At 35.8% G+C, this 72,089-nt stretch overlaps 3 protein-coding genes and 1 pseudogene across 5 annotated transcripts in view; 3 read left to right on the forward strand and 1 right to left on the reverse strand.

Annotated features, from left to right (window-relative positions):
• Positions 1-25,195: 25,195 nt before the first annotated feature.
• LOC143535269 (uncharacterized) lies at positions 25,196-28,585 on the forward strand. The gene is made up of 5 exons (XM_077029592.1): positions 25,196-25,324; positions 25,395-25,601; positions 26,985-27,083; positions 27,169-27,411; positions 28,246-28,585. Exons 1-5 carry the CDS (start codon positions 25,259-25,261, stop codon positions 28,570-28,572), a joined length of 942 nt encoding a protein of 313 aa, XP_076885707.1. The 5' UTR covers positions 25,196-25,258; the 3' UTR covers positions 28,573-28,585.
• Positions 28,586-30,961: 2,376 nt separating this feature from the next.
• On the reverse strand, positions 30,962-38,520 carry LOC143535368 (uncharacterized). Its single transcript, XM_077029667.1, has 10 exons — positions 38,358-38,520; positions 38,004-38,284; positions 37,655-37,793; positions 37,166-37,287; positions 36,876-37,079; positions 35,576-35,635; positions 35,136-35,274; positions 34,929-35,047; positions 33,805-34,023; positions 30,962-31,268 (listed from the first exon to the last, which is right to left on the reverse strand). The coding sequence occupies exons 1-10, from the start codon at positions 38,518-38,520 to the stop codon at positions 31,074-31,076; spliced, it is 1,641 nt and encodes a 546-aa protein (XP_076885782.1). The 3' UTR covers positions 30,962-31,073.
• A 26,012-nt stretch (positions 38,521-64,532) lies between these two features.
• Positions 64,533-66,845, forward strand: LOC143554792 (eukaryotic peptide chain release factor subunit 1-3 pseudogene; annotated as a pseudogene). 2 transcript variants are annotated; one of them, XR_013139101.1, is made up of 2 exons: positions 64,533-64,606; positions 65,519-66,845. The product of XR_013139101.1 is annotated as a eukaryotic peptide chain release factor subunit 1-3 pseudogene, transcript variant X2 (transcript). The 2 variants fall into 2 exon arrangements; XR_013139090.1 differs by having other exon boundaries at positions 64,534-64,606; positions 65,516-66,845.
• A 2,607-nt stretch (positions 66,846-69,452) lies between these two features.
• Positions 69,453-72,089, forward strand: part of LOC143535470 (membrane-anchored ubiquitin-fold protein 6-like) — a 2,949-nt gene continuing 312 nt past the window's right edge. Inside the window, exons 1-2 of the mRNA XM_077029726.1 lie at positions 69,453-69,611; positions 70,561-70,731. Of these exons, the coding sequence (XP_076885841.1) occupies positions 69,482-69,611; positions 70,561-70,731 (301 nt within the window). The 5' untranslated portion in view covers positions 69,453-69,481. The remainder of the gene's footprint in view (positions 69,612-70,560; positions 70,732-72,089) is intronic.

The following is a 72,089-nucleotide window of genomic DNA, read 5'->3' on the forward strand; positions in this document are numbered from 1 at the left end:
ACGAGGTGACCCTGATCTGAGAGGCGGTCTAAACAGTGGCGGATCCAGGATTTTTTTCCGGGTGGTGCACTGCTTTTAGACGTTTCTATTTCATGGAGTCGGGTATAAAAAAATCCGGGTCGGTTTAAGGTTCGGGTCGGTTCGATGGTTCGAGAAAGTTCATTACATAATAAAAATACGATAAAATAATAAAAGAGACACCGTCATTAGAAATTAAAAACTAACAAATTAAAATCAACAATCTAACAAACTAAAACTAAATTTAACAAATAACTTAACAATCAAGAGCAATTAACATTTTACAAGAAGTCAAGAACAATTAACATTTAACAATGGATTGTGAATGTAAACTTACCTTCAAAGTGGGAGGATTAGAGGATTCGAGTAAGAGTAGGCAGTGGCAAGAGGACGGGGACGGCTGAGTGGCTGACAGAGTGAGGTTGCCGACGTTCCACGATGGTCGGAGTGACGAGGACGAGTGGCTGACGCAGTGAGGCTGCCGACAGTCAGGGGCTGAAGAAGGTCAGGGGCTGGGGACAAATAAACAACTTAAAGATCAATTAATTTTCAAATGACTTAGTTTTGGTATTCAAAAAGCTTTAAATTTCAATATATATATATATATATATATATATATATATATATATATATATATATATATATTATTACGAATACGCAATTCATAACAAGAAAGAACAGACTAGTTTCTATGTCATCAATCTAGTTTGATAAGTCAGATCTAGAAGCTTCAAGTTCACGACTTGTAATTTACCTATAACAAATTCCTTAAACTATTAATGAAAAAAAGTGAATTACCAGATGAGTTATTGTTGGCTGAGAAAACAAAAGGCTTAGGCTTATTGTTATCCTGAATTCGGTCTTTGAATCCCTGGAAGTCAGCTTCGAAGTCATCTGATGGTGGTGGCTTTGAGAAGTAATAGTTTGATAAATTGGAATCACGGAGAAGATCTGCGGCGGTTAAACGACGAGACTGGGGAGGCGCTGTGTGGTGTTTTGTGGACTGGAAACTGGTTGTGTTTATTATAAAACCTTAACTAAGTAAAAAAAAATGTTTCAAAAACCAGAATTGAACATGTGACCTCCGGGTTACAAAACCAATAGGTTTCCAGCTAGACAAAGGCTTCAAATGTTTGTAAGGTGGTTCATTTCTAATTTATAAGGTGGTTTCTTTATTATTTTCTATATATAAATACACTATTATTTCAAAACTCGGGTGGTTCCTCGGAACCACCCGTTTTCACTATAGATCCGCCACTGGGTCTAAATGACCATTTACTGCCTTGATAATTTTTGATAATTTACTCTACATTCTACTTTTTAGACACGTTTGGAAACACGTGTTCGTTTTTTTCCAACTTAACGCAACCTGCCGCAACGCAACGGGTCTAGATACTAGTTTAAATTAATTTATAGATTATAGGTAACTGACATGTTAACTTAAATTTTAAAAAGGGAATACAATCCTCAAATAAATGTATTGTTCGTGTTCCCGATTATTATAATTTTTTGCATGGTGGCCTACTCACTCTCAACTACCATGACCCATCTTAAAATAATCGATCCCTTGTTAACCAAACAACTCCAAAAAGAGGATTTTACTTCATGTACACACTCTTCTCTTGCCACATCAATGACTTTATTAGCTACTTGATTTTATTCTCCGTATTATCGAGGTTGTTTTACATTATTTGTTTTAAATATTTATATATATATATATATATATTTGGATTTTAATTTTATTTATTGTAAAAAGGTTAATAATTAATAGTTATCTAGGTTTGGTGATACCCATTACCGGTTTATTTTCTTTATTATAACATTGCTTCTTAATTATAAATAATATATTTTTTAAATAAAATAAGATATTAATTTTTAGTATATCTCTATTTTATAGGATTTTCATATCAAATACTTGATGAGACTAATTTTTAATATAATGAGATGTTGCAACTCGTTTAAGAGCTATCTAGGTTTGGTGAGACATACTTGTGAATTCGGGTCAAATGCATGAGAAGCCTTTATTTACAAATAAAGCAATCTGATGGCTTGAGAGAATGGTTGTTTTACATTTTCAATTTTTAATATTTATTTTTTGGATTTTAATTTTCTTTATTGTAAGAAAGTTAATAATATACTTAGGTGTTTCGTTTATATATATTATAGATTATAGATATATACGGGGGTTGTTTTACGTTATTCGTTTTTAATATTTATATATGTATGTTTTGATTTTAATTTTATTTGTTGTAAGAAAGTTAATATTTAATATACTTGAGATTTGATGATAAAATGGTTTCACAAATTAATGATATGCTATAATCCGGTTTAAAAGTCATCTTGGTTTGGTGATACCCATTACCCGTTTATTTTCTTTATTATAAAATTGTTTCTTAATTATAAATAATATCTTTTTTAAATAAAATAGGATATTAATTTTTAGTATATCCCTATTTATAGGATTTTCATATCAAATATATGATGAGATTAATTTTTAATATAATGAGATGTTATAACCCGTTTAAGAGAGCTATTTAGTTTTGGTAAGACCCATACCCATGAATTTGGGTTAAATCAATAAGAGGACTCCATTTAAAAATCAAGCAATCTGGTGGTTTCCATAAAAGGGGGAAGCGACCACATCGCGATACGTAGAATTTTAGGGTTTTCATTTATATATATTATAGATATAGATAGATACAAACATATAGATCTGGTATACGGACAAACAGTCATGATATACGAACAAATAGCTCTGATATACGGATAACCCTAATATATTTGATTGTATAATTTTATAATGCACCTGGTGTACCAGAGACGGATCTTTTAGTAGTTGAGGGGAGGAAGGACACTCCATTTTACATCAACAGTACGTCCCTTTTCTATTTTATTTATATTTTACATTAACCCCTACTTTTACTTTATATATTTGACATCAAGGTTCATTATTACTAGATTAAAGAGAAAGCAAAAAAAAAGGTATTATTGACGTGATGTCGAATACTCACTCAAAAATAAACTAAATAGATAGCAATAAATGGGTGTCGAACATCGAGATTTTGTGAAATGCGTGTTTACCAGTAGTTTTAACAGACAATAAAATTAAACTAAAATATCATAAAAAGTAAATTCAGATTTGATTTTTTGGTTTCTGGATTAATTAAAGTGAAATAAAATAACTTGCAAAACTATTAAAATTTATAAACTGATTAAGAGAAGGCAATCATCATAGATTTCAGGTTTAATTACTTGTTTGTGATATAAGGGAACTAAGTACTTGGATTAATATAATGCAAGGTTGTTACCCGATAATCAATTAACTAGTATTCAACCCTAATTCCTCCCATGATATCTCGATTGCCAATGGAACCAAGAACGTATGGTTTAGATTATGATCAACCACAAGCAACAATTTGCAAACAATTATTCAAACACCATAACAACTAAACAAACATTGCAAAGTTATTATTCTATAAATTAAAGCATAACATAGTGTATCAATTAAACCTTACATTAGGGCCTTAGGGGTGTTCTTCGGGTTATTTATTCGGGTTTCGGGTTGTTTGGATCGGTTTGTTCAGGTTTGAGATCAAAACAAATTGACCCAAGAACCGACCCAAATAAGTTAGGTTTGTTCAGGTTTCGGGTTGAACGGGTGGGGTAATTCGGGTCGGGTTTCTGGCTTAACAAAGTAAAAAAATATATTCACCTTTGACAATATCATAAATTAAAAAACCGTATTCCAAGCCGTTATAAAACCATAATATACAACCATATTCAACAATAACATATATTATTTAACAAAACATGAAATTTATCATACAGGCATGCATTAGACAGGATGAAGGAGTGTTGTAGTCTGTGGATCAATACTTGTGTATATGGAAGAAACATGCTCAATACATATTGGTTTAAATACTATACTATCTAAGTTTTTGAACTGAATATGCATTCTCAACATGCTTTATGGTCATTAATGCAATGGGAGGTGATAAATCCAATATTATCGGAGTCTTGAGAATAATCGAACAAGAATACATAAGGTCAATGTGTTACTTCACCGCTAAACTAGCCTATAAAAATTATGAATACATGCATCGATGTATTATACTTCGGGTTATTCGGGTCAGCCCGAATTTGATTTCAACCCAAATACCGACCCGAATATTTTATCTTGGATTCGGGTTAGGAGCTTAATTGATTTAGGTGAATTCGGTTCGGGTTATTCGGGTCTCGCGTCGCTTCGATTCGGGTTCGTTATTGGGTAAGGTTAAAAAACACACCCCTACCTTACATCCAAGATGATTACCATTGAAATTAGCCACTCATGGTTTGGTGAATCATCATCACTTCAATTGTATTGATCATAGAAATCAAAGACACAAACCAACGATTGCAATCACCCAAGATAATGTTTTGCTGTCACACCCCGACTAGCACAATGCGGAAGCGTAAAACGGGAATGTAACAGACACCTCTGGTATCAACACATTGTTTATAAAGAAACATTACAAACTAATTTACAATTTATTACATTTCATTGTTCTATCATTGTTTTACAGTCTAGGTGATTCAAACAAAACTAGTTCGTTAACTATACGATCTTACTACTAGTATCCTTGCTTCTATTCACATAGCATCAACCACACACCTTGGGCAAGTAACAGATCACCAAATCACTCCGATTTAGGTACACCTGAAAAGCAGTTTAAAACAGGTCAACTACTAGAGTTGGTGAGTTTCACGAGTTTCAAGAAAACAGTAATGAGTATTCACAGGTCAACACTTGTAATCATGAAATAAGTATGTATATATGTAAATGATGTAATTATGCTAAGCTACAGTGAAGCCTTGACTGTATGTGCTACGTGCATCCATTTCCCACGCTCAATCAACCACTATGGCCTCTTTCCGCCCACAACATGCCCCAGGTAGCTATGTCTAACACTACATAACGTGTTGTATAATTATGGTCATGTGCAAACGGGGTAAAGTCTCAGCAATACATGCCGGCTCCGTTTGGGTTTGTCAAACCAATAGTCCTATTCACAAGCCACCGACTCGAAGTTAATCACTGTGTTAGTGGGGACTTTCGTGTGTTAGCACTTAGATAATTCACATCAACGCATGTTTCAGGTATGTATATGTAATCAAACATGATTTTCACCCCAAAAGTTCGTAAAACTGTTTAAAGAGTGGGGTCATGAAACTCAAGGTTTAGTAGATAATCAGTACTGTATCAGCTCGTAGTTTGTTCGGTCCGCTATCAGTAGTTCCTATAATCAATATTATAATAATATTAATATTTTAATATTATTATAATCTCAATACTAAACTGGGCTGTATAACTAGGTGTAGCTAGAACGCCCTGAAAGTGGCAATAGGCTTAGGTTGTGATGTTGTTCAATATCTAATACTTAAAACTGAACTTGGCTCAGATTCCGGTTTTCCCAGCTGGGCCAAGTTGTTCGTTTACGTGTTCAGAAAATAGTTATGGGAAAATAAGCTTGGGTAAATGTATTGGTTAATAACATGATTAAGTTATAAAGAAGGATCACATACTGGGGTCCCGAATTAGTCACGGGGCCCGTTTCCGTTTATTCAGTTTGATTTAAGAAGAAACACGGACAATCCATCCGGATTGTCCAGGTTTTTCATAGAAAAGTTCGTTTTTAATTAGTCCAAAAATATGATTTTTGATCACTCTTGGTGTTTTGATATTCCCGCAGGTTCGTTAGTCGCGAACTTGCCGGTTTTTATAAAAACTGAATTTGTTTAATCTTTAAATTAGCATAATTAATTAACCGTTAATCATTAAATTATGAAAATTTAGCCACTTATCAATTAAAATATGTAGATTTTAATAAAAATATTTTTGGAATTATTTACTGATTTATTAATTTATAAAAATTTATTTTATCAGCTATATTTCGCCTGAAAATCGTCCGTTTACCCAAAACAATTTCCAAAAATTCCACAAAAATTCCTGAATGCTCAAATCATGTCCAAAATCAACCTGTATCAATTCCAGAATGTAAAAAGCTCGTGCGATATTCTTTTCGGCCTAAATTCGGCTATAAAAATTCACACGAACGCATATAAACAAAACACCTTTAGACTTCTCCAAATGATCCCAAAATTCATATGTGATCAAAATACATCAAATCTGAGTTCCCAGAAAAATTTCATAATTTTTGAAGTATTTTAGCTATTTTTCCTAAATAAACGTCCCAATTCGGTAATAAATTCGCCAAACATTATCGGATGGTCGAAAAATTACCAAATTTAAACAGGGACTCATTGACATGGTCCCTGATGTTCTTGCAAAATTTAAAGTCCTAAAAATATGCACATCACAACCTTAACCTAAACAGCCCGTAAGCGAGTGTTTTGGCATTACCTTAGCGGGTTTGGCTCGTTTCCGAGTTTCTAATCAAGTTTTCAGGTTCTTGTGCTTCTATGCAAGCTAGATACAAGTCCTATATCACAAACCAAGCAGGTTTCATCAATAGAACAGCCCTTTAACTTAGGGTTTCGGCTAGTGCACAAAAACGAACTTTTGAACCGTAAAAACACCGTTTCAACCCTTTAATCCGTGTTTATGACCAAAAAAGATCATGATTCTGATTTGAAACTAGGTTTAACATCAAAGTATTTTTTTGAATGATTTTTGAGAGTTTTACATGGTTAACTATGATTTTTAACAATCAAGACATGTTTATATGTTGTTAAACGAGTTTAAACGAATCAAAAATCGATTAATCATAAGGTTTTTACCTAGTTTCTTGCTGGTTTTGGCTGTGGAAGAAGAGTTCCAGAAGTTTTGTTTGAAAATATGTGTAAAAATATCTCAAATCTAGTTTATATGTGAAAGGAAAAAAAAGGGGGGGTGGGGTGGCGGCTGCGGCCGGAAGTCCATGGGCCCATTTTGGCCCAATTTTCTGATTTGTCAAGCCCAAATATGAGAAGCCCGGTCCAAATTTAGTTCGGGTTCAATTTTTGGCGCGAAAAACTTATCGGGTGCGTTAAACAGCGCGAAAACTAGTGTTTTTCGGCTAGTTTTGTGTAAAATTATAAAAACATACTATATGTTTGTAAAAATCAAAAATATTTTCACGAATCGCTTAAAACATTTCAAGTAAGTGTTTGGTAAGTCTTTCGGCTTAACAGATGATACAATGCTTGGTTTGTAGCTATCTTTCGCGTTTAAATCTATAGCGGGTAGTTAAACGAGCATGTTTTCGTTTAACTTGTTTGCTATCAAGCTAAGGCCATATTACTAATATTTTAGCTTGTATAGATTGTATATCACTTATAGATGGCCCCCCGAGATATCTGGGTCATAACCCGACCCGTTCGGTTAATCGTTTGTTTGTTACGCAAAACAAAAGGCGTTTATTTGCGTAATCGGTAAATACGTACTGAGGTGTACCTTGTTTTGGCTCAAATGTCACATTTGCACTCCCAAAAACGCCCCCAAGTCATTCCAAGTGAAAAGTCTCCCAAAAGACATCCAAAAACGGCATAGAAATAAACACTAAATCGACAGTTTCAGATCGGATCGTGGGCCACTGTCCAGCTACGGTGCCCATAATGACCACGGTACGGTGCATTATGTAGTTTTGATGCCAGTTTGACCATGGCCAACGGTCAACACCATAGGACACGATGGAGCTCTCGCTCAGCTTCTTGTTTTCTTATATCTTTCTCGTTTCAGCTCCGTTTTCTTTGCCGTCTTCGCCCACGTTATCGTGATTTCATCCTCTATCTCCTCCTACCTGAAATTATATGAGTAACCGTAGTCAACTAATTCCATGAAATTAATTAGTTAAGCATATGCATTTATATCTTTTAGCTCGCTTAACGACTTCCCTACGATTCACTCATCAATCTATTGCTAGCTACATAAAGGATTTTTAATGGAATCATGTAATTTACCTATTTTTTTGAATAGTGAATACTTAATTTCTCATTTGTGTTTGAGAAGGATATTTAACTTCATTTTCTTTTAACGGCGAATTTCTGTAATATAGAAGATTTGAAATAATATAGGAGATTTGAACACCAAAAACTCCCATATTTTATGGATATGGTGAATTAGCAGTTTAATATGTTGGACCAAGTCGGGCCGCAACGTATAGTTTAGAGGTTATATTGTATTAAGTTTCATTGTCAAGGCCGTCTTAACGTAATTGGAGGCCTCAAGCTAGAATTTATATCTAGAGGCCTTTCTAAAAACTTACAAAAAATTATTTAAGTGTATTATATATCACAGCTTAGCAAAAAAAAAATAAACAAATGGCAAGAAAAGGGATTGTAAAAAAAGGTAAATAGAACAAAATTGGGATAAATTTAAGAAAAAAAGGTGTGCATTCAACTCTTCAATAATAGACTAATTAGATAGAACATATTATTGGTTCTTAAGTCCTGAACTAATTAATATGTGTATATAAATAAATGAAATTTGGAGGCCTTTCACAATTTGTGGCCCAAAGCAATTGCTTGATTATACTTGCCCATGAGCCGGGCCTGTCCATTGTTTGCAATTACTAATACTTCTTTCAAATTGTTATTTAAATATAGATATTTTGATTATTTTCTAAACTTATCTTTCTGTTTTTAGGATATTATTCCTAAATAAATAAATTTCTTTTAAAAATGATGGGCATTTACATATATCTTTTCCTTAAGTTCCCTTATTAAATATTTATCCAACTCTTAAAAATCAATTACATATTTCCCATCCCTAAACCATATATATTACATATTTCTCCATTTCATTAAAATTAACTAAAAAAATGACTATTTTATCCTTAATTAATAGTTAAAAACTTATTTACATATATCCCTTTTTTAACAACAATAGTTGCATATATCTCCAATTTTACCCAAAGTAAGTCTGTGCTAAGACAGACATATCGAAGCTATTAATTAGCTTAAGAAGGAGATGTATATAAAAATATCTGTTATTATTATTATTATTATTATTACTTTGGTGTAGCTAATGTTACAAAAGTGAAATGAATATTATTTAATATAAGAAGTAATAGTCTGAGTTGTTTATTTAGACTTACTCAAATGGCCATATATCTAGATTTAATAATTAAAATTTATGGATATTATTTCCGAAACATCACTCGACACATTAAAATCTTTAATGATACAAGTTGAAATTCATCTAAAATGTTTGTAAACTTTTATAAAACTTTTAATCCCTTTATTAATATTATTATTATTATTAACACATTATTAGAGTCAATTTTTAATTGTTAGCAAATATCAGAAATATTTTTTACATAGTTAATAAGTTAAATATTTCTAACATGAGTGACATATAAACAAATTTTGTCACATAATAAGGTAAAAAGGTAATTGCATGCTAAAAGAGGAAATATGTAATTAAGAACATCGGAGAGATATGTAATTAAGAGGCTTAATAAGGTCAGGTATATATCTTTTAACCAAACTATATTTATATAAAAGGGATTAATAAAATGGCAAAGTATGGCGTATTTACATATCTATGGTGTTATTAAATGACTAGACTATTTATACATCGTTAATGAGTAACTTCAGTGCAAGTGCAAGTGTGCAACTCTTTTTACCAAGCTTAACTCATTTGACTTGACTTGTTCTAACTTATCTTATTTTTCGTCTTTACTGACAAAAAGTATTGAATCTACCTCTACGATATTCTAACCTTTACCCCTTATAACGCTTTAGATATGCCCGTATAACGCTTTTATACAAACACACTCCTCAAATCAATCATTTCGACAAGGGGTTGATTGGTAAATAGAGGAATGCTAGTATAGCCTCTATATTATTAAAAAGATGATTATGATTATTGATTAGAGTAGAGTTGGGTTGACATGTAACAATTCTTTTTTCTTCTTTTCAAAATTTAATAAATATATTTAAATATAATCATAAAGACTACTAGTAAAGTCACCTATCTAGATTCATAAATAGAACAATTGAAATATTTTAATTAATGACTCTAATGACCTTTGACATAAAATTAAACACGTTTAATTTGTTATTAATGAAATCCACATCTCCCCACCAATTTGGACGATACGCCAACAACTGACAACGACTACCTACCCACACCCACCTTCATCTCTATGGTCTCTTCTTCCGGTTATTCTATTCTATTTAATTTATTTATTTTTTCATGTTTTAACCACAACAGTTACCGTTATATCATCAAATACTAAAATCTAGCAAGCTTTATACTTTTTACTATATTTTATCCCCCGTATTATGGGTGTTATTTTACATTATTCGTCTTTAATATTTATATATATATATATATATATATATATATATATATATTTTAATTTTATTTATTGTAAGAAAGTTAATAATTAATATACTTGAGATTTGATTATAAAATGGTTTCACAAATAAATGATATGTTATAATCCGGTTTAAAAGCTATCTGGGTTTGGTGAGACCTTTACCCGTGAATTCGGGTCAAATACGTGAGAAACTTTCATTTACAAATATAGCAATCTGATGGCTTGAGAGAATGGTTGTTTTACATTTTTCGTTTTTTAATATTTATTTTTTGGATTTTAATTTTCTTTATTGTAAGAAAGTTAACAATATACTTAGGAGTTGATGATGAATGGGGTTCATAAATAAATGATATGTTATAACCCGTTTAAAAGCTATCTAGATTTGGTGACCTATGACCCACTTATGTTTTATACTATAAAATTGTTTATTAATTATTAATAATATATTTTTCTTTTTAAATTGGATATTAAATTTTAGTATGTCCCTATTTTATAGGATTTTCATATCAAATAATTGGTAAGATTAATTTTTAATATAATGAGATGTTATAACCCGTTTAAAATCTATATGGTTTTGGTAAGACCCATACCGATGAATTTGGGTTAAATCAATGAGAGGCATCCATTTAAAAATCAAGCAATCTGATGGTTTCCGTAAAAAGGGGGAGCGACCACATCGCGACAAATAGGATTTTAGGAGTTTCGTTTATATATATTATAGATATTAAAGGAGGCTAGCTCCAAACTTAGATAAGCTTTCATTGACAATCCAAGTATCTATAATATATATAAATGAAAACCCTAAAATCCTACGTGTCGTGATGTAGTCGCTCCCCTTAGAAGCCATCAGATTGCTTGATTTTTAAATGAAGGTCTCTCATTGATTTAACCCAAATTCATGGTTATAGGTCTTACCAAAACCAGATAGCTCTTAAACGGGTTATAACATCTCATTAAATAAAAAATTAATCTTACCAATTATTTGATATGAAAATCCTATAAAATAGGGATATACTAAAATCTAATATCCAATTTAAAAAGAAAAAATATATTATTTATACTTAATAAACAATTTTATAGTAAAAAACATAAGCGGGTCATGGGTCACCAAATCCAGATAGCTTTTAAATGGGTTATAACATATCATTTATTTATGAAACCCTTTCATTATTAAACCCTAAGTATATTATTAACTTTCTTACAATAAAGAAAATTAAAATCCAAAAAATAAATATTAAAAAACGAAAAATGTAAAACAACCATTCTCTCAAGCCATCAGATTGCTTTATTTATAAATGAAGGCTTCTCACGCATTTGGCCCGAATTCACGGTTAAAGGTCTCACCAAACTCAGATAGCTTTTAAACAGGTTATAACATCTCATTGTATTAAAAATTAATTTTATCAAATATTTGATATGAAAATCCTATAAAATAGAGATATACTAAAAATTACTATCCTATTTTATTTAAAAAAAGATATTATTTATACTTAAAAAACAATTTTATAATAAAGAAAATAAACTGGTAATGGATATCACCAAACCCAGATAACTTTTAAACAGGATTATAACATATCATTTATTTGTGAAACTATTTTATCATTAAACCTCAAATATATTAATTATTAACTTTCTTACAATAAATAAAATTAAAATCCATACATATATATATATATATATATATCAGATAGCTCTTAAACGGGTTATAATATCTCATTATATTAAAAATTAATCTCATCATATATTTGATATGAAAATCCTATAAATAGGGATATACTAAAAATTAATATCCTATTTTATTTAAAAATATATTATTTATAATTAAGAAACAATTTTATAATAAAGAAAATAAACGGGTAATGGGTATCAGCAAACCCAAGTAGCTTTTAAACCGGATTATAACATATCATTTATTTGTTAAACCATTTTATCATCAAACCTCAAGTATATTAATTATTAATTTTTTTTATAATAAATAAAATTAAAATCTAAATATATATATATATATTAAAAACGAATAATGTAAAACAACTCCCGTAATACGGGGGATAAAATCTAGTATTATTATAACTAAGTTAGAAACCTCATGTATTACAAATGTGAACAAATTCAACTTGTAAACAAATTGTTTTTATAAAGATTTATATATTAGATGTCATTCGTCATTGGTGAAATAATAAATAACGAAAATTTAAAAACCATAAACAACAATGATGAAAGTTTAAAAATATTAAAGTTAAATATATTAAAATAAAGTATAATTTAAATCTTCTTTTGATTTATTAAGTTTTTTTTAACAGATAAAGTTTATTTTCACCCATGTCTCAAGTGAGACTAAAACCCATAACCATTTGGTTGTTAGTCACACATCTTTATCACCTGACAAAGCTAGTGGTTGTTAAGTTTTAATAAACTATTAGTTTAAATTTAAGATACTTGACTATTTAAAATCAGTATTATTTAATAGGAGAGAACGACGAGAAACAAACATTTAAACTTTACCATAAATCAATATGTGACAACCCAAAGTTAGTTATCTATTGTAATAAATTTAGAAAATATAATTTATTCACGCATGTCAATCACTATCCCTTAGTTACAGGAAAGACTTAATTGTAGTTTTGGTTCCTGTGATCAAAACCAAAACGCAACTTTCAATCCCGTAGTGGCTATTCCGCAGATAAGGCCTCTCTGGTGGTCATTTTTTTGCAATCGGGACCCCACCGTGAACCCAAAGTTTGTTTTTCTACGAAAAGACTATTATACCCATTCAATTTGCAACCCTGTGGTTTTAAATACATGCAATTTGGACCCTCGGTCTGTTAAAATATTTTCCCTCCAACTGTTTAAACCAACCGAATGTTGACTTTTTGTGGTTGACTATATGTGACCTGTTGACTTTTATTGTAAGTTGCTTATTACAATATACTTAACATAAATAATCATAATGTTGACTATCTAATCAGATTATTTGTATAAGATTAACCAAATTGAAATGAAATAAAAAATTCGCATAGTTTGACAATATACATATACACTACATTCATACTTTGATACATACATACACAGATATGCACACATCGTCATAGTCATAAATACATAATGTTAACCAACTTAAACACAAAGTTTGATTTTCCTAAATCAACTATGACTTTACACAGCATTAACCAATTGAAACACAAGGTTTGACTTCCCTAAGTTAAATTGTGTCTTTCAACAAATGCAGTTGCCTAATATACTCAAATGCATACAATACATACACATATGCATACCTACATACAGATACACACATATATACACAGATACATGCATACATATACACACAGGTACACACATACATGTATACCATAGATATCTGCACACATACATTTATATAATCACCAGTTAATACGCGCACACATATATAATCATCACAGATATCTACACGCATTGTCTGCATACATATATGCATATGCAGATGCATGCATATATGCATACATATACGCAGACACACAGACATATACACACATGTATATATACATATACATTATCATATGCAAATGCATACACATAGATGCCAACATACATATATACACAGTCACATGTGACAGTGAATAGACAATTATGCCCCTGCAAACACATATATAATAGACAATTATACCCAACAGTTGGTCAATCCTCCTGGAGGCAAGCGCGTACCCTGGCCAACTGTAGCTAGAACTTTTGAAAAAGACAAAAATAAATGACATACATAACAATGATCCAAAGTAAAAGATGATTACAATTTTTTTAATACATGCTTAATATTGATAGTTAATGTATGAAAAGAATATATTACTCAACAAAAAACCAAGTTTCTTCAGTGTTTTATTAAATTCACTTAAACCTTACCGTCAAAGCTACTTTACCTTTCATTGTACGTTAATATTTGAATTTTCTTTATAAAGGCTATCTTTTTAACAAATTAAATGACATGAATGGATGATATATGAAACATATTTTTTTTATTATTTGGTGATTATTTATTATGAAGAAAATGAAGTTTACTAAATCATATTAAAGTTTTACTAAATCATACTAAATAGTAACCAAAACCAATAAATGCTTAATTAAAAAAGTTGACATGACATTTATAAGAAGCTTTCCCAATATTAAAGCACATAAAAGTTGAGCCCTAATCTTTCTAGAACATAGACTCATATAGAGATCAATACTAATCTCTAGAAATAAAATATTGACAAGAGCATCAACAAATAGGTCCCGAATATGCGACACGATTGGCAAACACTTGTTTGGACTTATTGTTTTATCTTTGTCGGATCCAACACCTTTACTTAAAAGTTTTAACTCATGTTTCTTGTTTCCTAATGTCTGGAACTCATCTCCAATCGAAGCTTGCTTTACACTCACAAATCATCTTCCAGTAAACCCCACCAATCAAACATCGGTTTCACTCAAACCACTCACCACCCTTTTATTCATTGTTTTTAAGATCATTGCAAAGTTATTGTTGAAGACTCCAGAAGAAACAGGTAAAACCTCTGTTATTGCTTCTTAGATTTCTTGAAAAAGAACAATTTGTTTGAAATTTGGTTGACTCCAATCTGGGATTTGAACAAGTTGATTGAAGTTTGATTGTTTTAAGATTTTAATTTAAATTGTTGAATAAATTGTGAATTTGGTTGCTTTTACAGTCAGGGGTGTAGTTGAGCTCGGGCTCGGACTCTGAAGAGGTAGGTCCCAGCAGAGCCCAGTTGGACCCGCAAGACTCACCTTAAACAGGGACGTCTGCGCAGAGACCAACTGGATCCGCAGGACCAACCATGCTCAGAGAAGTGACGTCCTTACGCGCAGTATGCAAGCTGGTCCCGCAGGAAATGCCTCCCATGGTGAAGGACTCCGCCTGTTCCCGCAGCCTCGGATACAAGCCATGAGTGAAGGCCACCCGCGCAGCATGGCTACACGCACTAGGCACTTAACTCTCCCCAGTGTCACCTGAAGGAATGAGCAAAGGCGGGAGGGGGAAAACTCCCGCCTAAATGAGCCAGTCCGTATGATGGAGGATCTTTTGTGTGATACCTGACGAGGTACAGACAAAAGATCTGACCAAGAATGCGACAGCTCACTGACAGCAGCATGGCAGACAGCACGCCACAGCACTGTGACCAATAGCCGCCGCCTACCCACCAACTCCTGCCATACCACGTGCCTAGCCTGTTGTTGGCAGAAGAGGAAGAGTGCACGACACGCCTGCTCTGTGTCAGCCGCTACCTATCCACCACTCAGGCAGGGCACGTGCATAGGTTACAGTTGGTAGCGTGTTGGGCCGGCTAAACCCCTTGGAAACCTACCTTCGGCTATAAATACCCCAAATGGTATGACCATCTCATCTTATCATATTATCATCATATATACCTGATATCTGCTCTAGCAATCTCTTAATATACTTTTATATTTAAAGAGCAATCTAGTCTGATTCTCACGCCGGAGGGTGGTCACAAGGAGGAACCCCCCCCCCCCTTCTCAGTGACGAGCTCACGGTGTCTGTTTTGCAGGTTATCAGAAGAACCATCTTCCAAGGGTCTAACCCCTCGTGGGAAACAGCTCTCCAACCCCTAGGTTACCAGTAATCGGTCGGGGTTCGACTGGTGTTTCTTCATTGGCGCCATCCGTGCATAAAGCTAGAACTTCATTTTTCTCCAGTTTTTTCAAACTTCTAGAAAGATGGTTAAAGAGACTCCGGTAACCACAACCCCAGCTACTGGAGGGAATACCGGCAACACAGTTTTTACAAACACTACCCCGGTTACCCAAGCCGGGGCAAGTGAAGTAAATTTTACGAACACTACCCCAGTTACCCAAGCTGGGGCAAGTGCAATAAATAATCGCCCACTGGGATTCACCGATACCCAGTTTAAAAAACGAACAAGACTCCCCCGCCAAACTCTCGAGGAAGTTAAGGCATGGGCGGAGGCACGACAAAAGGAATTCCAAGCTGAGTTGGACGAACGCTTGCGTTCCGTCCAACAGGCCGACGAATTCGAAGAATACTTGGACAATGACTCGGAGGAATCCGACTCCGACGCGAACCCTCGCCATAGGGCAAAAGGGAAGCGTAAGGAAACGGATTCCCAACCGAGAAGGCATTTTGGACAAGCCTTCAAACCAAAAAGCACAGGTGGAAGTCCACGAGACTTCTCCAAAACGTACAGACCGAACGTTGCAAATGCGGGAACGTCCAAATTTGCAAGGGACATTGCGGAAGCAATTGCCCCAAAAAGTGCCAAACAAATGCCCAACATAGGCACTTATGATGGTATGTCCGACCCAGACGACCATTTGAACAGGTTCATAGCAGGGGCAACCGTCAGCAACTGGACGGAACCCACGTGGTGTTACATGTTTCAAATGACGCTGGTGGGGGCTGCTAGGGTTTGGTTTGATCGTTTACCGGTTAACCACATTTACGACTGGGCAGACTTCCAGCAGAAGTTTAGCCAACACTTCAGCCAGCAGCGAAAGTATACCGAGGAGCAATGGACAATCCTCAAATGCATACGGGAAGAAGATGAATCTCTACCAAACTTCATCACTCGCTTCAACTCAAAGAAGTTAAGTTTGGGCAATATCAGCGAGGATCTTGTTCGCGCAGCCTTCATCCAGGGCGCGCAGGACCCAGAGCTTATCCGCACCCTAACGGGTAAAGATGGAATGCCATCCACATGGGATGGCATCATGACAGCAGCTAAACGCTATGCGGAAACGGAGAAGCAACTGGGTAGAGACCTTCCGCAGAGCACAAACCTGTACACCCAGAGGACGAGAGAGGACAACATCCTCACCGCCCGATTGAACAAAAAACGGAAGCAAGGCATTTGGCAGTCAAGGGTAAACTTTGACACCTCATCCGGCTTACAGCATCGATTGGGTGAAAGGGATAATGTAAAGCTGCACCGGAACTCCAGATGGACGCCACTTACCAAAAGCGTCACTGACATATTTGCTACTGAAGAGCTCCCATGGCCAAAGCCTCCAGTAATCCGACATCGTCACGATGCTGATCGGAGCAAGTACTGTGACTATCACAGAACAAAAGGCCACAACACTGAAGAATGCATAGACGTAAAAGACATGGTCGAAACATTCGTCAGAGATGGGACGCTCGCACACCTCGTGGCGAAATAAAAGCTAAGCAGGCAGGTGCGTGTGGAACCATGGCTGGGGTAAACATGAATAAAAAATCAGCTTCAATATGGAGACTACATGCTGCATAAAGAACGAGATCCCGAAACAGGTGCGTGTCGGCTCGATGGCACTCCTGTCCCAACATGGAAGGGAGTTCAATTACACAGTTTGCATGTAATCAATTCCAATTTGTACAGAAAAGGCCAAGAGCCACTTCTAATGGAAATGATTCTCTTTCAAACGTCGAAGCTGATGATTTACATTTATACTTTTGTACACACTAATATGCCGGTTTTCACCGCATAATTACAAAAAACGTCATTGCATGGGAAGGCGGTCCTACCCGCACGAACCCAAAAAGCATGATAAACCTTCACGCAGGTCAGTTGAAGGACAAAAAAGTTACCATATGAAAGTGCTGGCCCATCCGCATGAATCATTCGAGGGAACTGCACCAACCTATCAACAACCGCGCGTGGGACAGTTCAAAGTTCTTTAGAGGAAAAGGTAAACCTATACGCAGGTCAGATATGGGTAAAGTTATGCCATCCTACTAAGTGCAAGTGACGGGTCTACCCGCACAATCACGAAAGAGGAAGCAAAACTTCACACCTATTATCAGCCACGTTCAAAGGTTAACTTGTCCTCAACAGGCAAACCTTCACGCAGGTCAGTTGAAGGAGTTCAATTATTCCATTAAATGAAAGTGCCGGTCTATCCGCACGAATCATGAAAGGAAGATGAACACTAACCTATCAACAACCGCGCGTCGAACGGTTAAAACTATCCAACACTGGTGACGGCATTCACATTACGTGAAGTCGTTGCATGGGAAGGCGGTCTTACCCGCACGAACCCAATAACGTGGCAAACCTTCACGCAGGTCAGTTGAAGGAGTTCAATTATTCCATTAAATGAAAGTGCCGGTCTATCCGCACGAATCATGAAAGGAAGATGAACACTAACCTATCGACAGCCGCGCGTCGAACGGTTCAAAACAAAATTCTTAAAAAAGTAAGAAAAACCTACACGCAGGTTAGATAAAAGTTAAAGTTTAGCCATCCTACCAAGTGCAAGTGACGGTTCTACCCGCACAATCACGAAGGAGGAAGCGAAACTTTAACCCACTATCAACCACGTTCGAAGGTTCTTATTCTAAACACTTGGAAAATTGCTATTTTAAACTAAGTATGCAAGTCATAAGTTTATAAAGCAAAGAATCCAATGAAAGGAATAACAATCGTATATTTCAATGATATATTACAACAGTGGCCGGGTAACTACCCGCCTAAAAGAAATCTATACAAAGCTAAGTCTATCCTAGCAGTGGGAAGGGATCTTCAGGATCAGGCTTCAGGGCCACCTCCGCTTGGACCAGCACCGTCAGAGCGCGGCTGCCCAAGGAAAGCCTTAAGGATGTTTAGCCCATCATCAGCAGCAGCAGCTTCGTTCACCTTCTCCACCACTGGATGCGGGAAGGCAGCGTACTGGTTCACAGCTTGGTCATAAGCAGCTTCAGTATTAACATTGAATAAAGGGAAGTTGGAGGGCGGAAAGCCTCTCTCAGCAAACCCTAGACCAAGCAGGAAGCCAGTCTTCTCCCCATCCTCATGAGAAGCGTTGAGGGCTGTGCTCATCGCATCGTCATAAGAGGTCTCCGAAAGGACCCGACGCACAACCTACAAGAGAATACAAGTTAGAACATTTTCTAATTACGAGCAGAAAGCGTAAAGAAAAAGTTAAAGATACCTGAGGCAACGCTTCTCGAAACAGCCATTGGAGGGTAGCTTGACTTTCTTTGTAAGCACGTTCGGCTCCGCTCTTATCAAGGTTGGCAAGTTGAACTTCCTTGGCGGCAGCCTCTTCGACGCTTTTGAGTTTCCTTTCAGTGCGGTCAAGCACCCCCCTCTGGTCAAGGATCTCCTGCAGCTTCTTGGCATCTTCCATTGCCAAGGCGTCATGAGCATGCTGAAGAGCCTTTAATTTGCATTTAAGCTGCTCATTCTCTTCGCGAAGCGGCTCAGCAACAGCTTCAGCCTTGGCAGCCCTCTCAGTTGAGTTTCGCGCAGTCTCCTTGGCCAGCCGAAGCTGTTCATTCACAGCTTGGGCAGCCTTGGAGCGGGCCTCGAGTCGCGCCTGGACTTCAACCTCGAGGGCCTTGAATGCCTTCTCCTTCTCGGCTGCGGCAGCGGCCAACTGCCGGTTCTCCTCCCGAAGAGCCCGCGCTTCAGATACATCTTTGGCGCGAGCTGCTTTTAACTTGTCGTTTTCACGACAAAGCAGCTCGACGCGGGGCTGCGTCCGGGCCTGGAGAACCCGAAGCTCATTGGTTAGCCTACCCTCCTGGTAGCTAGCCATGGCTTCCCCCAACGCACCATGAGGAGCAGCGTGGCGAGCCCAATCCACGCACTCCACAGGGGTGCGAAGGGTTGTTCCTCGGCGTATGTTCCATCTTGGAACATACACTTCATTGGAATCCGACACTGCAAAAGAAACAAAGGCAGTTAGGAAAAGATGACAAAAATATACAAAGGAAAAAGAACCCTACGTACCTGTAGGGTCAATAACAGGCCGATAGCCGCCAAACCCATCACCTGAACCTAAAGGAAATCCATCCAACAGGTCAGGCAGACGGGAAGGTGGCATAGATCGGCGGGAAGCCCGGCGCGTACCTGATGGTCCGGCCGTCGGTGCCGGTGGCGCAGGTATAGTGGCAGCCGCTGTGGTAGCCATTGTTGGCGTCGCCTCCTCAGCAACAGTAACCGCCGGCTCCGTGAAAGATGCTGTAAAAATTGCACTCACGGCCGGCGGAGACACCTTCTCAGCTGGAACAGCCTTAGGAAGGCTGGAACCAACGGAAGCAGGCGCAGACGCCTGGGTCGACGCCTCGGGAAGGCTGACCGAGCCTTCCCTCATTGGCGGAGGAATACTTGCTCCAACTCCACCCTGGAATGCGTCAACATCCACACCTGCACAAGCAAAAGTGTTAGAAAAATTTATTTGAAACAACAAATCTAGACAAGAATTATGGGGGCACTTACGGGGTTTCTTAAGCTTGAACGTACGGACGAGCGGGGGCGAACCCGATGGAGCCGGCCTCTTGACACCGGTAACCGTCGTCGTCGCTACAGCCTCCGGAGCGGTGGTCTCCTCACCACTGGGCTCCCCCGCCACCTCTGCACTATCTGACTCCGAGTCAGATAGGACTACCGGGTCGGCCGTAGAGGCCACCCTCTCCTTTCCTTTCCCGACGGCAGCCTTTTTCTTCCGCACCAGTGGAGGACCTTCTGCGGATTCCTCAGAAGAAGAAATGTGAACTCCAGCAGCAGGCACAGCATTGAGAGGTTCAGGGTAGAAGATAGGCTTACCTGGCCGTCGGTGGCTCAGGATCTCTTGGCCTGGCGGGTAAACCTCCACGAACCGACCCGCGGTCTGCTCTAAGATGGGCAACTCGTTCTCGTCCAGAGCACGAGTACCCATCCGCGCGGGACCATCTTCCTCCCGCGGGTTCAGGAGCGACTGAAGATCGTTCCCCTCTGAAATCAACAAGAAAGTTAGAAAAAATCGAAGTCAGCAAAATGAAACAAGACGTACCATAAGGGACAGAGTTCGAACCATATTCAAGGACGATCGGAACCTTATCCGCATTCGCCGCCTTCCACACCCGGCTCATCCCCAGCATCACCATCGCCGACTCCGGAAAACGGAAAACCGGGGAATGGACCCGGGATATCTTCGAGAACCATTCCGCCTCCTCGTAGTTGAGGGCGGGAAGGTTCGGAAGCCCCTGGCCATTCTTGAACTTCATGGCGATGGGGATGGCGCGAGCGGATATGAAGAAGAACTCTCTTCTCCACGAGCGAAGACTCCGCTCGGTGGTACAAATCTTTAAACCCTTGATACGGGTTGTAAGAGTGTACCACCCCTGGATGCACCTCCAAGTGTAGAAGGTCATCAGACGGTCAACGAGGGGCTCAAGGCCCAGTATCCGGCACACCCACTCAAAGTGCCGGACCTTGGCAATGGCCATGGGGTGCACCTCTGTCAGGTGCACACCGTGCCTCTCCAGAACACGGTACACAAACTTTGTCAACGGAAACCTAAGGTTTCCGTAGACAAAGAATGCAGCATAAACCCCGATCTTGCCACTAGGGGCATCGTACACAGTATGGTGGGGTTCAGGAAACTCAGGCTCGAGAGACTCGAGCATGAACTTCCTGACGATATACTGGTACAGATCGACAGGAAGAGAGCACTGGCATTCGCCAGCAGTCTTCTGGTCATCAGCATCATGAGAAGGCATAGTGGAAGAAAGACGAAAAGAGATTTCAGGGTAATGCTTTACTGAACAGAAAAATTCACCGGAAATTACTTGAGAAGAAGAGATGAAAGTGAAAAGTGTGAATTGCAAATAACCCTCTCCCCCTTTATATACTAATCGCAATTAATGCGGTGAATTTAATGCGAAGGAGAGAGAAATCGAAGGTGCAATGAAACTATGACACGTGGCAAAAAGCAGACTGGCAACAGCTGTTGACAGGACGTGTGCCAGTAATTTCGCGGCCACGCGCCCGAAAAATCGCGCCCACGCGCCTGAAAAAGCGTCTGGAATGACCATATAATGTCACGTCACCATAACTTCCTGCACGTCCTGACAGTCAGAAGAAACCGTCGCGCGACGTTTCAGAGGTTTGGACTGTTCCTATCTTTCCACCAACCTTTCGAATTTCAAAATTCAAAATTTAAAAAGAAGCGGGAAAATACCCCCTTACCTTGGCAAACAAGTAACCATAAGACGGATGCGGGTACAGTGTTAAGGCAAAACCCTTCACATACCTAGCACCCGCAGGGAATTGAAGCCAAGAAAACCTTGGCGAACAAGTAACCATAAGACGGATGCGGGTACAGTGTAAAGGCAAAACCCTTCACATACCTAGCACCCGCAGGGAATTGAAGCCAAGAAAACCTTGGCGAACAAGTAACCATAAGACGGATGCGGGTACAGTGTTAAGGCAAAACCCTTCACATACCTAGCACCCGCAGGGAATTGAAGCCAAGTACCTCGGCAACCAAGTAACTATAAGACAGGTGCGGGTACAGTGTAAAAGCAAAACCCTTCACATACCTAGCACCCGCAGGGAATTGACGCCAGGAATACCTTGGAAGTAAAGTAACCGTAAGACGAGCGCAGGTACAGTGTTAAGGCAAAACCCTTCACATACCTAGCGCTCCGCGGGGAATTGAAACCAAGAAGGATCTTCTGGGCAATGCTTGCGGAAAAGGAAATAACATCCCCGCATAGCGGGAACGTCGAGAACTACGTTGTTTAAAGCTCCAGGATGGAATTGGTGGTTTTAACATAATTGATCACTATGTTCAAAACTACCAAAACCTCATGGAGAATCCACACAACTGGGACTCAATGCTCCTGACTTGCGAGGAGGTTACAGACCTACCCGCATCATACCCAAAGACCAAGCAGGAAACTCGGGCATTTCTGCAAGTGACAAGGACTTCCCATGGAAAACCTTACAAAACCCTTTTCAAAACCCCTTTTAAGTCCAAAAGTTCACCTCACTTTATTAAACACGCATGAGAAGAACATTGGACTGGGGGGACTTGAAGAGGTAGGTCCCAGCAGAGCCCAGTTGGACCCGCAAGACTCACCTTAAACAGGGACGTCTGCGCAGAGACCAACTGGATCCGCAGGACCAACCATGCTCAGAGAAGTGACGTCCTTACGCGCAGTATGCAAGCTGGTCCCGCAGGAAATGCCTCCCATGGTGAAGGACTCCGCCTGTTCCCGCAGCCTCGGATACAAGCCATGAGTGAAGGCCACCCGCGCAGCATGGCTACACGCACTAGGCACTTAACTCTCCCCAGTGTCACCTGAAGGAATGAGCAAAGGCGGGAGGGGGAAAACTCCCGCCTAAATGAGCCAGTCCGTATGATGGAGGATCTTTTGTGTGATACCTGACGAGGTACAGACAAAAGATCTGACCAAGAATGCGACAGCTCACTGACAGCAGCATGGCAGACAGCACGCCACAGCACTGTGACCAATAGCCGCCGCCTACCCACCAACTCCTGCCATACCACGTGCCTAGCCTGTTGTTGGCAGAAGAGGAAGAGTGCACGACACGCCTGCTCTGTGTCAGCCGCTACCTATCCACCACTCAGGCAGGGCACGTGCATAGGTTACAGTTGGTAGCGTGTTGGGCCGGCTAAACCCCTTGGAAACCTACCTTCGGCTATAAATACCCCAAATGGTATGACCATCTCATCTTATCATATTATCATCATATATACCTGATATCTGCTCTAGCAATCTCTTAATATACTTTTATATTTAAAGAGCAATCTAGTCTGATTCTCACGCCGGAGGGTGGTCACAAGGAGGAACCCCCCCCCTTCTCAGTGACGAGCTCACGGTGTCTGTTTTGCAGGTTATCAGAAGAACCATCTTCCAAGGGTCTAACCCCTCGTGGGAAACAGCTCTCCAACCCCTAGGTTACCAGTAATCGGTCGGGGTTCGACTGGTGTTTCTTCAGACTCATTTCGAGATTTGCTTCTGAAGCTGAACTCAGTTCGTGATTAGTTTTTTAAGCTTAAACTCGGCTTGTTTATTATTTACAAGTTTATCTATATACATTTGTAACTAATTTATGGGGAATTACAAATGAAATTAGCGTCCTAATTGTGATAATTAAGTAGAGTAATTAAATATACAAGTAGCCTAGTTATGTAATTACATCATAGAGTAATTATGTAATTAATTACTTTATGATGTAATTACATAAATTACTCTATAATGTAATTACATAATTATGCTACTTACTCTACTTGATTCTCACAGTTAACGCGTTAATTTCATTTCTACGTTAACTTTCCCCTTAATTTATGTATATGAATTTAATTACAATTTTTATATATAACATAATATATATTATTTAATTACTTTTATCGTAATTTTATATACCACAATTATTATACAAATATATATATAGGGGAGGGATAATTTAAGAATCTTGTTGAGTTTTAAGAACTTTAAAACCTCATTCTTAACCACACATTTAATTAAATAGGTAAGATTATGTGGTTGAGATTAAATCTGATTAAAAAATTAAGTAGAAGAGAAAATAAAGATGTATAGTGATTACATTAATTTAAACGTCCGTTACACCTATGTAAAAAGTTGATTCGGTGCGTAAAAATGTTGCAATTTTTCTACGTACATATAACCTATGTATATTACATATATGTAAAAGAGGTTCAAAAAAAATTGTTACGTTGAGTTTTTTCGAGTTCTTAAAACTCAAAACTCAAAGTAGTTTTAAAAAAAATCAGTCTTTTATATATATATATATATATATATAATAATTATATTAATAGGGGCCCATTTAGCACTTTAGCTTGTAAACCAGCTCGAGCGCGATAAATGAAGTTTGGGTTTAGGCTCGTTAATTAAACAAATTACTTATAGGACTCTAGCTCATATAACCTAACTCATTTCACGTTTTTAACGAGGCGCTACAGGGTAGCTCACGAGCAGTTTGTGTGATTTACACCCCTACATTTTAGTGATATGGTATTCCAATTTGTTGTTCACATTTGATTTGAGTACGGCTACTTAATTATGTGGTGGTGACCCTTGGACTTTTAATATAGCTTGAAATAGTTTACTCTCCCATTTAGATAGATCAAACATTCGATCTTCTGTTTAAGTTTGCTTACCGTGGTGCTCATCGTATAGGACATCTTATCGAGCTATGAATCCTCAGCTGAAGAAATCAAGCTCGAGTGGTCCGTTAACAATCGAAGATCAACAAAAAATTGTTAGTAATTCGGTTAAGTACTTCAAATTCACCCTAAGCCAAAATCAACACTAACGGTGTTTAATTTCAGATTAATGAAGTGCGTGAGACGATTAAGAAGCAAAAATCAGTTGAGAAGATCAAAGAAACTCGTCCAAACGAGTTTTCTCGTTATTGTTGTGACGCATCAATATCAAGATATCTAAGAGCGCGAAATTGGAACGTTAAAAAAGCTGTTAAGATGCTTGAAGCGTCGTTGGTTTGGAGAACGAATTATAAACCCGAAGAGATTCTATGGGTAAGTTTAAGTATTAAGTTTAACTAGAACGTGCAATGTGATCAAAACGACCTAAATTTGTTTAATTTTAAAGAACTTATGTAAACAGGTCAACTGAGTTAAACTATAGTCTAAAGTAACGGATGGATCATGTGGATCCGCTAATTATGTTTTCAAGATTCGTATGGAGTTTTTTAATGAATTAGAAGATTAAACATATGAGTTGTAAATCTGTATTTTAAAATAACAATCTAATCTAACTTACTACATAAAAGAATTAACATATGATTCTTGTAACCATTATTACTTTATTAGTTTTAATAAAGCTGTAACTTTATTATGTTAGTAATGAATAATAAAATTTGTATTTGTATTTGAAATGCTAAATTGTTTAGAATTCAAAGGGAGACAAGAAAATTAGTTGGTAAATGTGATCAGGACTCATATCAACGTGACCCGAACCCATGTTGATCGTAGAGATATGATTTGAGTTGTTAAAAGACGGAGTCAAGTACTCAAGTATAACTAAAAGGAGAAAGTTGTCAGGCTCTGCTCGTTTATGAGTTACTTGGCTCGAACTCTTAACAACTTGTCAACTTCTCTCTCACTATAGCATTTAAGCTAAAACTCAAGCATGTTATTATATTTCGAGCTACATCTATTTATAATAACCTACTAATTCAGGGTTAAGCGATTAAGGTGTTGTTTTTATGAAACCGGATTCGGTTGGTTCGATTATTAAGTCTGGCTCAAATAAGCTCATTTTATGCTAAAAATGTGTTTAAATTATGCATTTATATACAACTATAAAAGAGCTTCAATGAGATAAAAAAATAATATAGATAAAATACATCATGTTTATAAATGTTACTAGTTATTTACCTTTCTAAAACATATATAAAGCTAATAATAAAATGTTCTATTATGTTTTATTAACTAAAATGTTTCATATATATGTTACTAGTTAATAGAACATTCTATTATTTCAAATATCCGTTACAATTATATTAACTATATGATTTGAAATGTGTTTTGTAACATATTTGAAAAACACATTTGAAATGTGTTTTTGTAACATGTTTGAATATTCAGAGCATGTTTGGGATTGGGTTTGAAAAATGTTTATTAGCTTATTGGTTTTTTCAAAAAGCCATTTTGGCTAGCCAGGATTTGAGGTTTTTGGAAAACTGTTTTTTAACCCTTTCAAAAAGCTAAAATAAAAATGATTTTTGTGATTGCCAAACACATTTTAACTTATTGGCTTTTTGAAAACACCAATAAGCCAACAAGCATTTTTCAAACTCAATCCAAACATGCTCTCAATAAACTTCTTTCAACTAGCATTCTTTCTTACAAGAGTTTAACTCCGTCTTACTTGTCATCATTTATGTTTGTTTGATTTAGGAGCATGTTGCTGCCGAGGCGGAAACAGGAAAAATCTACCGGTCGAGTTTTAAGGATAAGAACGGGAGGGTAGTTATCGTTATGAGGCCAAGGTTTCAGGTTTAAACAATTTATTTGGCTTCCATTGTTTTTGTTTTTCTTAAAAATAGTGTTCAAATTAACATGAACTTGTTTTATTGACCAGAACTCAACTTCAGTAAGAGCCCAAGTGAAGTATTTGGTGTATTGCATGGAGAATGCAATATTGAATTTGCCTCTGGATCAAGAACAAATGATTTGGCTCATTGATTTTCATGGCTTCAGTTTGTCCAACATATCGATCAAGTCGACAAAAGAAACCGCTTTTATTTTACAAGAACAATATCCCGAGAGGCTCGGTTTAGCAATTCTATATGATCCACCTAAATTCTTCGAGCCGTTTTATAAGGTATACGTTTATGAACCGAAATATGTTACGAGTGCTAAATGAACCGTGTTCATGGGATCGTGGGTCAAACATGACTTGAAACTGAACATGACAAGAACTTAGCAATCATGACAGACAGAGACATGAGCCTGAATAACATATGCATATTCAAGGATTGACATGAACATGTTTACTTGAAGAAGTTCTATTCTTTTTCTTTTTTTCATATTAAAAATGCAAATTTACAACCAAAACTACAAATGTGTATAGAATAGCTAAGTGTAAACTCTAAAATAGAGATTCATACCGAATTAGTTTAAGATATAAAATAAAATATATTCTTAAAAAATTATAAAAAAACAAATGAGCTAAACAGCTGCATCTATCATTTTGGGGTGTGGATGCCTGGATGGACTGGTTTTGGTATATTTAGGCTCAAATCAAACCAAACCGATATATTTGATTTTTCGGTTTCACATATGGGTTCGGTTCGGCCGTTCAGGAATGGGTAGTGTTTTGTTATATATATGAGTTTTGAATGTTTGGCCCATATAATGAAATTGGGCCCAAACTTTTGACTGAAAGTATTTGTTAACTGCCTATTAATAAATTAGGTTTTTAAAACTTTTGACCAAAGATATTTTCACAATATTTTCACATTCAAACAATTTCGTTATGGTTCGGTTTTGAAACGAGGTATAACGAAACCAAACTGTAACTTTTGGTCTTCAAAAAATCAAGACGAACCATCGGCTATCAATTCGAGTCGATTACTCGGTTTAGTTTTGTCGGTTGTTTTGGTTCGATTAATCAGTTTTTCACTCACTTCCATATTATCTACAATTGTGGTGGTAGATAGTAAAGCCTTTCCTAGAGCCCAAGACAGCAAACAAAGTGCAGTTTGTTTACTCCGACGATCTAAACACCAAAGCCATCATGGAAGGCTTATTTTGCATGGATGAACTCGAGTCTGCATTTGGCGGGAAAGATGAAGAATGCTTTGATATCAAGAAATATGCAGAGAAAATGAAAGAAGACGATGCAAAGAGGATTGATCTTTATGGAAGAGAAAGTTGTTCTAACCCTAACCCTAATTCCAGTAATGAGAAAGCAATCGATACAAACTCGGTGACAGAAGCTGACGAGGAAAAGACCGAGGCTAGAAAGACTGATGGTAGCTAATGAATCTCTACAAACAGTAGATTTTGTATGTAATTCTATTAAACAATGTATGTTTTAACTGATTATCAATAATTTTTATGAGTTGGGATTTAGAAAAGACATATTTTTCACCCAAATTTCACTCGTTGTCTCTGATCTTCAAAATTGATCTTTTTTGTCCTTTACATTTCAAAATCCGACAACCTTTGTTCTTTTCGCCTAACCCGGTTAGATTTTTTCGTTAAGTCAGGTCATGTGCCTTGCAGATGAGGGCAAATTTGTCAATTTACCTATTTGATTAAAAAGTGTTTTAATAAATAAAGAAAAACAATAAAAAATAATTAATATATATTTATATTCTTCATCTCTCTTCTCCCTTACGCCCTGCTTGCGGTGCGCGCATATAATGTATATATGTGTGAACCCTCGGGTGGGCAAAAGTAAAATTGCACTAATTTTGACGTTATTTTACTAATCTCGTGAAAATAACGTTAAAAGTGGCGGAAGGTTAATCAGGCATCATGTGGTGGCGTTGATAGCCGAAAGACAAGGGCACATGCACCAATCAGCCGGTGTCCCGATGATTGAGTGCTATGTGCCTTATGTCCAAGGCTTGATGCAAAACCACTATCGAGCCGGGGGTCTCACCGGAAGCAGCCTCTCTATCCCTATGGGATAGAGGTAAGGCTGTCTACATCTTACCCTCCTCAGACCCTACCATAGCATTGCTATTGGTGGGATATACTGAGTACGATGATGATGATGATCTCTCTTCTCCCTTCTTCTCCCTCCATAGCCACCACCAAGGCCGCCGTCTTCTCCGGCCACTCCACCTCCCGCCGCCGTCTTCTCCGGCCTGCTTCTTCCATTATCAGGAGATAACCATCCAGATCTTCCTATTTTTTTTTCTTCTCTTTCTCTCCCCCTTCTTCTTCCTCCAGCCATCACCGCTTTCATCTTCTCCGGCAGCCACCACCATCGCCGTCTTCTCCGACAAAGAAAACACCTCCAACTCCACTCCCTCTTCCAAAAACAGAAGCTCAATTTTGACTTTTTTTTCAATCAATTCAAAATCAAATCAACGAGACAAGAACCTCGCCCGACGTACCTTACTCCGACACCACATTTTCTTCTCCGACGAGGCAAGAACCCCGCCCCAAACACCTGCTCAGATAAAAAACCCACCTCACAACCATTCGGTTTCCACCTATTTTTTAGCACCACCACACCACAGCCCCTCAATTCATTCTTTTAGGTGTATACACGACCACCACCGGAATCACATGGCAACTGATTCAGACATAGACATAAAGAATGAAATGTGGTGTCGGAACAATTCACCGGTGATTCTGTCGATTAGCTTCATTCTTTATTTCCGATTAGTTGCAAATGAACGGTACGCCGGTGATTCCGTCGATTAGCTTCTCTCTCTCTCTCTCTCTCAACACACAGACCATCACCATCTCACCCACAAATCGGAGACGAAAATGGAGGAATGATTGAGTTCACCTTCATTTTGGGTGACCACCTGCTTCGGAGAGGACGGCGGGAGGTGGAGTGGCAGGAGAGGACGGCGGCGGGAGGTGGAGTGGTCGGAGAAGACGGTGGCGGCCGGCGGTGGTACCCGTCGGAAAGCTTGTTTATGGTGGTTGATTCATGGTGATGGTGGTGTGGAGGTGGGTGAGATGGTGATGGTTCTGTGTGTTGAGAAAGAGAGTTTTGATATAATATAAAATGTTTTTTAATTAATAATGTTTTTGATATATATGAGTATTAATATTCTTTTATTTTTATTTAATAAAATGTTTTTTAATATAAATGAGAAAATGACCAACCTGCCCTTATGTGCAAGGCACATGACTTAACTTAACAAGAAAAATTAACCGGGTTAGGCGAAAAGAAAAAGGCTAAAAGATTTTAAAACGTGAAAGACAAAAAAGATCAGGGGCTACGAGTGAAATTTAGGTGAAAGATAAAAGACAATTTCTGTAATTATGTTTTTAGAAAATGTTCATGTTTATATGTTTAGTCTTGGGTGAAATAAGCAATTTCCGACTACGAGTCTAAGAATGCTCGTTTTACCGGGAGCCTAAACAAGCTCGATTGGGCTCAGAGGGTAAATGAGACGGCTATTTGTATAATTTTTATTTAATATATTATGTTATATATAAAACTTAAAATATAAAGGTATATTTTATATTTTAATAATTAAATAATTAGTACGTAATAAACGAATTGAGCTTAAGCTTTAGAAATAGAGCTCGAAGTAGGTCGTGACTCAACTTAAACGGACTCAGGCTTAGCTCGGCTGAACCCAGTGTGATTATTGACAATCAGTTGCAACAAATCAGGTAGTAGGCATGTTTCATGTTAGGAGTTGTAGATGACAAAACAATCAGTCATGTAGTAGTTAATTTCGCAAACTAAACATTAAATCCTTAAATAATCAAATAACGAACAAAGATAGACTACCAAAATACTAGAAACTAATTACTTTAACAAAGACATAAAACTTTTAACATCTACTTACCAATGCAAAATTTACCAAAAATATTAGTCAAAACTTCTTCAAATATATCTTCTCCACTTATCTGGCCAAGCGCGAGTGCGGCATCCCTCAAATCTATGGTCCAAAAGTCAAACGGAAGATCATCGTCTATGGACGCCCTCAGCCTCATTAAAGCCTCCTTGGTCCGAACAAGTTGTTCACATTGTCTCTGATAATAAGAATTCATCAACAAAAAACTTATAATAATCCAATGGCTGAATTTCAAAATGAGTGGGTTTGATAGGTTGGGAAATGTGTCATTTTGCAACGGTTGGAATTTGTATCGACCTGAAATACTTTTTGTAAAGTTATTTTTAGGCTTAGGATCCTCATACACCGATATGGATCCTCTCACACACCACTTTTTACCTATACGGCCCGTATAGAGCTATGCGGGCCGTATAGCACCCGAGTTGTGTCAATTTGTGTCAAACGTTGTCAATCATTGTTTCTGGTGCCTCCTCGTATAGCCCTACACGGGCCCGTATGGACATGTTTTAGACACTTTTATAATGTGTTTGTTATCTTTATTCTGAAAGTTAGAGTGTGTGTAAAGTATTGAAAGGTTAAATAATATAATAGGCACTGGCGCAGGTTAGTTGGGGCCAGAGGGTGCCCCGGCCCCCCCGATTTTTCCGGTCGGTAGTGTATATTTTACGATATTCGACCGAAAATTTTTATAGCTATTGAGCCCGGCCCCCCCGGATTGTTTTTATACGTATCGAGCCCGGCCCCCAAAAATAATTTCTCCATAGAATAATCCTGGTTCCCACTGAATTTATTTTATAAAAACCCGACATTTGATTTTATTTTATATAAAGTCGGTTTATTATTATAATTTGCTTTTTTTTAAAAAAATCCCAAACTTTAAGGGCTTGTATTGTAAATATGTTAAAGTTGTTAAATCAAATAACAAATGACGGTTTGAATTAGGGTTCTGCCTTTGCGCCTACGCACATGTCTCCAGACTCCAGCGGCATTCCAAACGTCTGTCAAAAGGTGAAACGGCAATAGCTGCAGCCTGCAGCGATCGTCCACAGCCGCCAACGCCCAGCCGAAGTACCACCTCTTCTCGCCACCAACGCTGACCAGAATACCAGAGCCCGACCTTCGTAACCGGTAATACTTAATTTGGGTTGAAATTAGAGTTAAATTGGGTTAAAATAGGGTCGATTTTGTATGAACTCAGAGTCGAATTGGGTTAAAATTACGAAATTAGGTTCGAATCAACTAACCTGCGCCACTGATAGTACTGTTGCTTTTTTTGAACTCAGAACTCGATTTGTATGAACTCAAAGCCTGCTTGTATGAACTCAGAATTACTTAATTAGTATTGTAATTTAACCGAATCGTGTTGTTTTTTTATTAGGTAATAGGTATATCATGACCCGACCCGAACCACTGACTCGAAAATTTTTATATTATTTGACTTTGACCCGACTTAAACCCCTGACCCAAAAATTTTTGGATCCATAACTTCGGGCCCCCCGATAATTTTTCTCAAGCTTCGCCACTGATAATAGGATAAATTGAATTTAAATTTACATAACATACTTGGCTAAGTAATTTGTAGTTGTATCCCGAGAACCTTCGTTTAAAATTATATTATGACGTTTTTCAGAAAAGGTTTTCTATACGGCCGTATAGCCCTATACGACCCATATAGGTTTTATGGTGTACCAGGTGATATACGAGCAATTAAATACCTATATGGCTCGTTTAGGCCTATACGGTTGTATAGGCTGCAAAAAGATGTTTCCCCCTTCTACACTTGTTAGTCATACGTAGCCTATACGGCCCGTGTAGGCCTATATGAGCCGTATAGGCATGTCCAGTCAGCATGGGGGTGGTGTATGAAAATCACTTCCCTATTTTTAACATCTTGTTGATGTACAGTTGTATACTCTCACTCAAAATGCGCTTTGGCCCAGAGCTATTTTGTGATTAAGTCCTCGTATTTTGAAAAATGTGGTTTAATCCCTCAAACTTTTAAATAAGACAAATAAACTTCATGGTTTATAAACTGTATATAATGTTATTTTATTTACTATAAAAGGGGCAAGTAAATATGACATTTTTAGTGTTTTTCAAAACCAATTAGAAGTATACATATGAAATTTTAACTTTTTAAAGGATATATAAATATATATGAAATTGATAACTGATCCTATCAAGAACTAGGGGTGTGCACGAAACCGAAATGACCGAACCGTAACTATAATAACCATAAAAACCGACGGTTTGGTTTTATATTTTCTAAAACCGATTATTCAGTTCAATTTCAACCAAAAACTAAAAAAACTGAACCAAACTGAAAAAACCTAAGAAACTGAATTTAAGTTATTTATAATCAGTAAATAGCGTATTCCAAAAATTTTAGATAATGTTTAATAATCAATCAACTAGTCATTTATAAAAAAAAATTAATAACAAGCGTAGCCCACAAATTTTAGATCAAACGTGTAAATGATCAACTAATCATTGATTAAGTTTCATGCCCAAATTCATTATTTTGGGCCATTTTTAGCCCAAATGGTAAAACCAAAAGTCCAAAACTAAACCAAACCCATTGTGAAAATCGAAACCATATCGGTTTTCAAAACCCAAAAACCAAACTTCCGGTTTTGGTTCGGTTTGAGCCCAAAAGTCCAAAACCGACCCATCAACACGCGTATCAAGAATTGTCAATTAGCATATATATAAACCTGGTTAACGGCCCACTTGCGTCCACCTGCGGGAATATTTTGGAGGCCCACAAGCTCGAGAATTGTGGTCTCTAAATCTGAAATTCCTTGACCCGTAATGGCACACGTGTAAATATGCTTATCAAAAGATTCAGCTATAGTGTTAACAAACTCCAAGCGTGCAGATGGGGCCCGGTCGATTTTATTAATCACCAATATTACTGGAGATCCTGAGGCCGCCTGTTGTCACCAAAACAAGGAAAATAAATAATAATCAGATGTGTCAATTAGGTGTACAATTGCTTTTTTTTTTTAAATAAAACTTGATTCGCAAACTAGAAGTGATGATTTTGAACTTTGACCCCTATATGGATGCGGGCCAATTCAGATTCTACTTTCTGAGTTTCTGTCATGTTGAATTTTGGATTTTGACCCATTTATGGATGTGGGTCAACCTGTTTAGAGCATTAGCTAAAAAGCCTACAAGGGTTTTGAGTTGTCAAAGCGGGTCAAAAGTCAACCTTATCCATATAAACCCATTCAAAAATTAACCACCCGTTCCAAAGTTACCCAATTTGACCCATTTAAAAACTTTCCCATTTTGAGTAGTTCCAAAAATTACACCCGTTACAAAAATTACCTATTTCGACAGGTTCCAAAAATTACCCTTTTGACATGTTTCAAAAATAACATGTTTTGACCCATTCCATAAATCACCCATTTTCAACCATTCAAAAATCACCCATTTTAACTCGTTCCATAAATTGTCATTTTAATCTGCTCCAAAAGTAACCATTATGACCTGTTCAGAAAATTGCCCAAATTACACATTTTGGAATGATTTTGGCCCGTTCCATAAATTACCCATATTGGGCCATTCCAAAATTTACCCATTTTGAGCCATTCCAAAATTTACCCATTTTGACCCGTTGCCAAAAATTACCCATTTTGATCCGTTAGAAAAACCGCCCATTTTGATCCGTTAGAAAACCCACCCATTTTGACCCGTTACTAAACCCAAAAATCTTGCCACAGTGGAATAGCTATTTGAAATAAACAGAAGGGGCCCACAAGCGAATCTTTAACATCTTTAAGTTCGTAACTAACAAGCGAAAATAAATAGAAGTAATTAATGTTTTTTTAACCTTAGTGTGTTTAATCCTGTCGAGCAGTTTAGAATCTTCATGAGTCCACCCATCAACAGCACTAACTGTCATTATAACCACATCAGCACCCAAAGCAACCGCTTCCGATCTTTCAACGCCTTTATTTAGAAAAAATAAAGCATTACAAACTAGATAAGTTAAAACAAAAACCTCGTTTAATTATAAAAACTAAAATGCAAATTTCACCTATTTTCTCCACAATATCATCGGTTTCTCTGATGCCAGCTGTATCGAGTAGCGTTACGGGGATACCTTGAACCGTCACATTAGCTTCCACAACGTCCCGTGTTGTTCCAGCAATGTCTGTAACTATTGCTCTTTCACTCTGCAAGCTAAATCATAAATATTCAATGAGCAAAAAAAAGTCAAAAGTGAATAAACAAGCTATTACTTTTTTAAAGTATAATTAAGTTCCCCAGAGTATGTTTATTGTTAAAAAAAGGATAGATTTAATTTCATATATATCCTTCTAAAAATTCAAAGTTTCATATAATATAATCCTTCCAAATTTTATAAATATCATATTTACCCTTCCAATACACTAAATCACTAAAAATATTATATTTATTGGTACATAAAACAATAATAAATTCAAGTAGAGATAAATGTGTTTATTTTGAACATACCTTACTCCATGAATTCAGCAAACTAGACTTCCCAACATTTGGGCGACCAATAATGGCGATCTGTAATTATCAATGCATCGATGAGAAACAACGCACTTTTTATTGTCAAAATGCAAACAAAAGTACCCATAAATTCTCCTTCTTAGTACTATCATGATAGCTGGTGAAATATTTAGTCCATCATATGCATGTTAAAACTGCGCGTATTCAAATGTCATTGGTTAAATTGCACAAAGAGTTGTGGACCTGAAGCCATCCAACAACATCGAATCCAAAACCGATTTGCCCGGTTACCCGGTATCAAACCAGTTACCAATGGTAATGATGAGGATATTAACAAATGTCCATCATACATACGATCACACCCTTCATCCAAACTCACGGTGGTCGTCATTGGTTGAAAACCGGCAGAGACCTGTGTTCATGAATGGATAGTCGAAGATATAAGAAAACAGTGGATTGCTACTCGAACCGATTTCCAACTTTATGTCTTAACTTTTTGAGCTATCCACTATTTCTGGAAACCTCACTATCCATTCATGAAAACAAATCCCAGTTGCCTTTCAACCAATGATGGTAGCAAGAATTTGGATCAAGTGTTTGATCATATGCATGATAGACTCGAGTTATCATCATCATCAAAACAAATCTTTGTCGGTTTTCAACCGATTTTTGATCCGTTGATTGATTTTGAAACATTGTTGTTGGACCGTTCTAATCTTTATGGGATGGGGCGAACTGGTCCGAGTCAAAACATGAGCACAACTCTTAGTGCAGTTCAACCAATGACACCAAATATCATGATGGTATTAAGAAAATAGATCCTTAAGATTTTATTTGAATTCCATTTGGGTATGTTGGTCAAGAAACCTTTTTCTTAGAAAAAAAAGTCATCAACTAGGAAAAATTAGTATTAAGGGAGGGAGGGAGGGGGGGGGGGGGGTTCATGGGTAAATATTTGTTCACATCAAAGCGAGTTAGTCGGGTCTCAATCACCACAACACTTTCCTCTTTTCTTTCCGTACACTTTAGGTGGCTTTACTTGTTTGAACCATTCAATCAGTTTCCATATCAACTACTAAATATATTTACCCATTTGACCCTTCTAAGAGAAAATTTAACCAAAATTGACCCATTTACTCATAAATGGGTCAAAATTGCCACCTCTAATTCAAACTATAGGGTTAAAAAGGAGTTCACTAATACCCCCTACAAATCAAAAAGAAAAATCAAGAAAGTGTGTTGACATGTAAAAGAAACTTTCTTTGACTTTACCAGTCAAACGTTACAATGATAATACCTGTAATCCAGACTGTAAAAACTTGTCATAGTTAGCAGTTTCCATTGCACTCTCCACATCATGTGACATTGCCCTAATTTTACTCAAAATTAAATCCATGTCTAGTGACGGCATTTCATCATCAAAATCTAACCGGGCTTCTATCTCTGTAAGCAACTCAATGCACTGTGTTCTTAGTGATTTCACTAGTGAAGAAAAACCACCCTGCCATGGGATTTCATATAAGTGACTATTAGTCCATTAACCATAAAATCATTTTTATTCTAACAGGTGAAAACACAAACGCGTGCCTGAATTCCTGCAAGTGCGGCATCAGCTGCAGCCACGGACTTGGCAGATACAAGTTTTCCAACATCTTCTGCTTGAGAAAGGTCTAACCGACCGTTGAGGAAAGCGCGAAGTGTGAATTCACCTAATATAAAAAAGCACAAAAAAGTGAAAATGCGTTATGTAATAAATCTAATTGGGACTTCAAAAGGTGTTAAAATTGTTATTTAGAGGGTGACTAAGATTGCTTATTTCACCCTAAGGGTAAACTTGTAAATTTGAAATCAGCAAAAAATAATCAATCATCAAAATAAGCAATCTCAAAATGCTTATAGAAAACAACTTATTTCACCCTAAAATAAGCACTTTTATTCATTTAAAAACTCAAAATTGTTTATCTGCTTTTAGAAAACACAATAAGCAGATAAGGTGCTTAAATAAACAATCCCAAACACCAATAGAGTTTATGACTTTAGGGATCAGAGTTTAAAGTTTACGATTATAAACTCAACCTGGTTCTGCAAGCCTTGCGCCAGCTTCTAGACAAACTCTTAACACACGTTTTAGACAAACATCGTTCCCGTGACACTGCAGCTCAACCACATCTTCCCTCGTGTATGATCTCGGAGCTAACATAGGTACCACTAAAACCTGATAAAAAAAATAAATAAATATCAATACGACAACAATTGCACGCTTACAAACCAAACAATTCACCATCAAAAATCTCAACAAATTCGATCACTTTAGACTGGCCGCTTAAAGATCATTCGGATTCTCATTTTCAAATACGAATATGTATGATTATTATTTATCACAAATTAAAGAATCATTTTTAAACAAAAAAAAGATAGCATGTACCTCATCTACAACATTGCCATGAGAATCACAAACCACACCATACTCCACCACATGACTAGTAGGCTTCCAATAAAAATCCTTCCTTTTCCGTTTCTTCACCGGCAGAAAAACCCGACCCGCGATATTAACCGCAGACGGACCCGACAATCTCACAATCCCCACCGCACTCGCCTGCCCACCTAAAGAAGTAACGATGGCAGCTATTGTACTACTCGAATTCACATCTGGGTCAGGCAGATTCGACCCGACCCGTTCATCTTTGTTCAATATCAAACCACTCTCTGCAATTGAAAGTGAAATAAGTTCAGTGTTACCCAGATAGCAGACAAGTGTTGTGATTGCAAATGAGTGTACCTGTGGATGAGACTTGAGGGTTGGAGATGGGTTTGATTGGAGAAGACGATAGGAAAAGAGGGGTTAGGGTTTTGAAAGTGAGAATTGCGGGTATGGTGGTTGTAAGTGAAGTGGGTTTTAAGGTGTGTGTGAGAAAATGGCGGAGTACGGGAACAAGAGACATGGCGGACACTGGTTACTTGTTTGGATGGATAGCCCTTTGTGGGCAGCAAGGAGAAAGAAAGAGACAGGGTTTTGGTCGGGATGAGTTTGGTGACAATACCGATAACCAAATTTGTCGAAACGGTGCCGGTAGTGGTATCGAAAATGCTCAGGACAGCATCGGTATCAGCAAAATACCAATACTGTACCGTATGGTACCGATCCTAAAAATCTCAAAACGTAGGTACCGAATTAGTATTGAAAGCCCCCGGTTCGATACCATTTGATTATCCCTAGTTCTGGGTGGTGTTTGGGGTTGCACGTTATAGTAGGGGTGTGTGTGTGGGTGATGTGGTTCGGTGCGGTTTTGAGCTAAAAGCAAACCGAAAACAAAACTTCGGTTTTTGAAATTTTAAAACTGTTCGGTTTCGGTTTTTTCGATTATGGTTTTTTCGTTTTCGTTTTAATTGGTTTCGGTTTTTTCATTTGAGCCTTAAAAATTTTAGCCCTAAAAGAAAGTTTGTCAAAAATAATGATCTAGATGGAAATAATTTTGTTAATTTTTAACTTATCTATATCTATATCTACCTATTATAATAAAGTAAAATAAATGTGGACACTTGTCATGTTTTTGTTAATTCTCATAAGTTTTTCCCTCCAGAACTAATTTACCCTAGTATATGTAATAAATCAATAATTATTCACTTTCATTTTACACTATATTTATATAATATCTATATATTTTTATAAATATAAATATTAACATATTATTTTACTACATATTTCAAAATACTTGGTGAATTTCAAAAATCAACAACAAATCATGTTTTTCAAATGAAATTGTTTCGGGTTTTTTATGGAACTTAAATTTGATATTATGGGTCAAAAGTTGGTAAATAGATTATTTGGTACAAATTAACTACATTTATGTCAAAATTTGTTACGGGTCAAAAATGAAAATTTTGAGTATTTTTAAAAGTTTAAGAATGCAAAATAAATTTATCGTCAAATTTGTTATAGGTTGAAAGTGTTGACTTTGAAATGTCAAAAGTATGAAAGTTAGAATTTTAAACATGATTCGGGTTTTAAATTTATTTTTAAGGGCATTTTTTAAAACAATCAAAAGGTTCGGGATTTGGCAAACTGACTATTTTTCCCTCAACTATTAAAATGTAAGAAAAGACTACGAACACTTTCGACATACCACCCCCATGCCTATTAATGCTTATAACTTTTATCAATTTTGAAATATTTATGTTAACATTAATTTTTCCTTCAATGGTAATCAGAATGTTGTATGGGAAGCATGTCATGGAAAACTATGCTCAAATAAAACAAAATATTCACAAAATTGGATGGGTTAACATGTTATTTTTTATGTTATCATTATGACAAAGTCGAGAAGCCCTCTGAAACTTATCAAAATCTTTTTCATGGTGCAGCTCAGAAAAACATAACTCTTGAAGAACATCAATTGTTACAGTTTAATGTTCTACTTTTCTTTAATGAGTGGTAAATTGATAAATATATCAATAAAGGTAACGCTCCTTTTGTATTTAGACTGAGTGGTTAGAACTACTATCGTATGAGAAGCTTTATTTACGAAATTGGTTCATAACCAAAAGTCTTTCAATTATACATATATGGCACCGAGAATGAATTTTTCAATAGAAAGAAATATTCTCGGGTACGTTTTTGCACAAGCATTTTTGTATTAAGTTCATTTAAAAAAATAATTTTGTGATATAAATAAAATCAATTTATGTGCACATTGTATACATACAACCATAGATGTAATACATTTTTTTTCATATACGGTATGTAATTATTTGTTTTACTTATAATTTTATAATTTGAATTATCCCGTGTGTGACACGGGCTCTAAAACTAGTTACCTATAATACATATTGAATGTCTAAAATGCTAATTTAGCCCTTATCACTTTCTCTCTCATGGAGACGCCGTTATAGTAAATGATATTTAATCCTCCGGCAACTATCCCGACGAAATAAACAATCATTCAAGACATCCTTTAAAAACATGCCAATACATACTGTAACCTACGGAACGCTTGATTCTACAATCATTCAATTATATGTTTCAAATTGCAATCAACATAATCGACCTTCAATAATCGTTGGCATTAACAATCCATTCAATCCTAGCATTAATAATTCATTCCATGTCATCCTCACAGCCGTTCTTCCTTAAGTATGGACGACCATCCATTCAATTGGTACCGTTCTTCCTTCCTTTGGTGGCTCAGATTCTTTTTCTTCAATTTCTGGGTTACTCAAAACTTAAGGTAACCTAAATTTTACAATTTTTGGGCTATTCGAGTTTGCCCTAAACTCTGGTCGTCCCTCTTGAACTAAGCTTCAATTGGAGTGTATTTAGATGTTTTAGGTCGATTTCTTGTGCATATTCATTCTTCAGGTATTTGCTTTGTTTAATTGAACTATATTCTACTATTGATTCTGATGTTTGTTTTCACTGTTATAGTTTCAATTGAGGTGTATCAAATATGCATCATTCCATTCTAAATCAAACGCCCCATGCTTGCCTTGTGTGTTAGATTCAATTAACCTGTATTTGATTTGTATGATCGTGGATGTAGTATAAAATATACATATTATTATATAAATATTCCCTATACTTTTAGACACTTTTGAGCCAAGTTTTTATTGAATATTATTAAAATTTGGTTCATATGTGAGTTTAATGGATTGAAGAGACAACAAGCTAAAATATAATATTTTTACTAGACTTGGGACAAATGAGTTAATCGACTTATCAATTATGTTTTAAGAATAATTATCTTTATTAGTATTTATGAACATGTTGAGTTTATAAGAATTAACACTTAAAAATTCAGTTAAAAGCACCTTTAAAAATCAAATTAATGTTGACGACCAAATTTCAAGCGCAAGTTAGAATGCTCGATTATATATACGCTGATACGGTGAATTTTGTATTTGCAGTTAATAGAAATCACAAAGAAAGATGGTGATTATTATTAAAGATCAAGTGGACCCATTTTCTTTTGAGGGTCAAGTGGGCTTACGAGGTTAGTGGCCTGTTAAAAGAAATATTATATGCACAAGATGTCATAAAAGAAAAGTAACCCTACGACTAAAATTGGAGGCGACGGACGAAAAAGTCTAGGAGACAGAAGGAGCCATCAGGAGGCAGCCACAAGGAGAGAAAGAGAAAGAAAGCCATTGGTTCAACCAAAGACTATCCGGGTTCAACACCTACTCAACCAAACATCATTATTATTTGGTTTGAATTTATTGTTTTCATTATGAATTCATTATTTGAACCTATTTATTTTCTTTTGTTCTTGAGTATGGTTGTTGGCTAAATCCCTGAACTGCCTAGGTTATGATGAACTTTTGTTGACGTTGGATTTTAGTTTGAATTTTGTTTTTGTTATGGTTTATGATTAAGTAAGAGGTTTATTGTTATTTATTCGATGCATTTGTGTGCTTATGATTGTTTGAAGGGTTTTATTGTTCCACAATTTCTTTGGTGATTTTCTGTCATTTGATAGGATTCTGTTAGGTCATCTACTGTGTGTTTTTTACTAGTTTATGGTTGACTTGCAATAAAGCCATAGGAACAATATTAACAAATCAAATAGACCTAAGTGTGCTGCTAATCTAAATAGCTGAGAGGTGATAGATTATATGATAAGTCTTGGTTGTTTAAGATTGCTAGATTTAGTTCTTCGTAAGGAGTCCGTCTAGGTTTGATTTTTCAGCCTTGTTTATCTAGTCGAGTGAATAGTTTAAACTACCTTTGATTTCCGCACTGTAAGGTAGGATTTATTATAGAGGTACTTGTCATAAAATAATTAATGACCGTAAGCAAGTCTAATTAAACTGGTGTTTTTAAGAACTTAATAGAAATCCATAGGTGTCTTCTTGAGAAGGGTCAGGGGTCCTGTTTGGATTTTCTTTAAGTGAATAATTTAATATCCCAGTTTCATAACTTAGCATTTTCCAACTATTTGATAATTGATACATTAGGGATTCTAGTCTAGATGGTTGTTTGTCATCATTTGAATTAAGTCTAGATTTAAGTCGTCTTTAAGTCTTAGTGATTAATTTAATATTAGTTTAATATTAGTTTTCAGTAAAACCCCCCAATAATATAAATAAATAGTCGTGTATGTAGTTGAGTCTAATTTAGCTAGTTTACGTAGTTTAAAGAGTCTCGTGGGTTCGATATCCGGACTTACTTAGCTGTACTAGATTCGACCGGTTCATTTGCCGGTTATTAGTTTTAGTTAAGTTAAGAGTCTAGAATTTATTACTTAGTGTCTAGATTAGCGTGTTTTTATATAACTACTTTTAGCACGTCAAGTTTTTGGCGCTGTTACCGGGGACTCTTGGCGATTGCGTTATTAGTTTTGATTAGACTTACTTGCTATATACGTGTTATTAGTATTTTGTTTTGTCTTTGAGTCGTAGGAGTCTAAGTAGTTTTTAATTTAATATTTATTATTTTTTTTCTTTTGTTTCTTTTTTTCAAGTCTGTTTTGAGTCATAGGAGTTAGGTTAATATAGTTTAGTTTAATTGCTGCGCTACCGACAACTGGAGCATGATTCTGGCGTATGCATGAGTTTGAGGTAATCTTTTAAGTTAAAAATATTTCATGGTTATTGGTTTGGTTTGATTATGTGTTTGAAATACTATCTATGGAGTATGTCTTGATTAATATACGGGTGTTTGTGAATTTTGTAAGGATAGATGATAATGTGATTATATAGGAGCAAAACCTCATCTAATTATTGATTCTTTACTCTCATAAAGTAGCTAGGTTTTGAAATTTAACCTGACTTTTCTATGCTACTGGCTTGGAGTCAATTGATGAATTTTATAGTGTTAATTTTTTGAAATTCATAAGTTTGGTTGTGCTAATAATTATTAATTCTGTTGCTAGGCTCAATGCTGTTACATCTGCAAGTGCTCAATGCTGTTACATCTGCAAGTGAGGGCGATGGGGTTCTTTTCTTGTTTCTCCATGCAGATTACAATTTATATTTCTTTATAGAACTCATTTTTAATTTACATGTCAGCTTTCTTGTGGCAGTTGATGAGATTTCATATGTTTCAGCTTTTAAAAAACTTAAGGTCGCGGCCGCAAGGTAAGGAGATAACTGATGCTGATATTTTGAAATTGGCAAAATAAAAAGTGAAGATAACAGGCAGAACATCTCAAATGGAGAGTTTTAAGGTTGGATACAATGATGTGTTGTGCGTTAATGTTGATTGGATTCTTTCTTGTATTATGCGTGCATGATAAGAGCCTTTCCAGCGGAATACTCTTCCTTCAGCTTTTGAGTGCAATTGAGCCTAGAGTTGTCAAAAGTATGTTGAACCCAACATTAAAAGTAGATAGTAAGTTTGATTTTGGAAATGGGCTACGAAGTTGCAGTTGCATATCAGGTACTTTAAGTGGAAGCTGATGCAGGAGCATATCTTAATTTAAATTATTATTTTTTATTATCTTTTAATAATTTGTGTTTATCTTGTTTCTATGTTTATCTCTTTTCTTTTTTTAGTATAAATAGGGTTATGGTTGTTTAGTTCTTTAGTTTTTTTATTAAGTTTTATATAAAAGAACATTGTTCTTGGAAACTTTGGTTCAATTTTATCGTCTTTGTTAATCATGAGTCTCTCGAGCCATTGCTTGCTTTCGAAACTGCATCAGTTGGTATCAGAGCTTTTGGTTCTCAAATGGCTCGACGTGGAGGTGAATACTTTCTTGATCGTAGAGTCGCCGATAGAGGCAACGACAGAAGTGTTTTCTATTCACGTGCTCGTGGAGAATATCGACATCCTAATCGCAGAGTCACCGACCGAGGCAGCGGTGGAGTCTGTTCCGACCCACGGTGAAAAATGCATGTTATGGAACTGGGATCGTAAAATAGACGCTTAAAAGAAAACCCAAACAGGACCCCTGACCCTTCTCAAGAAGACACCTATAGATTTCTATTAAGTTCTTAAAAACACCAGCTTAATTAGACTCGCTTACGGTCGCTAATTATTTTATGACAAGTACCTCTATAAGAAATCCTACCTTACAGCACGGAAATCAAAGGTGGTTTAAAGTATTCACTCGACTAGATAAACAAGGCTGAAAAATCAAACCTAGACGCACTCCTTACGAAGAACTAAATCTAGCATTCTTAAACAACCAAGACTTATCATATAATCTATCACCTCTCAGCTATTTAGAATAGCAGCACACTTAGGTCTATTTGATTTATTAATATTGTTCCTATGGCTTTATTGCAAATCAACCATAAACTAGTAAAAAAACACACAGTAGATGACTTAACAGAATTCTATCATATGACAGACAATTACCAAGGAAACTGTGGAATAATAAAACCTGTCAAACAATCCTAAGCAAACATATGCATCGAATAAATAACAAGAAACCTCTTACTTAATCATAAACCATAACAAAAGCAAAGTCCAAACTAAAATCCAACGTTAACAAAAGTTCATCATAACCTAGGTGGTTCACGGGTTTAGCCAACAACCATACTCAAGAACAAATCAAAATAAATAAGTTCAAATAATGAGTTCATGACGAAAACGATAAATTCAAACCAAATAATAATGATGTTTGGCTTAGTAGGTGTTGAACCTGGATACTCTCTGCTCGGACCAAAAGCTTTTTCCTCTCTTTTTTTCTCTTGTTTTGCGATCGAGAATCCCTACGGCTGCTCCTCTGTTTCGTCTCGTTTTCAATTCGTCCCTTCTTTTTTCATATTTATAGTCGGCCTTTTTGCCCTATAATTTGCAGGTCCAAACATACTATTTGAGACAGTGGTGGCCGAGATGATTGCTCGGCAACTGCATACAGTAACTCTGACAATAGCAGCACGATTCGCTGTTGGTATTAACACGACAATGAATACAAATCAAATGCCAAACACTAATGCGGCCCCGAATATTATTTCGCCGCCAATACTAATACAATTACAAATGTGGTTCTGCCAACAAATACTAATATTGTCACGAATAATAATCCCCCACTGAGCACTAATGCTACTATCAATAATTATAATTTCCCCCACTAAATGCCAATGGCAATAAAAATCTCTTACCGAACACGAATACTAGTCGTAACAACAGTGATCCTTCACAACGGGAATACTCGTTTAAACAAATTACGTTGTGCAAACCTATAAATTCTAGTGGTACTAAAAGAGTAAATGGGTTAGTAAAATGAATTGAAGCAATAGAACTTGTTATTAAAACCAGTAGTGCCCATCGAATTACACCGTTGAGTATGCCACTTGTACAATTCTTGACCACGCCCTTACATGGTAGAAAACGATGGTACGAATTTGGGAACAAAAAGTAATCAACCACATGACTTGGGCAAGACTTTAAACCTTATATTGAAACATTTTCGTCCAAGGAATGAAACCTAAAAATTAGAACGCGAACCCGAGAAATCGAAAGAGGAAAATGTGGATCAACTGGAATACACAAACCATTCTAACGATCTGGTTTAACTGATGCCAGGGTTAATAGCCCAGAAGTAGAGATTTTAGCTAATTCAAGTAACAACTAAACCTTTGAGAATGTCGTGACACAAGTCGGTGTGGTAGCTTTTGATTTGGTCAGAAATAGTTTGTTGAGTATGCTCGGGGAAGCATCTAGTACAAAGTGAACCAATTGTGAAACAGGGGTACAAGAGATACAACCAACTAAACATGCGTACCCTACAACTTAAACCGATACTTCGATCAGCTTTAGTTTCAAACGAACAATATACAATGAACTTTTGTCAAAGTGTAGAAAATGTAATTATTATCACATAAGAGAATGTCGAACAAATGTATGTCATAAAAGCGGGAAAGTTGTACACTATGCCTGCAACTGTAGAACTATTATAAATAGTACAAACCAACCAACTGATGACCGTGTCGTACCGATCATGCAAAAACCTAATTTTACCTATAGACAGGGTAAGTCAGGTATTTACAATATTTACAAAACAATTATAAAGAAACAATTATGAAGATTTGTCAAAAGTGCTGATCACACTAGCAATTGGATTGGTTTAATAGTAAACAACTAACTTAAGCAAATATTCAATCAAACAAAACAAATCACAACGGGAATCCAAGTAAGCAATTAACAGTATTCTTATGCAACCTAACAGATTAATTATACTAAGTCAACTAAAGATTGTTTAACAAGCAAAAGCGTAGGCATCCACAATCGCTAACACACGGCACTGGTTATCAAACAGTTCCTACCAGTGTGACTCAACTAAGGGCAATTGTATGCTTTCTTGTAATTAAATAGTCAACACAACCCTACGAGCAATTATTATAGCAACCAGCAAACTAATCGTTCTGATCGACAAAAACCTAAATCGACTGAATGCACAACAATACTAAACATCAATAGTCATAGATTAACAAAAGACAATTACAATTAGTTGTTCTAATACATGAAGAAAATACTGAAAATTTACAAACTTTACATCCCGGGAATGACTAAAGAGGATTCAGCCGTTCATGATCTTCGATTAGTCTTCGGTTATTGATTCAGGATGATGAACTACGAATCCCGAGGTGATCGAAGGTGATCCGGGGCTCCCGGAATCGCCCCTTGTCGTCCCAAAATGGCTGGAAGTCGTTCTCCCTCATTAGGGTTCGTAAAATAGAAGATATAGGCCAAAGTCGTTTTTTCACGTCTTTTAGGCCCGTCGCGTAGCGCGATGGCCATATACCCATACCATCGTGCTACGCAATGGACGATGACCTCATTTTTGGATTCCTCTCGTTGAGAAACCCAAAATTCATATATTATGGGTTCCGTAACTCATTTTCTAGCCCAGGATATGCTCGTTTTACTTCTTGGTCGCTTTTCGTCAACCCGTCTTGTTAAGTTTTAGCATTGGCTTTAGGTTTCTCATCTAAACTCTTCCCGAATCCTTCTAACACTTCCCAGACTTCAACTTATACTCCGGTATTCCCGAGATATCATTCCATGCTCGTACAAGTCTCTAATTTAGAATCTTTAACGATCAATAACCTGAAATACAAAAGCACGTATGAAGTACCAAAGTTCTAACAATATACTAAACAAAACTACATAATTAACACACTAATATATATACAAAATACCCGAACATCACCAACCCAACTTTAGTAATCACAACTACCTCGACCCTAACTGATCCGACAACAACCAACTCACCAAAACCAACCCATAATAAGCCGTTATGCTTGCTATGAGTGTGGCAGTAGGGGCACGTCAAGAAAGACTGTCCTGGTTTGAATCGAGTTGAAATGAGAAGACAAAATCAAGAACCAACATTGATGTCCATCCCGACTAAAGGTCGCACATTGTGATTAAATCAGATAAAGTAAGCACAGTAACGGGTACATTCTGAGTTTAGTATACTTTAGTTTTATTTAATGTGGACACTGATAGAGGTATTGTTTCTACAAATCTTTACCTTGGAAAATATTCCGGATAGTAAAATAATAAATTCTTATATTATAGAACCCACTAAAGGTAAAACTATAATCGTTAAACATACTGTTCAAAACTTCCCTCTCAACCTAAACAACTAGCGATTCTGTGTCGAGGTACTCCCGGTGAAAGTGAGGAGTCGTTATGTAATATTCAGTATGGATTAGTTAATTGAGTTCAAACGGAGGTTACATATGGTGTGTCACACCCCGACCAATGAAGGCGGAAACGTCGAGGCGCGAGATGATTGCTCATTGCACAATGACACTATAAAGTTAGAATATTTAAACAACTCATTTAAATCCATATCATCATAAATAACACAACAATTGTTCATACAAAATGCCAAATAGATAGATAAACAAATAACTTGTTCTTTTATTTTCTAATATTCTAAAGCCAAGATAATAAGTTTCTTCAAGTAATCCAATCAAGCTAACATCAAACCTGTAACATTGCATAAAATAGAGTTTGTCAACACGAAGGTTGGTGAGCAATTTTCATAGTTTTGGACAATAAGTATATAGTATGAAATCCACAACTAGTATATGAAAACAATAAATAATAGCAACAATTTAGATAAATGAAACCGTCAATAAGAATACATTGACGAACCGTCAATAAGAATACATTGACGACAATAATGAAATCGTCAATAAGAATACATTGACGACACCTTTCTATATGGGGATACCATATATACTCGGAATTAACGTATGATCATACTTTGATGAGGCTACCCGCCTTAGTATTCAAGAGGCTACCCGCCTTAGCATTCAAGAATTTGCACATAATCATGTAAAGCATATAACACCAAATCGAGCATTTATTTAAGTAAACATATACAATACGTGTTGTGGTTTAAGACTCAAGTTGTAACATCCTAAAATTTATAATGTTGAATAAAGAAAGTTACGTTTAGTGATTTCGCGTTATTAATTAATTAATATCGAGTAAAGAACGGATCATGGATTTAGATTAATTGAGATGGGTTAAATGAGAATGGGCCTTAGGTCCATGGGCTTTAAGAGATATAAATATCCCCTAAACCAACCTAAAACCCTAAACCCTCATTTCATTTCCATCATAGTCCCTACACACTCCAAACACACCCACACCATAAACGAGCAAGATCCGAGAGAGAGTAAACGTTAGTTGGCATTAGATCTTATTACACGAGATCTAGAGTGCATAAACAAGCTAACCAAGATCGAACGAGCGCTAAAGGTATGTTCTTGACCTTTAAAGTTTACTTAGTATTGAACGTTTTTACTTAAAGGTCCAAGCTTTATAGTATATACGGGATATATATACGACCGAAAACGGTTAGGGAACGTAGTGGGTGATGTCGAACCATAACAAGGGTATTAAAATCGCCAAAATGCTTGATAAAAACTAAACCCATAGCTGAACTGGGTAACTTCGCCTGCAAAAGCTTAACTTCGCCTTCAAAGCTTAACTTCGCATTCAAAGCTTAACTTCGCCTTCAAGGCTTAACTTCGCCTACGGCCAAGTTCGCCTAACTGGTAACTTCGCCTAAGGCCTAGTTCGCCTAATTGATAACTTCGCCTAAGGCCAAGTTCGCCTAACTGGTAACTTCGCCTAAGGCCAAGTTCGCCTAATTGATAACTTCGCCTACGGCCAAGTTCGCCTAACTGATAACTTCGCCTAAAGCTAAGTTCGCTTAAGGTTTAACTTCGCCTAAAGTTAAGTTCGCTTAGAAAATAAATTAAAAACCTAATGAAAAATGTGTTAAGACAGATAACTTCGCCTACGGCCAGCTCGACCCCAGCCAGGGGCTCTGCCCCTTGGACCCTGCTAGGGGCTGCCGCCCCTAGACCCCGCTGCCAGGGGCGCTGCCCCCGGACCCCCGTTCGTTGTGGGTCATATAAAGATAGAAATACAACATGAGTAGTAGTAGTTAATTGATACGTGTAAATATTATACAGTTAGCCGTGCACAGCTCAAGAAGGGAATAACTATTAACGGAGAGCGTAACAGGATTCAGGTGAGTTTCTAGCCCCAATTATGTGTTATGCTTTCGGGGGTGTGTGCATACTCGATATGTTTGTTAATACGCTTATCCTAAGAGATAAGTGTATGCCTTATGTGAATGATGTGATATGTATGAATGATGGCTTGACGGTACGTGAACGATCTTCGGATATTGCACGTACTGTCAGGTTGTAACGCTAAGTATAAGGTAAGTATGATATGTATGCTTATGTGTATGAATGTGATAAAGTTAATAAAAGAAGGAAAGGATGGTTGTATGGTTACGAAGAGGGTACCGGGCCCTAATAATACTCGAGGTATGATGTATGGTTGTATGGTAACGAAGAGGAAATCGAACCCTACTAATATTCGAGAACTAGGGAACCGAACCCTACTAATATTCGAGGAAAGAGGGTACCGAGCCCTAATAATACTCGAGGAAAGAGGGTACCGAGCCCTAATAATACTCGAGGAAGGAGGGTACCGAGCCCTAATAATACTCGAGGAAGGAGGGTACCGAGCCCTAATAATACTCGAGGAATGTAGGGCGTAATGCTCTTTATAACTAAGTTAATAATACTCGAGGAAGGAGGGTACCGAGCCCTAATAATACTCGAGGAAGGAGGGTACCGAGCCCTAATAATACTCGAGGAAAGAGGGTACCGAGCCCTAATAATACTCGAGGAAGGAGGGTACCGAGCCCTAATAATACTCGAGGAAGGAGGGTAGATATGAAAGTAAGTTAATACAAAAGAAAGTATGAAAGTATGAATGAAAGAATATAAGTTTATGTGTATTGTATAGTGTATGATTAACTAGAACTCACTCAGCGTAGCTGACTTTTAGTATGCACGCAGGTGAGTAGGATGAGGCAGCTCGCTTGAGGAGACACGTGGCACTGAATAAGAGGCTGGCATCGGAAGACTCAAGATGTTTAAGTTTAATGTTTCGTTATTTTGAAAGACAAAATGATGTTTTAAGACAAGACGTGTTTTGTTATGAAATGTTTTATGAAAGCTTTTATATTCCGCGAATGTTTTAATTAACTCTGATATTTAGAACTGCGTTTATGAGTAAATCCAACACGAAAGTAGGGCTACCGGTAACGGGGCCTTACACAAGTATAAATCATTTGAATTTGAATAAGTATGCAATGCCACCCCCAAAATGAAAGATGGAAAACGGGGGATGAAAAAGTACTCACTTTAATAAGTAACTTGAAAGATAGTGTCGTGAATAATCGGAGAGATCGGTTTAACGAGCAAGACCTATATTAAACGGGTCTTGTGTTAGTAGGTAGTCTTGGAAGGGTTTAAAATAAAATACATGACAAATAAAGTAAATAAATAAAGTTTAGGATTTAAAATGTAAATATTTGAGAAATTAAAGAAACGAGTTTTGTAAAATAAGTTTACTCGAAACCGGGTCTCGGTATTCTATTCATTAGTTTTTTTTTTCTTTTTTTTACTCAACCTATGTTAAGTAATAATGTGGGTTAAAATGCGATATTGCAAAACCCTTTGTTATAAGAATACCCAAAACGAGGTTTAAACGAGTGTTCGGGTTTGTCGGTACGAGACTTGATAATTGACCAAGCTCATAGTTAACTTCCCAAAATAATAAATGTTATGAGATAACTCAATAAAATCAAAATAGACTTAACCAAGTATGTAGTTCTATTGTGAAGAACCTTAACGTTCGTTAATCGAGTATACGACCTTATCGGTTCGAACTTGTTATAAGATCAAGTTGGTTACCGACATGCCAAGTATGTTTAGAAACTAACTAAAATTGATTTAAAATATAATCTTGAAGAAAAATATGAGTTTTGGTGGCTAAAAACACACTTGTGTGTCTTAAGCGAGTGAACTCGGTTTAGTTCGGTTTTTGGTTCGGTCCTTGACTCGGAATAAGACCGAGGATGGTTACCGCATACCCAATTACCATGGAACTTGTAAAATAACTTATAAATAATAATACTCAAGTTTTACATTCAAAAAGTTAACAATAAAGCTTTTAAACAAAAGTTCGGTTTTTGGTTCGGTCCTTGACTCGGAATAAGACCGAGGATGGTTACCACATACCCAATTACCATGGAACTTGTAAAATAACTTATAAATAATAATACTCAAGTTTTACATTCAAAAAGTTAACAATAATGCTTTTAAACAAAAGTTCGGTTTTTGGTTCGGTTCTCAACTCGGGATGAAACCGAGGCTAGTCACCACATACCCAATACCATGGAACTTGACAAATATGAACAATAAACTAAAATATGTAGAAGTTAAGCAATTATAACATGTTATATGGTTAGATTTGTTAAATATATAAACAAGGACTACAAAGTCCTCCATGTAACCTTGCCTTACTAGCCCGACATTTCAACCGGCCGAGACCGGAGAAATGAAAGACCGAAGGTAAACAAGGAGTGTATATTATATATATGTTGTAACATCAAGCTTTAAGTGTTGAGAAGTTAGTTAAAATGAAAGATTAGCTTATGAAGAACAACCTTAGAATTCAAGAATTTGAGAGAGAAATGAAGAAATGAGCAAGCACAAATGAAGAAGATGGGTGTGTATATATAGAGTAAGTTGAATGGGTCTTTCATAAAGGGTGTTTCATGAAAATGGGTTGGTTATAGACCCAAGAAGCACAAACTACAAATGGGTCCTTCAAGTCTCCATTTTGGTAGTTTTAGTCCCTGGAGTTCGTTTTGAGCGTTTTCGGGGAATTTTAAGAACCGAAAAGGGTGTTTTTTTATCCAACAACTATAAAACAAATATTTAACATACAATTCATCATTTTGATAATATCGAAAGGTTCGGGATACAAAACGGGTCGGGTTTACATTAAGAATACAAGTATAAAATAACCCGAAATTGACAAATGTCACATGGTGATTGGGTGGAATTGTTAACAATCATAATTGTGAAAACCGAAGAAATTCCTTACTACAAGAACCGAAACTTAAACTTCAAGCTTTTATAGCCTCTGATGAACGAAGAAAAGTCAGTTCAAATGTTTTGTTAAAACCAAGTACTAGAGCAAAGTGTAAAGATGGAAGGGAATTGCGTGGATGAATTGGTATGAGAAAGATTATAGTCACATTTGTTGTAAAGATGCACCCTATATTAAGTTAAGGCGGAATACCGAAAACCTTCAGGAATGTTACAATAGCTTGAAATACCCCAATGGAAGGGGGAAACGAGTTACAATGGACCTCTTAACACATGTTCCTAAAATATCCTGAGAAAGCAATGCAAGCTGAATGATAGTTCCCTGACTAATCTACTCCAAATACCTTCTTTTGATTTGTAATAAATACCCAACTGAAAAACTCGCCTTAACAAAATCTTATCCTTGGTAAATTGTGCATGAAACTTTAGATCCCTAATCGACCTGAACACGGTCTATAGTCCTCTAACAAACAATCAAACCAAATAAACTATTCAAACATTAGAGGAAAGTGAGACGGTAATTTTAAATCTCGTACATTAACAGTCATCGTAATATTATACAAGCGATTAGATAAAACATTATACGAGCAAGAATATAACTCGCCACCTCATTCAATTGAAAATTGGCGACCCCCAAAATACAAAATCTGAATCGATTTCGGGAACCATAAATAAAGCTCGTAATATCAACAACAAACTGAAAGCCACTTGAGGCTAACCAGACGACTATACCGATATATGTGAGAATATGACGATTCTTGAAGGGTGTTAGTTGAGTTAATGAAACCGACGAGTTAACTTGAAAATACATGGAACTGTACAAAAAAAAATTGCCTCGAAGGTTAATCCCGTAACGTATTAAACAAAATTATCTCATTCCCGATATTTAATATATATCGAATCAGAACGAGTGCCTTACTTACAGGACGAAATTAGTACCACCTGAAAACTTGTATACAACTAAATTTTATAAAGGAACCCATGAAAATGTTGAACAGGGAAAATCAAACAGTTACGACTCAATAAAATTTCATTGAATAAGTTCGGTCGCAACGGGGAATCAAACGTGTCGGAAACAGAACAACGAATTCCAAAACTAATACTTATAAACTTTTCCCTAAAGGGGCGTAATCGGCATATTGAATTTCGGGAACGAAATTTCTTAACTAGGGAAGAATGTGACATTCGTGACAAAACCGGATACACATTAGTACTTAAAAACTTGAATAAGCGTTTAATCGCTTATTGCGTAACGAACAAACGAATAATCGAACGGGTCTGGTTATGACCCGGATATCCTGGGGGCATCTATAAGTGATATATGTCTATTATAAGCCAACATATTGATATTAAGGCCTTAGTATGATAACAAACTAGTTAAACGAAAACATGCTCGTTTAACTACCCGCTATGGATTTAAACACGAAAGTTAGTTCCGAATCAAGCATTGTATCATCCGTTAAGCTGAAAAAGATTTACCAACACTTGTTAGGGATGTTTTAAGCAATCCGTGGAAAAATTTCGATTTTTACGAACAAATAGTATGTTTTTATAAATTAACACAAAAATAGCCGAAAAACACTCGTTTTCGCTCTGTTTTTCGTACCTGATATATTTTTTGCGCCAAAAACCGAACCCGAAATAAATTTAGACTCGGCATTTCATGTTCGAGCACATAAATCAAGAAAAGTGGGCCAAATGGGCCCAAAAGGGGGCCCTAAAGCTTCCGGCCCACCAATGTTGAAAAGTCCACCTTTCTTGATATATCTTGCAATACAAGACATGTTTTAAAGATATTTTTACACAAACTTCAAACCTTGCAGCTGCTCCTTCTGTTCTTGAACTTTCCTAGCCAAAAACCCTAGGTAAACAATCATTTTGATCAATTTTAAACTTGTTTAAACATGTTTAATTACATATAAACATAGTTTGATTATCAAAAATCACTTCTAACCATGCAAAAACCTTAAAAATTGTCCAAAAACATATTTTGATCTTACACATGGTTAGTAACCTGGTTTGATAAGTTTCTTGGCCATAAACACGGATTAGAGGGTTTAAACGACGTTTTTACGGTTCAAAAGTTCGGTTTAGAACCCTAACCAAAACCCTAACTTTCATGGCTGGTCTCTTGATGATACATGCTTGGTTTGTGATATAGGTCCTGCTAATTAGCTTATATAGAAGCACAAGAACCCAGAAATTGGATTAAGAGAGCGAAAAGGGCGAAAACCGCAAAGGTAATGCCGAAATCCTCGATTACGGGCTGTTTAGGTTAAGGTTGTGATTTGCATATTTTTAGGTCATGAAATTTTTTAGGGACATCAGGGACCATATCATTGAGTCTATGTCCAAATTTGGTAATTTTTCGACCATCCGAGAATATTTGGCGAATTTATTACCTATCTGGGGCGTTGATTTGGGAAAAAAAAACTTAAAATGCTAGAAAAATTATGAAATTTTGTGGAGAACTCATATTTTATATATTATGATCACATATGAAGTTTGGGGTAATTTGGAAAACCCTAGGTATGTTTTGTGCAATTGCATTTATTCGGATTTTCATAGTCGTTTTTGGCTCAAAAATGGTATTTTGAAAGATTGTTAGCTTCTAGAATTGCTACAGGTTATTTTGGGAAGAGTTTGGTCACTTGGGAATTTTGGCGTATTTTTCGGAAATTATTTGGTATAAACGGATGATTTTCGGGCTAAATATAGCATATAAAATGATTTTTTAAAAATTTATAAATCAGTAAATAATTCCAGAAATATTTTTATAAAAATCTACATATTTTATTTGATAAGTGTATAAATTTTCATCACCTAATGATTAACAGATAATTAATTATGCTAATTTGAAGATTAAACAAATTCAATTCTAACGAAAACCGGCAAGTTCGTGATTAATGAACCTGTCGGAATATCAGAACATCAACAATGATAAAGAAGCATATTTTCGGATTAATTATGTGAAAACGAACTTTTTGTGAGAAATCTGGACAATTTGGATAGATTGTGCGCGTTTTTCTCCAAATCAAACTGCATAAACGGAAACGAGCCGCGTAGCGAATCCAGACCCCTAAATTGTGATCTTTCTTTATAACTTAATCATTTTATCAATCAACACATTTACCCAAGCTTACATCCCCATAACTATTTTCCAAACGCGTAAACGAGCAACTTGGGCCAGCTGGTGAAACGGGGAAACTGAGCCAAGTTCGATTTTAAACATTAACCATTGAACAACATAACAATCTAAACCTACTGACAATTTCTGGGTGTAACAGCTATATCTAGATTAGCTATACAGCCCAGTCTAGTATGAGGATTATAATAATATTAATATTATTATAATATTAATTATAGGGACTAAGTAATAGCAAGGGAAACGAACCCCGAGCTGACCGCGCACTGAGTGCCTACAAAACCGTGAGTTTCATGACCCCTCTTTTTAAACTGTTTACGAACTATTTGGGGTGAAAAGCATATTTATATACGTTATCTACCTGGAAACGATTCAGGATATGAATTGTCTGAACGTTTACTTACAAAAAGTCCCTACAAACATAACGATTGATTACGTGCGAATGAATGGTGAATAGTATTCTTGAATGACAAATTAAGTGAATATGGTACGAATACCAAAACATAATGAAATTACACGTGAATACACGTTTATACAAATATGTTGTGTACTGTTAAACATAACATGGTCTGTAACGGCCATGGGTGAATAACATGGTCTGTAAGGCCATGGGTGAATAACGTGGTCTGTAACGGCCATGGGGATAACGTGGTCTGTAACGGCTATGGGTGAATAACGTGGTCTGTAACGGTCATGGGTGAATAACGTGGTCAGTAAGGCCATGGGTGAATAATGTGGTCTGTAACGGCCATGGGTGAATAACGTGTTCAGTAAGGCCATGGGTGAATAACGTGGTCTGTAACGGCCATGGGTGAATAACGTGGTCTGTAACGGCCATGGGGATAACGTGGTCTGTGATGACCATGGGGCTATTGTGGGCAGAAGGGGGCCACAATAGTACCAAACTAAAGTTGAGTATGGCCTATGAGCCAAGTTCTGCTGCAACTTAATAAATTAGAGTTGAGTATGGCCTATGAGCCAAGTTCTGCTGCAACTTAATAAACTAAAGTTGAGTATGGTACTATGGCCTATGAGCCAAGTTCTGCTGCAACTTAATAAACTAAAGTTGAGTATGGCCTATGAGCCAAGTTCTGCTGCAACTAAACAAACTAACTTGATTATGACGTGAATGTTAAGAAAATAATGTGATTATGCGTATTGTGGGCGGATGGGGAGCCACAGTATTTGGTGATACGTGATAAATACTATATGTGTATGTGTGTCTATATACATGCTATGTGAATAGGCATAGGAAATACTATGTGTAGAAAATACTAATTATTTGTGTGTGTACACTGTGTAATGTTTGAGTTTACGTGGAATCATTGTGGGCGGAAGGGGGGCCACAGTGGTTGATGCTACGAGGAACCGTTGTGGGCGGAAGGGGGGCCACAATGATTGATTAAATATGAAAAATGAAAACACGCAATACGAACAAACAGTCACGATTTCATCGCAAATTAGAACTCATATTATAAACTTACATATGTGCATATGTACACACAAAGATATGGCCGTACATATATATACAAACATAAATACATATTTTTACATATATGCGTACATACAAACTATGACCGTGTGGTACGCAGAACTAATTTCGTTAAAACTTATGAAACTCACCAACTATTTGTAGTTGACCGTTTTTAAACATGTTTTTCAGGTAATCATAAAGGTGGAATAGATTGCTTATGTGTTTCGTGTTCGGATTGTGAACAATGCTATGAGCATGTGAGTTAGAAGTAAAGTAGTTGAAGAGCGAGTTTTGATTGTAACACCTAGTTTGTAAAAGATATAGAACGATGTAATATATTGTAAATTAGTTAGTAATGTTTCTTTATGAACAATGTATTTGATACCAGTTGTATCTGTTACATTTCCATTTTATGCTTCCGCAAATCGTTCAACGGGGTGTGACATAATTTGTGTTTATCTTGTTTCCATGTTTATCTCTTCTCTCTTTTTAGTATAATTAGGGTTATGGTTGTTTAGTTATTCAGTTTTTTGATTAAGTTTTATATGAAAGAACGTTGTTCTTGGAACCTTTGGTTCAATTTTATCGTCTTTGTTAATCATGAGTCTCTCGAGCCATTGGTTGCTTCCGAAACTGCATCAGAAGCAATAGTGTTATGGGCAACTTAACTTATTATTAGCATTTTTCATTTGAATAATTGTTATGCTTCAGTCAATATATGTTGTCTTTAAGAAAGAAATTTTATTATGCAATCCGTGAAACTATAATGGGAATAGTTTTTTAATTTCTACTCTCTTTGAAATAGCTGTTTTCTGGTGCTTTGGTCTAATATTTGTATTTATTATGTGATACACACACTTTAGTTTTTGTTTTAAATCAAAAGATTGACATGATTGGGAAACATCAAAAGATTGAGTAGCATGTGGAAATTTAGGGAAAAAGAAGTTGAATTTATTAACCCGAGCATGACCAAAATACTGATTTGTGTCAAACCTAATCCAGACACACAAGGGGATTAGATTTGATAACCCAAAACATGATTACTTGGATCACCTTTATGAAAACTTAAAAACTTTTAGTGTTTGCGCTCATTCTAAGAACACGGTCAAATGTTTGTACTTGGCTCCTATATCATGGTTTCCGTTTTTCTTGCTTTTGTGTTGAAAGTTTTAATCTTAAGCATAATAGCTGTGAAGTTTTTATGTTATTTTTTTTAATTAAGCGGACCAAATGGAACATATATGAAAGTTGGTTAATGTTTAGTTTCAGATTGTGATGTTAAATTTGTTACCAGAATCATAAAATAATCATAAAAGTTTATTCAGTGTTAAATTTCTTTGGAATTGAATTTGACATGCACAAGAAAATTATGAAATGAATAATAGTAACTATTTATCGGTTGCACTAAGTTTGCCATCAAGACTTTAAACTAAAATCCACATGTATAGATCTAAGCCCTGCTCCCAGATTGAAGGTATGTCATTTTGGTTATTCAAAGGTAACTCATATACCAACTTTATTAATAAATATTTCACAAAACATGAGGTAGACCGTATATATGCATACGTTAAGATTTTTGTGCCCCCCCCCCCAAAAAAAAATATCCAACAAACCATATCCACGTACATCGACGTGCTCACACTGATAAACCATTATACACCAAACCCAACACTACAAACCAATACGAGGAGATAACTTGCGCGTACGCGTAGGCACTTTTGCTAGTAGACTATTATCCATTTGACCAAAAATATTTGAGTTACATATGTACTAAATTCTTATAAATCACTTAAAATAAAAACTAAAAAAATAAAAATCTAGAAATTCGGTTCGGTTTTTCACTTTTTGTTATATGTAAAACCAAAACCCAACTATTAGTTCGGTTTTTACAAAATATAAAACCAAACCATCGGTTTTTGTTTCGGTTTGGATTTTTCGGTTTTGGATCCTTTTTTTCGGTTTCTTGCACACCCTACATTATAGCGCTAGATTATACTTCACTAGACTTTAGAATAATAATGTCAGTGTGCCAAATAATGATCGTATTTTCGGGTACTCATGACACCCTTTGTGTTCTCCATTCAGCTTCTCAAAATATCTCAATGCCAGATTAAGACACATTGGTTGAATTGAATACTATGATGGTGCACTCATTTAAGACCAAACTAAATCGGCCTTGGTCAATTGGTTATGTGGTATAACTATGTTGACTATTGAGTTTATTGCATTTGCTTAAGATATAACTGTAAACTGACAAAGCATATTATTCTTTAATGTACTTTTCTAAGATAGTCTAAGATAAGCTTCAATTAATGTAAGTGCATTCGTATCTCTTTGCTAGTGTAGGAAGATCAAACCTAAGTCTCCATCCCTTGATGCAAGCTCTTTAAGCAGATCATTGATGTGATACTGATTTTTCAAAAGCTGTTGCATATAAGAAATTCAAATACCCTAGAAGTATTTTGGGGACTGAAGCACGAAATTTTCTTGTAAAAGAGAAGATTTGTGTTTGGTTTGTGTATAATATGTAATAACAAAGCTTGTTTAATATTAATCAACATGAGTTTTTGTACTTCGTTTTTTCTTATCTAACTACTTGAATGTTCATGACAAAAGTGGATAAAAAAAGTTTGAAATGATGTTTTGTGTTACACAATCTAATGCACGGTCAACTTGGCTACCATGTAGAGAATGGAGTACATTACTGTCATGTAGAAAACAAAAGTACATCAGTTACATAAAACTAAAAGAAGGATACAGTTAACAATTGGTGTGCAAATCGGGTTTTAAGATATTTGAAAGGGACATCGGGACAAGGAATCCTCCTTCCCCGGAGTGGTGATCCGATATTAACTGCCTTTTGTGATTCTGGCTGGGGTTGCCCCTACACAAGACGGTCAAGGACCGGATACTTGCTTATGCTCGGAGGTGCTCCTATTTCTTGGAAATCAAATAAGCAATCATTGGTTTCCCATTCTTCAGCATTAACAGATTATATGGATATGGCTTCTACAGTTAGTGAAAATTTATGGGTAAGATGGTTTCTAAAGGACTTGCAGGTTTTCATCAATACTCCAACTACTTTGTTCTGTGACCATTAGGCGGCACGCCATATTGCTAACAACCCAGTATTCCATTAGAGAACAAAACATGTCGAAATGGACTGCTGCTTTGTTTGAGAGAGACTTGACTCCAAAGAAATCTTACATGTGCACATCGACAGCGGATATATTAACAAAAGGTCTTGGGAATCAACAACTTCGATTCTTACTTGGCAAGATGAGCTTAGAAATCTACATTCTCCTTCTTGAGGGGGGAGTATATAGTATTATTATTTTTATATGGCTACATTGTTTCCTTTTTGTTCATTTAGGAGACTTATTTATCTCATCGTTCTATTTTCTATTATTTTGAAAAGATACAAAACCAATTCTCTCTCAAAGACCCTCGAATTTTAGATGGTTTTCATGTAAATCAATAATGTTGTTGGATTTATGTATATATGATCTATTAAAGGTTAAATGTTACCGTAAGACAACTATACACTCATAATTATGACTCTTATCAATGATTACAACCAAACACAATGGAAAGAAATGTTGGCGTCTAGGGTATCACATGTCTACAGCGAGATCGCAACTGACCATATAGTTACAAAACAACAAAGCCCTCGTTAGTCATTGTCATATAGAAATCATAAAGTGCTCATATTACTACCGAAACAAATTTGAATATCAATAATGAGATCGAACGATATCAGGTCACCTACATATTCAATGAAAAAAAAAACGAATGTGGTAACATTATAAGAGTATATAACAACGTTATCAGAAAAGCTTGTTTACAGATTATTTCAAAAACTCAAATAATTTTCTAATGAGTTTTATAAGACATTCCCTTATCAACATAAAATTAAGGTAATATTTCTGAAGTAGTATTTTCAAATTAAAATCAAGTCAGGCCACATTAATCTATTGGTCTTCAAAAGTAGAAACACATAAGCCAAATGTACTTACTGCATGAAGAAAGATTCTAGCACTTAAAGCATTTGTCTTTCTTTTATTGGTTAAGACACTTAAATCAACATCAGTGATTTCGTTATGATTTAAGCTTATTAAGGGTAAAAATTAGCATGTTGGACATTTCACAAAGCACTATTGCCCGTTTGCTTTATGTCTTACTGAAAACATTGTAATTTATTATGAAACTAATGAAAATGATATGTAGTTGAAAAAAAATTATTTTATTTTGAGAAACAACTCATGTAAGGAGTAGTATGTTCAATCGTGCCATTGTCATCCAATTTATGAAGATCGGTCTTTGTCTATCTCCTTTTGGCTATTTAAGTAGACCATTCAACCCACCTCTTGCACCTCAAAATTCTCACAAATACTTCTAGACTCTCGAGTTAACTTATTGATTCATATCAAAGCTAAGATTGTTAACCAGGCAATATAAGATATAATGATACGTATTAGACCTTAGATATAGCATAGTCTGGCACAAACAAAGCACCGATTTTTTTCTTAACGTATTGTGATCCCTTTCAAAATTCATATTGATCATAAAGATGTATAAGCTATATCAACATTTAAAAGAGAAACATGTAAAATGGTTACTAACGTATTATTCAGATGTTTGAGATTGTGATCCTACTGACTACCGAGTCTAGAGAAACGTTTTGATAGTGAAAATAACTCTTGGTTGGATATCAAAGAATAGATCGAGGTACAGTGAAACAATTAACATTCATTGAAATCTATGATGTTTTGTGATATTTTTCTATCCAGCTTACTTTGTTTAGCTTACTTATAATTGTGTTTGGTTATAAAATAATTGTTTTTAAGTTCTTTCAAAATTAAAAATTAAAAGCAATATATATTCACCCCATTTTAGGTTTCAACAAACCTGTGACTGTATGCATTAAACTCAAGACAAGGTAACCAAGAGCCAAAGGTATATCATGCCTCCTAAATAGGGTTGGCCGTAGAAGATGGGAGACGGAAACGAAGAGAAAACTCAACATTCATCAATCCCAACATTGAAGAAGGAGAAACCTTTGTTTAATGGGGTTTATCATATCCATGAAGGCCCGCCGATGGGCCAGCCAAATAAGACAGTGGCTTTGGTCCTCCATATCTTCATGCTTCCAATTTATATGAGTTATGTACTATATCTTTTATAACTGCGCTTTTTTAATAAGAACTTGTTGATGAGCCACAAGTAAAGAATGAGACCCATGCCATTAATGATTCATCCTTGTATTATGGTCGCGTAATAGAAAAAAAAATAAAATAAAAATAGTGACATAAGCTAATGGCAGCCGATAGTTAGAATATTATATTATTTATAGTTAGATTTTTTTATAATGTCAAATAGAATTCAAAAGTTTGAATCGGGTCATTCTAAAAGGTTAATTGGTTAAAGAAACAAAAAAAAATAAATAAAAAATTTAACTCCCCCAACTATAAACTTATTAGTTTATTATTGCTGGTCTGAAACCCGGGAAAAGAAGGGTTTACATCAAATAGATTTTTGAAAATGGTCTCAATATTTTAGTTCACTTAGGCCTCCACGAACGTTGAGACGACCCTGCATCCATGTTCAAACCAAACACCATACTATCATTTTTAAACGCATAACTTCATATGGAACCTACAAACCAAACGACTAGTCGATTATCATATTCGCCAAGGAAATCCTTTTAATTTTATTATATGAAAAACTTACATCCCGTGTATATTTATCTAACGTTGTTTCAACCAGGAGTAGACCCACTAAGGGTGGATCACGTCTAAATGGTTCACTTTTTTCTTTTTAAATAGAGGTAGAAAGATGATTTAATTCGGGAATATTTGATGGTTGGACAAGAAAGTCGTCGTTCTAAAAAAAGTTGTTTTAAAAAAAAAGTTGTAGATGCACACAAATACTTATTTGTTGGTTTTCTTGTTTATTTTAAAATACAATTAACAAATATTTTGACAATCAAAAAAATGAACTAAACATTAGACACGTAATCACCGAGGCTAAATGTGTAAATTAAAACATGTTAGTGATCTCGGACACTTTGACCAAAAGTATTATAAGAGCATTTCTAACCCATCCCCTAAAATTATGTGAGAAGGGTTTGTAAATTATAGAGTGGGGTTGTGAGTGGTTGTGAGTGTAAATTATAAGGTGGAGAGAGAAAAGGTAGTGATTTTTTATAAATGTGGGGAAAATGTAGTGATTTTTTTGTAAATTATACGATGGAGAGAGAAAACTGTAATGAAAAAGATATAAAAATATTATTTAATTGAACATGAGAGATAAATATAGTGTTTTTTAGTATAATTATATGATATATATGAATATAGGGATATGGAACGGGATGAGAATGCTCTAACATATGCCTTATCTTTTAATTAAGAAACGTCACTTTTTAACCTATCTGATCAAGTAAATCAATAAACTAAGCATGATATTGCATAAACTTTATGCTATTCGTATTTTATTAATAATAAATAAGAATGAAATATAATGAGAACGATAAACTCTAAGCCGTATTTATAGGTAACCAGAAACTTAAGCAACAAGTAAACATGAATTATGATAAATAAACTACTTCTAGTTCTAATAAAATAAACTCCATAAATAAATAACCTATGCACCAAGAAATCATCATCGGTCTTTAAAACGCCCTTTGAGGTTATAGGTAGTCCATGAAATCACCAACGTGTTTGGGTTTACCATATTTCTCACGCACATACCAACCCACCTGATTAACATATGTACAACTTGATTACCATCCGTCTACCCATCTAACACGTTTAACAGACCGAATGAGTTAAACGGGCCAATATACAATATTCGAAACTTCGGGGGTGTGAACAAATAAATATATAAATTCGTAATATTAAATATGTGTTCCACATATATTCTATTCAATTCGGTAGGGTTTGTTTCTACGCAATCCATCCAAAAGCTGACCTGCCGCAGACCAACTCTTCTTCTTCTTCTTCATCCGCCTCTTCAGGTATCCGATTCAGATCTAATCATCTCACTAATAATAATATTGCTTCAGTTTCATACTGTTGATGATGAATTTTGAACTGAATCTCATCAGATTTGTGCGTTAGTTCGTCATGTTATGATGATACTCACATCGAATTGTTGTGTTATTTGTTTATAGTTCAGATTAGGCAGTTTGAATATGAATCGGATTGATTCGTTTTTGTTTGATTAGTAATTGATATGATTTACAGTTTTAATAATTAGTACAAGTTGAATTAGAGGTGTGAGATACGAGATCTGGCTTAGTAGAAGTTGATTGGCTAGGGTTTTGTGAGAAATTGTCTGGTCAACTTTTGTTGACTTTAATTAGTCTCTGAGATTATGCTTGGTTATAATCTAGATTCATAAGTTGTACCATTTGTATGCTTGTTTGTTTCTACTTATGCTGGTAAATAAATTGTATCATAAGTTTCATTTATTTGTGGCTGTATGGTTTTTAAAATTGTCTGGTCAAGTTACATTATGTCTGAGATGTTAGAGATAGTATATATAGATTGATTAAACCGTCTAGGTTGTATTTCTTATCTGGATACATGAAAGTTACTTGATTCTCAACTTGCACCGTATGTTGATTTGTACCTGTTCATCTTTTTGTGTATAATAGCTTGTGAGTTTCAGGGAATTTGCAAAGTACGTTAAAAATTTTAAGCTGCATAAGATTGTTGTTTACATAGTTTCATTTTTTGTAGCATGATTTGATTTGGAATCTACATGAATGCATCTTTGTAAAGTTTTATTGTATATATCTGCATGTGTTGCTTGTTAGAAAAATGCTTTGTTTTGTTTCTGTTTCTAGCTACAATCTTGGTTATTTATGTAGTCATATAAATATATAATACATAATAAAAGTTATTTTTTTTTTATATTTTAGCAGATAATTTGGCATGATGTCGGAGGGTCAGGAAACAGATAAGAACATTGAAATATGGAAGATTAAGAAGCTAATCAAAGCATTGGAAGCTGCAAGAGGCAATGGTACCAGCATGATTTCCCTAATCATGCCACCACGTGATCAAATCTCACGAGTTACGAAAATGCTTGGTGATGAATTTGGAACTGCTTCCAACATTAAGAGCAGGGTTAACCGCCAGTCTGTTTTAGGTGCCATAACATCTGCCCAACAAAGACTCAAGCTATACAACAAGGTCCCACCAAACGGGCTTGTGCTCTACACTGGAACCATTGTGACTGATGATGGAAAAGAGAAAAAAGTCACAATCGATTTTGAACCGTTCAAACCGATTAATGCTTCGCTTTATCTTTGTGACAATAAGTTTCACACAGAAGCCTTAAACGAGCTGCTAGAATCCGATGATAAATTCGGTTTCATTGTCATGGATGGAAACGGGACCCTTTTCGGGACATTAAGTGGCAACACAAGAGAAGTTCTACACAAATTCACAGTCGACTTACCGAAGAAACACGGACGAGGAGGTCAATCCGCGCTTCGTTTTGCACGTCTTCGAATGGAGAAACGTCACAATTATGTTAGGAAGACTGCTGAGCTGGCAACACAGTTTTACATCAATCCCGCCACAAGTCAACCAAATGTTTCTGGACTTATCCTAGCCGGTTCTGCTGATTTCAAAACTGAACTGAGTCAGTCTGACATGTTCGACCCACGTCTTCAAGCTAAAATCTTAAACGTGGTTGACGTTTCTTACGGTGGCGAGAATGGTTTTAATCAAGCGATTGAGTTATCTTCTGAAATACTCGCAAACGTGAAGTTTATTCAAGAAAAACGTTTAATCGGGAAGTATTTTGAGGAAATCAGTCAAGATACCGGGAAGTATGTGTTTGGTGTTGAAGACACGTTAAAGTCTTTGGAAATGGGAGCTGTTGAGATTCTTATCGTGTGGGAGAATCTTGATATTAATCGTTACACGCTTAAAAACGGGACGACTGGTGAAATTATCATAAAGCATTTGAACAAAGATCAAGAAACCGACCAGAGTAACTTCAGAGATGCAGACACAAATGCTGAGCTGGAAGTTCAAGAAAAGATGTCGTTGCTCGAGTGGTTTGCGAACGAGTATAAGAAATTTGGTTGCACACTAGAGTTTGTTACAAATAAGTCTCAAGAAGGTTCACAGTTTTGTAGGGGATTTGGTGGGATTGGTGGGATATTAAGGTATCAGTTGGATATCCGCTCGTTTGATGAGCTGTCGGATGATGGGGATGTTTATGAGTCGGATTAGCAATCAACCACTTGCAGCTTCGCGGCACTCGTGAAGCTTTTCAAGAACTTTTGAAGGTTAGTATTTCTGTTTATTTATCTGATGGTAAATACTAATAATGATGATATATAGTTTTTATTTTTACCTTTTAAAATTTAATTAATAAAAGGGTATTTTGGTAAATTTAACAAATAGTTAACAGGAATATTTAATTGGCTTAGTGAGCTGAACTTTAATCGACAGAAATCAAATTTTTGACCAAAAAAAAAGAGTCAATTTTACACTTTCGTACAAAAATGGTCATTTGGGTTTAGCTTAAAGTTTTGGTGTTTTTTTCCTTGTGTTGAGATAGCTGGAATACATAGTATTGGATGATAAGATCAAAGGAAACCCCCCAACGTGAAGCGGTTGCACTCGAGCTTTCTCAGCATGTTTAAATGGTTCCAATATATGCGTAATTGTGGATTATTGCGTTTGCGCTTTTGGTTTTTAAAACGTAGTATGACTTATGTGTAAGGTCTTTAATGTTTTGGTGATTGGTACTCTATGGTTTTTGTTCTACTTGTTATCCGAGTTGGTAGATTCGTATGAATTGTCATTTTATCAATCTTGGGTATTTGACTATTTGGTTTGTGTTTGGGTAGATTTGAGCTCATTACAGAATGCTAGCACTTGGTCTTTTTGGTTTGAAGCTTGTAATTAGAGATTAAAAGGATTGCTGATTCATACATTAACATGACAAAACAAAAGAATAACAAGAGCATACATGTTGAATTTAAACTTAGAAGTTATTAATTATGGTATATACATCTGGAAACATTATATGATGTGATGGTCGTGATTTTGCAGTAGGTTGAATCAGTTATCAATCATGCTTTCAGACTTTTAATTCAACATGCTTTAACAAATGTCGTTTGACCACAAGAAATATGATTCAATCTTAAAAAAGATTATGCGTTGCTGGATAACCATCATGTGATCGTCTTTAAAGTGTTACTTTCTATACATCTATCTTATTAATTAAAGCAAATGGTCTTGTACACTCAGCTTCAGTGATTATAGATCACTGTTACTTGAAGGTTGATAATAGACATGATTATGATTGGTTAAAGAATCAAATAGAACTTTCGATTTTCGCTAATAAACACGCTTCTGTGATTATAGATCACTGTTACTTAAGGTTGATAATAGACATATGATTATGATTGGTTAAAGAATCAAAATAGATACTAACTTTCGATTTTCGCTAATAAACAGAAACACTTGAATCTTTTGGCGCCTAAGACACCATATTTGTCCACCTGATCGCTTGAAAACATGTAGGTTGGAATCTTTGGGCACGCTGACAGGAACACTCAATATGATGACAAAGAAAAAAAACTAATTCCCAAGTACTTAATACGTTAGTAGTTTACTACACACTTGGAAATTAGTAGGGCTGGCCATTTATACCCGATACACGACACGTACCTACACGACTTTAACAGGTACCAGGTAAGGTCTTAACATGTTTTGTGTACTAAACAAGTAGACACGAATCTATCTGTTAATTTTCGTGTCTAAACAGGTAAAATACATGTTTACCTGTTAAGTACATGTTTAATACTTGATTAGATTTTTTTAATTAAATATATATAATTATAAGCTATCCTAAACCCATAAATTCCAAAAACATTCTTATTTTCTCTCGGCTGCCACATTCTCACGATATTCCCAATTAGGTTAATACGAATAATTTGACTGTCGTAGGATCGATTTCAACTCTTATCGTATATTATCGTGTATACCAGGTATTAACTGGTTTGTGTTCGTGTTTGGGATACAGGTACACGATAAGTTTTCGTGTCGTGTACAGGTATAAAAATTTCGTGTTCGTGTCTTATCGTATACGGGTATACACGATATGCCAGCCCTAGAAATTAGTTGTTCAACTGCCTAGAGAAATATTTTTATCCAAGGTAAGGTATTGCTCCAAATAGCGTTTCCATCATCGAATTACACCCAACCCAATGATTATATTTTCAAGTTGTGCACGTGGCTTACCTTGATGCACTCGGTGTTCAAAGAATCGTTATCTGACGTGTACCTCTACATTTTCGGGGCTATGTTGAAGGTCGACTCCTTGACCATCGTGAGACCGTACCTCCTGATGCGCATGAACCAGATGAAATCCATAAACCCTCGTCCCATGTTGGGGTTCGAATTAAAGCCTCTATTCATCCTTTCACATGATTAAGACCTTATATATGTGTACTTTGATAGTTTTTGCTTTATTTAAAAGGAAAATAAAAAGAACTTTTTGTACATAAAAATACAATAAATATCTTTAAATTAGGGACCATTTGGCATAAATTAGGGACCATTGACCAAAGGTTTGTATTTTAATTCTTTCTTTCTTTATTCTTTCTCCAATCAACAAACCTTCTAATTTCACCCTTTCCATTATTTGATTTGATTCCTTCTGTTCAAATCCACCAAAAACCCACAAAAACTCTTCTTGATCTGCTGATTCTTCACTTCCATTCAATTATTATCATCCATTTTTAGTCCAAAATCTTGGGTTTTTGTTAAATTTCTGTTTTTAAACTTACCCAGTTGATAAAGATTCAATCTTTGGAAGAAATTGAAGTGGGTTATGGTCATCTGAAGCAGGTTCTTTAATGGCGGCTGAGGAATTGATTGAAGTCAAATTTAGGTTAGCTGATGGCACTGATATTGGACCCAGCAAATACAGCTCTGCCACCACTGTTGGATCTTTGAAAGAGAAAATTATTTCACAATGGCCTAAAGGTTAATTCACTAATTAATATTATCATCATCATTAATATGTTATTTGTGTGAGATTTTTTTTTAGTTTTATTGTTGGGATTTTGTTATATTAATTGTCTCTACAATTGATACTTTTGCTATTCATTATTATGATCATCATCAATATATTATCAAAGATTCTTGATTTGTGAGACTTTTTGGTTTATTTATCTAGTTTTCTTGTTGGGATTTTGCTATACAATTTGCCTTTGCAATTGGTAATTTGTTAATTAAATATATGAGCATCATCAATATACTATCAAGTTTCTTGATTTGTGGGAGGTTTTTTAGTTTATTTTTCTACTTTTCTTGGGGAAATTTTGCTATATAGTTTGACAATTGGTAATTGTATTATGGTAGTTATGATTGTTTTCATTTTTTTTGGGTGATATTAGTGATTCCATAATATTGATTTATGTTGTTCTTGTTCTTTTGAATTGAAAAAAAAATCTTAAATGTGAAGTGAAAAAGATTATGTGTTGATGCATAAAATAAACCTAGTTTAAAAAGGTTACAAGGGAATTAGTAGATATTGCTTCAAGTCTTACGCCCCTTTAACCAACTGAGCTATACGGCAGGGACAATTAGTAGATATTGGCTATTGCTAGTAGGGTTTCAATTAATTTCATGTTAGAATTTCTATGCTGAGAAAATTTTAACTATAATTGAGGATATTCACAAGTCCCATGAAAGTTTTAACACCCTACTTTTATGTTAATATAACGGTTTGAAAGTCGCTTATGTCATTTCCTAAGAAACTGAAAAGTTAAAAAGCTTTGTGTACATGAGACAAGTATTCATCCATTTCTTATACCTATGTCCGTAGGTTTTGTTACAGCTTTATTATTTTCATGAATGTTGTTTTAGCTTAATATAAAAGTATGTACATTTTTTTTTGCTTTTTTATGATAAATTTTCTATTTTTTGACAGACAAAGAAAATGGGCCTAAAACAATAAACGATTTTAAGCTCATAAATGCCGGTAAGATATTGGAAAATAACAAAACTCTTGCAGAATCAAGATCTCCGGTTAGTGAAATCCCGGGTGGCGTTATCACTATGCTTGTTGTCTTGCGCCCTCCAATGGCCGACAAAAACAATGGTAAATTATTCACAAGATAAACAAGGTTTATATAATCATGCTATCTTGATTTAGTATATACCATATATATAAGCATATAATCTTTAGTAACTTTAGGGTTCATTGATTTTAACTCCAACGCTGCTAATTTTTGGTTAGAAAATTGTTAAATTGGTGCATATAATCTAGATGTGTAATAATGGGACGGTATGGACAGGTTGAAATGGGTCGGGTTGAGAATGAATTGAACGTTTATGGAACCGGTCGGCTGAAAGTTCGTTTATCTACCAATTAAACGAACATAACCAGAATTTTTTGTTCATTTAGTTAAATAAGCGAACATGAACACATGCCCCTCCCGTTCATTTATGTTCGTGAACGTTTGTTTCTTTTTTGTTCGTTTGTATATTCACTTACTATTTTAGGCCCATTGTTATTTAGTCTAATTTATGAAATAAAGATATCACCTATAACAACTGTCAAGTTTTGTCAACTTTTTAGGCGCAATAGGTTGATGTTTAGATTACGTTTAATTGGTGTTAGTTCAGTTATGTTATGTTCGTTTATACTTTTAGTGAACGAACATAAACGAACACAAAGATGTTCATTTTCTAAATGAACAAACATAAACAAGAAAACCTCATTTGTTTAAATGTTTGTGTTCGATCGTTTGTTCGGTTAGCGCTAAATGAACGAAGACGAACATGCTCTTTTAGGTGTAAGCGAAACATTTAGTTTTACCGGTTTGATAATCCCTTGGTCAGTGTAATCTTAAAGGGCATTTATGTCATGTCAAAAAGCAACAATTTTTACGTTTAAACAAAGTATGCTAATCGTTTGATGTTCTTATGGTTTGATCTTTAGACTAAACTCTCTGCTAATCTTAAAGATTGTTCACTTTTTTGTAAAAACATTATAAAATTTTGTCGCATAGTGTAGTTCCGACGCCTAAATTGATTTACCCCTGGTGAGTATTTTTGAATGGCATTTATGTCATTTCACAAATCTATGAATTTTAGGATTAGACAAAAGTATCTTTGAAGGGCATTTATCTTGATCTGCTTCTGGGGAGTAAATATTGAAGGGCATTTTGTCATTTAACGTACGTAATAATTTTTAGGGACTATACAAAGTAAACAATACTCTGATGTTCTTATTGTGTGATCTTTAGACTATTCTCTACAGTTCCATCATTTTTTTGGGAATTTTATATCAAATATTTGACTTATGATCCGATCGGTTTGACTTTTGAAGTCAAACTTATGACTTTTTAGATGCAAACTTTGATTATAGTTTGTTAGAAATGCAACACCAATGCTTTCCTTTACATGGAAAACATTATAACTACTTCATACCGGTTTCAAAACAAGAAATTTGTG

Source organism: Bidens hawaiensis, unplaced genomic scaffold, assembly GCF_021521415.1.
Source record: "Bidens hawaiensis isolate Kalapana, Puna unplaced genomic scaffold, B.hawaiensis_p1.1 tig00000055_1, whole genome shotgun sequence".
Classification (NCBI taxonomy): Eukaryota; Viridiplantae; Streptophyta; class Magnoliopsida; order Asterales; family Asteraceae; genus Bidens; species Bidens hawaiensis.

Bases quoted from the DNA above. Each gene is read 5' to 3' on its own strand.
- LOC143535269 (XM_077029592.1), top strand. From the start codon at position 25,259: ATGAATCCTCAGCTGAAGAAATCAAGCTCGAGTGGTCCGTTAACAATC. The intron at 25,325-25,394 runs GTTAGTAATTCG...GTTTAATTTCAG, and splicing joins TCGAAGATCAACAAAAAATT to ATTAATGAAGTGCGTGAGAC. The intron at 25,602-26,984 runs GTAAGTTTAAGT...TGTTTGATTTAG, and splicing joins AACCCGAAGAGATTCTATGG to GAGCATGTTGCTGCCGAGGC.
- LOC143535368 (XM_077029667.1), bottom strand. From the start codon at position 38,520: ATGTCTCTTGTTCCCGTACTCCGCCATTTTCTCACACACACCTTAAAA. The intron at 38,285-38,357 runs GTACACTCATTT...TTTCAATTGCAG, and splicing joins CCCTCAAGTCTCATCCACAG to AGAGTGGTTTGATATTGAAC. The intron at 35,275-35,575 runs GTATGTTCAAAA...TTTAGCTTGCAG, and splicing joins TGCTGAATTCATGGAGTAAG to AGTGAAAGAGCAATAGTTAC.